General features: G+C 44.9%; 1 protein-coding gene across 1 annotated transcript; it reads right to left on the bottom strand.

Annotated features, from left to right (window-relative positions):
* Positions 1 to 41,089: 41,089 nt before the first annotated feature.
* On the bottom strand, positions 41,090 to 58,243 carry LOC140133716 (vomeronasal type-2 receptor 26-like). The gene is made up of 3 exons (XM_072154309.1): positions 58,181 to 58,243; positions 50,478 to 50,601; positions 41,090 to 41,988 (listed from the first exon to the last, which is right to left on the bottom strand). The coding sequence occupies exons 1-3, from the start codon at positions 58,241 to 58,243 to the stop codon at positions 41,090 to 41,092; spliced, it is 1,086 nt and encodes a 361-aa protein (XP_072010410.1).
* Between the last annotated feature and the right edge of the window lie 13,846 nt (positions 58,244 to 72,089).

Raw genomic sequence — 72,089 nt, 5'->3', positions numbered from 1 at the left:
ATATCCCTTAGTATATAGACCTCTATGTGTATTACTGTATATCCTGTATTATATCCCTTAGTATATAGTCCTCTATGTGTATTACTGTATATCATGTATTATATCCCTTAGTATATAGTCCATATGTGTATTACTGTATATCATGTATTATACCCCTTAGTATATAGTCCTCTATGTGTATTACTGTATATCATGTATTATATCCCTTAGTATATAGCCCTCTATATGTATTACTGTATATCATGTATTATATCCCTTAGTATATAGCCCTCTATATGTATTACTGTATATCATGTATTATATCCCTTAGTATATAGTCCTCTATGTGTATTACTGTATATCATGTATTATATCCCTTAGTATATAGTCCTCTATGTGTATTACTGTATATCATGTATTATATCCCTTAGTATATAGTCCTCTATGTGTATTACTGTATATCCTGTATTATATCCCTTAGTATATAGTCCTCTATGTGTATTACTGTATATCATGTATTATATCCCTTAGTATATAGTCCTCTATGTGTATTACTGTATATCCTGTATTATATCCCTTAGTATATAGCCCTCTATGTGTATTACTGTATATCATGTATTATATCCCTTAGTATATAGTCCTCTATGTGTATTACTGTATATCATGTATTATATCCCTTAGTATATAGTCCTCTATGTGTATTACTGTATATCATGTATTATATCCCTTAGTATATAGTCGTATATAGTCCTCTATGTGTATTACTGTATATCATGTATTATATCCCTTAGTATATAGCCCTCTATGTGTATTACTGTATATCATGTATTATATCCCTTAGTATATAGTCCTCTATGTGTATTACTATATATCATGTATTATATCCCTCAGTATATAGTCCTCTATGTGTATTACTGTATATCATGTATTATACCCCTTAGTATATAGTCCTCTATGTATATTACTGTATATCATGTATTATATCCCTTAGTATATAGTCATCTATGTGTATTACTGTATATCATGTATTACATCCCTTAGTATATAGCCCTCTATGTGTATTACTGTATATCATGTATTATATCCCTTAGTATATAGTCATCTATGTGTATTACTGTATATCATGTATTATATCCCTTAGTATATAGCCCTCTATGTGTATTACTGTATATCATGTATTATATCCCTTAGTATATAGTCATCTATGTGTATTACTGTATATCATGTATTATATCCCTTAGTATATAGCCCTCTATGTGTATTACCGTATATTATTTATTATATCCCTTAGTATATAGTCCTCTATGTGTATTACTGTATATCATGTATTATATCCCTTAGTATATACTCCTCTATGTGTATTACTGTATATCATGTATTATATCCCTTAGTATATACTCCTCTATGTGTATTACTGTATATCATGTATTATATCCCTTAGTATATACTCCTCTATGTGTATTACTGTATATCATGTATTATATCCCTTAGTATATAGTCCTCTATGTGTATTACTGTATATCATGTATTATATCCCTTAGTATATAGCCCTCTATGTGTATTACTGTATATCATGTATTATATCCCTTAGTATATAGTCCTCTATGTGTATTACTGTATATCCTGTATTATATCCCTTAGTATATAGTCCTCTATGTGTATTACTGTATATCATGTATTATATCCCTTAGTATATAGCCCTCTATGTATATTACTGTATATCATGTATTATATCCCTTAGTATATAGTCCTCTATGTTTATTACTGTATATCATGTATTATATCCCTTAGTATATAGTCCTCTATGTGTATTACTGTATATCATGTATTATATCCCTTAGTATATAGTCCTCTATGTGTATTACTGTATATCATGTATTATATCCCTTAGTATATAGTCCTCTATGTGTATTACTGTATATCATGTATTATATCCCTTAGTATATAGTCCTCTATGTGTATTACTGTATATCCTGTGTTATACCCCTTAGTATATAGTCCTCTATGTGTATTACTGTATATCATGTATTATACCCCTTAGTATATAGTCCTCTATGTGTATTACTGTGTATCATGTATTATATCCCTTAGTATATAGTCCTCTATGTGTATTACTGTATATCATGTATTATATCCCTTAGTATATAGTCCATATGTGTATTACTGTATATCATGTATTATATCCCTTAGTATATAGTCCATATGTGTATTACTGTATATCATGTATTATATCCCTTAGTATATAGTCCATATGTGTATTACTGTATATCATGTATTATATCCCTTAGTATATAGTTCTCTATGTGTATTACTGTATATCATGTATTATATCCCTTAGTATATAGTCCTCTATGTGTATTACTGTATATCATGTATTATATCCCTTAGTATATAGTCCATATGTGTATTACTGTATATCATGTATTATATCCCTTAGTATATAGCCCTCTATGTGTATTACTGTATATCATGTATTATATCCCTTAGTATATAGTCCTCTATGTGTATTACTGTATATCATGTATTATATCCCTTAGTATATAGTCCTCTATGTGTATTACTGTATATCATGTATTATATCCCTTAGTATATAGTCCTCTATGTGTATTACTGTATATCATGTATTATACCCCTTAGTATATAGTCCTCTATGTGTATTACTGTATATCATGTATTATATCCCTTAGTATATAGTCCTCTATGTGTATTACTGTATATCATGTATTATATCCCTTAGTATATAGTCCTCTATGTGTATTACTGTATATCATGTATTATACCCCTTAGTATATAGCCCTCTATGTGTATTACTGTATATCATGTATTATATCCCTTAGTATATAGTCCTCTATGTGTAGTACTGTATATCATGTATTATATCCCTTAGTATATAGTCCTCTATGTGTATTACTGTATATCATGTATTATATCCCTTAGTATATAGCCCTCTATGTGTATTACTGTATATCATGTATTATATCCCTTAGTATATAGTCCTCTATGTATATTACTGTATATCATGTATTATATCCCTTAGTATATAGTTCTCTATGTGTATTACTGTATATCATGTATTATATCCCTTAGTATATAGTCCTCTATGTGTATTACTGTATATCATGTATTATATCCCTTAGTATATAGTCCTCTATGTGTATTACTGTATATCATGTATTATATCCCTTAGTATATAGTCCTCTATGTGTATTACTGTATATCATGTATTATATCCCTTAGTATATAGTCCTCTATGTGTATTACTGTATATCATGTATTATATCCCTTAGTATATAGCCCTCTATGTGTATTACTGTATATCATGTATTATATCCCTTAGTATATAGTTCTCTATGTGTATTACTGTATATCATGTATTATATCCCTTAGTATATAGTTCTCTATGTGTATTACTGTATATCATGTATTATATCCCTTAGTATATACTCCTCTATGTGTATTACTGTATATCATGTATTATATCCCTTAGTATATAGCCCTCTATGTGTATTACTGTATATCATGTATTATATCCCTTAGTATATAGTCCTCTATGTGTATTACTGTATATCCTGTATTATACCCCTTAGTATATAGTCCTCTATGTGTATTACTGTATATCATGTATTATATCCCTTAGTATATAGTCCTCTATGTGTATTACTGTATATCATGTATTATATCCCTTAGTATATAGTCCATATGTGTATTACTGTATATCATGTATTATATCCCTTAGTATATAGTCCTCTAAGTGTATTACTGTATATCATGTATTATATCCCTTAGTATATAGCCCTCTATGTGTATTCCTGTATATCATGTATTATACCCCTTAGTATATAGTCCTCTATGTGTATTACTGTATATCATGTATTATACCCCTTAGTATATAGTCCTCTATGTGTATTCCTGTATATCATGTATTATACCCCTTAGTATATAGCCCTCTATGTGTATTCCTGTATATCATGTATTATACCCCTTAGTATATAGTCCTCTATGTGTATTCCTGTATATCATGTATTATACCCCTTAGTATATAGTCCTCTATGTGTATTCCTGTATATCATGTATTATACCCCTTAGTATATAGCCCTCTATGTGTATTACTGTATATCATGTATTATACCCCTTAGTATATAGTCCTCTATGTGTATTCCTGTATATCATGTATTATACCCCTTAGTATATAGCCCTCTATGTGTATTCCTGTATATCATGTATTATACCCCTTAGTATATAGTCCTCTATGTGTATTACTGTATATCATGTATTATATCCCTTAGTATATAGCCCTCTATGTGTATTCCTGTATATCATGTATTATACCCCTTAGTATATAGCCCTCTATGTGTATTACTGTATATCATGTATTATATCCCTTAGTATATAGTCCTCTATGTGTATTACTGTATATCATGTATTATACCCCTTAGTATATAGTCCTCTATGTGTATTCCTGTATATCATGTATTATATCCCTTAGTATATAGTCCTCTATGTGTATTACTGTATATCATGTATTATATCCCTTAGTATATAGTCCTCTATGTGTATTACTGTATATCATGTATTATACCCCTTAGTATATAGCCCTCTATGTATATTACTGTATATCATGTATTATATCCCTTAGTATATAGCCCTCTATGTGTATTACTGTATATCATGTATTATATCCCTTAGTATATAGCCCTCTATGTGTATTACTGTATATCATGTATTATATCCCTTAGTATATAGCCCTCTATGTGTATTACTGTATATCATGTATTATATCCCTTAGTATATAGTCCTCTATGTGTATTACTGTATATCATGTATTATATCTCTTAGTATATAGTCCTCTATGTGTATTACTGTATATCATGTATTATATCCCTTAGTATATAGTCCTCTATGTGTATTACTGTATATCATGTATTATATCCCTTAGTATATAGTCATCTATGTGTATTACTGTATATAATGTATTATATCCCTTAGTATATAGTCCTCTATGTGTATTACTGTATATCATGTATTATGTCCCTTAGTATATAGTATATATGTGTATTACTGTATATCATGTATTATATCCCTTAGTATATAGTCCTCTATGTGTATTACTGTATATCATGTATTATACCCCTTAGTATATAGTCCTCTATGTGTATTACTGTATATCATGTATTATGTCCCTTAGTATATAGTCCTCTATGTGTATTACTGTATATCATGTATTATATCCCTTAGTATATAGTCCTCTATGTGTATAACTGTATATCATGTATTATACCCCTTAGTATATAGCCCTCTATGTGTATTACTGTATATCATGTATTATATCCCTTAGTATATTGTCCTCTATGTATATTACTGTATATCATGTATTATACCCCTTAGTATATAGTCCTCTATGTGTATTACTGTATATCATGTATTATATCCCTTAGTATATAGTCCTCTATGTGTATTACTGTATATCATGTATAATGCTATCACCTATGAGCTCCTTGTATTATACATTGTATTACACATAGTCGGGTTCTGTGTAACAGGTGACAGGTGACTTTGCTCTCTGGCTCCGCCCCCTCCCTTACACCTGATACATAATTACACAGGACGATGAATAAAGCTTCTAGTAATCACCTGTGGATGAGCGGAGCGGCCCCCTCCTCACATCTCAGTCCCGGCCCCGCCCACATGTACAATTCCCTGGCCGGACGCCTCATTCACCATCATAATTACAGAGCAGGAACCAGATTATCCCTGAGATCAGACTCCAGAGAACAAAGACAAACTTCTCGCTATTTACTACCAGAAACTTCCTGCACATTGGGAATTGGAGGCTGAATTTTCTCTTAACTCATCAGATCCAGGAGGAAAATGGATGAATGATGGATCGGCACTGACTGTTATGTATCTGACTGCAAGGCATTGTGGGAAATGTGCTATACAATCCAATACTACACAGTGTAATACAATATCATATGTTACATAATAATATTATCCATATAATGTAACATAACACAACACAATATAATAAACACAATATAATCTTCTATCATAGAAAACCTAATAATAATAGAAGGTTCTGGTCACATCCACAATCTGGAACATCACATGAATTTGGAGCTTTGTGGCCGATCATCTGAAGTTTCCCATTTCCCACACCCGTCGCTCCTGGTAAAGTGTCTCCGGGTCTATAATATGTAGATGTGCACATTACATGGAACTATCTCTGTAATAACTGGAGAATTAGAAATAAGTTCAGTAACTGTAACTCTAAACCTTGGACTTCCAGGACTGATTCCTTCTGCTCATTAGTTGCTGTTTGGGTTCTGCGGATCCGTTCACCTGCTGGAATAAGATCTTGTTTTTTGGCTTCTTGTCTTGTTGTGAGATATTGGCCCCATTTATTGAAGTCCCTGCACCATTTTTTTCCACATTCATTTCAGTACAGACTTGCACAGGTATTTATAAAGTGTCCACACATTTGTGTTGCGGCTGCTCTATCCCCGATGTGACACCAAATTTTGCACCTAAAGGGGCATTTTAGTGCACAGTCGGACTTTGCACCCCCTGCACTATACAAAGGACATTGCACCTAGTGCAGTTTACACTGTTTTTGAGAAATGTGGGCCTTTGTCTTTTAACCTTACTCTTCCACTTTCTGTTTTGTACCTCATTTCTTATTGGTTAAGAACTAATTTAATAGTCGTCTTCGTTAGTCCATAATGTGCACTTATCCTGGTTAGAGACGGATGCACAGTTACCTCCAGCAAATTCGGGCAGGACAATCAAGTATGATGTTAGTAAAGCTCAGGGCTCACGCGTCTTCTGTATCTGGACTGGACGTCAATGTAGATATATTATCCATGATAAGAAACCTGAAGGGCTCTGAGACATGTGACCGGTGCCCTTCCTAATAAGACATCCAAGATAATAAAGGGAAACTTTCCCAGGACTTGTTTTAGATATTCACCATGTGTTGCTTCAAGTTGCATCCCGCAATCTGCTGCTCCGCTCTGTGTCCTAACACCTGGAGTTTGTTGTGTAAGCCGGTTTTAGGACCCAGAGTAGAATGCTCAAGGGGAGCAGGTGAGGACCCAGAAGTGGCAGGTACCAGTCAGCTGAGTTACCATGGATTACAGATATAGATGTCGGATAGTGATAAATCTAACCCCAAGAACATTGAACGTATAGAAAGAAGATGCGGCATGTCATGTACCATGGACTCTATACATTTGGATGGAGGCTGGTGTATCCTGTACTATGGACTCTATACACATGTATGTGCAAAGGTAATGGATCATACAGCATGGAATATATACATGTAGATGGCGGCTGGTGATGGATCATGTACCATGGACTCTGTACATATAGATGGCGGCTGGTGATGGATCAAACAGCATGGAATATATACATGTAGATGGCGGCTGGTGATGGATCATGTACCATGGACTCTTTACATGTAGATGGCGGCTGGTGATGGATCATGTACCATGGACTCTGTACATATAGATGGCGGCTGGTGATGGATCATGTACCATGGACTCTGTACATATAGATGGCGGCTGGTGATAGATCATGTACCATGGACTTTGTACATATAGATGGCGGCTGGTGATGGATCATGTACCATGGACTCTGTACATATAGATGGCGGCTGCTGATGGATCATGTACCATGTACACTGTAAATATAGATGGTGGATGGTGATGGATCATGTACCATGGATTCTGTACATATAGATGGTGGCTGGTGATGGATCATGTACCATGGACTCTGTACATATAGATGGTAAATGGTGATGGATCATGTACCATGGACTCTGCAAATATAGATGGCGGCTGGTGATGGATCATGTACCATGGACTCTGTACATATAGATGGTAAATGGTGATGGTGAAACACCTGAAAATTCAGCCTGACACAGCTCGTTTGATAAGGGGACCATGTATGGAGGCAGTGAACTAGTAGTAGATTAAAGGTGCTGCAGTTAAAACTATGTTAGTTGGATCTTGGGATGGAGCTGGCGCTCCGCTGCCAGGCGAGCTTTCGCCAATCCAAGCCCCTGTCTCTAGGCTACTCCCCAAACAGCACTTCTAAGAACCTTTTGTATAAGATCAAGTGTAGTAGCGTTCTTATAAGTTTGGGATATGGCGGGTGAGGGGAATGTAAACAGATGCGCAAGAAGCGCTGAAATAATATCGGTAAATGATAAAAGTTTGCCAGTATATTTTGTGGATTACACAGCAGGGTGGCAACAAAGTTAACAAGTTTGATGTGGAATGCCCTGTAATAGCTCTTGGGCGGTGTGCCTTTTATCGCCTAGGCTCAGCAGTTTGAGCACCGCCTGCTGTCGCCTAGCGACGGCACTGCTGCTCTGCCTAGAGCTACCGACTGATGGCGCCATGCCCACGGATGGTAATTCGGAGGAGGTGGAGGAGTGGTGGGAGGAGGAGGAGGTATAGTAGGCCTTTGAGACCTGGACCGAGGTAGGCCCCGCAATCCTCGGCGTCGGCAGTATATGACCAGCCCAAGGGTCAGACTCGGTCCCAGCCTCCACGAAGTTAAGTGTAGTAGCGTTCTTATAAGTTTGGGATATGGCGGGTGAGGGGAATGTAAACAGATGCGCAAGAAGCGCTGAAATAATATCCGTAAATGGTAAAAGTTTGGCAGTATATTTTGTGGATTACACAGCAGTGTAATCAACAGATGAGCAAGAAGCGCTGAAATAATATCCGTAAATGGTAAAAGTTTGCCAGTATATTTTGTGGATAACACAGCAGGGTGGCGACAAAGTTAACAACTTTGATGTGGAATCCATGAAAACCCAAATTTCTGCCTGACACACCTCGTTTGATAAGGGGACGATGTATGGAGGCAGCTATATGGACGACTTTTGGAGGTAGCAATGGAGACAACGTGTGGAGGCTGCTATGGAGACAATTTAATTTGGATAGTGCCTGTATGTGGCGGTCCAAAAAAGTTTTCAAACCAGAGGAGCAGGTAGGTGGCCCTCCAGAAAAATTGAATAGATTGAGTGCCTGTATGTGGCAGTCCCAAAAATTGTTTAAAACAGAGGACCGGGTAGGTGGCCCTCCAGAAAAATTAAATGCATAAAGTACTATAGCTAGAGCCAGTTGGCCCTGTCAAAAAATAGGCAGTTTCCTCTGCTTTAGTGTACAAAGAGGAGGAGAAGGAGGAAAATGAGGAGGAGGAGTGCATACATTATTCAGGTTGAGCTTCCTTCACCTGGTGGAGATTGGAAATTATGAGAAATCCAGGCTTTATTCATCTTAATAAGCGTCAGCCTGTCAGCGCTGTCAGTCGACAGGCGTGTACGCTTATCGGTGATGATGCCACCAGCTGCTCTGAAAAACTCGGACAACACGTTAGCGGCAGGGCAGGCAAGAACCTCCAAGGCGTACAGCGCCAGTTCGTGCCACATGTCCAGCTTTGAAACCCAGTAGTTGTAGGGAGCTGTGTGATCATTTAGGACGATGGTATGGTCAGCTACGTACTCCCTCAACATCTTTCTGTAAAGATCAGCCCTACTCTGCCGAGACTGGGGACAGGTGACAGTGTCTTGCTGGGGTGACATAAAACTGGCAAAGGCCTTGTAAAGCGTACCCCTGCCAGTGCTGGACAAGCTGCCAGCTCGCCTACTCTCCCTCGCTACTTGTCCCGCAGAACTACGCACTCTGCCGCTAGCGCTGTCAGAAGGGAAATACTGTTTCAGCTTGTGCACCAGGGCCTGCTGGTATTCATGCATTCTCGCACTCCTTTCCTCTCCAGGGATGAGAGTGTAAAGATTTTGCTTGTACCGTGGGTCCAGGAGAGTGAATACCCAGTAATCGGTGCTGGAATAAATTCTTTGAACGCGAGGGTCACGGGATAGGCAGCCTAGCATAAAATCTGCCATATGCGCCAGAGTACCAACACGCAAGAATTCACTCCCCTCACTGGCCTGACTCTCCATTTCCTCCTCCTCCAACTCCTCTTCTTCTGCGCATACACGCTGAACAGTGAAGGACTGAACAATGGTCCCCTCTTGTGTCTCGCCAACATTCTCCTCCTCTTCCTCCTCATCCTCCTCCACCTCCTCCGATATGCGCTGAGAAACAGACCTGAGGGTGCTTTGGCTATCAACAAGGGAATCTTCTTCCCCCGTCTCTTGTGACGAGCGCAAAGCTTCCGACTTCATGCTGATCAGAGAGTTTTTCAACAGGCCAAGCAGCGGGATGGTGAGGCTGATGATGGCGGCATCGCCACTGACCATCTGTGTTGACTCCTCGAAGTTACTCAGCACCTGACAGATATCAGTCATCCACGTCCACTCCTCATTGTAGACTTGAGGAAGCTGACTGACCTGACTACCAGTTCTGGTGGAAGTTGACATCTGGCAGTCTACAATCGCTCTGCGCTGCTGGTAAACTCTGGATAACATGGTTAATGTTGAATTCCACCTCGTGGGCACGTCGCACAACAGTCGGTGAGCGGGCAGTTGGAGGCGGCGCTGCGCTGCCCTGAGAGTGGCAGCATCTGTGCTGGACTTCCTGAAATGCGCACAGATGCGGCGCACCTTTGTGAGCAAATCAGACAGATTGGGGTATGTCTTGAGGAAACGCTGAACTATGAGATTTAACACATGGGCCAGGCATGGCACATGTGTCAGTCTGCCGAGTTGCAGAGCCGCCACCAGGTTACGGCCGTTGTCACTCACAACCATGCCTGGCTTCAGGTTCAGCGGTGCCAGCCACAGATCAGTCTGCGCCGTGATGCCCTGTAATAGTTCTTGGGCGGTGTGCCTTTTATCGCCTAGGCTCAGCAGTTTGAGCACCGCCTGCTGTCGCTTAGCGACGGCACTGCTGCTCTGCCTAGAGCTAGCGACTGATGGCGCCATTCCCACGGATGGTAGTTCGGAGGAGGAGGTGGAGGAGGGGTGGGAGGAGGAAGAGGCATAGTAGGCCTGAAAGACCTGGAGCGAGGTAGGCCCCGCAATCCTCGGCGTCGGCAGTATATGACCAGCCGCAGGGTCAGACTCGGTCCCAGCCTCCACCAAGTTAACCCAATGTGCCGTCAGCGATATATAGTGGCCCTGCCCGGCAGCACTCGTCCACGTGTCCGTGGTCAGGTGGACCTTGTCAGAAACGGCGTTGGTAAGGTCACGGATGATGTTGTCTGACACGTTCTGGTGCAGGGCTGGGACAGCACATCGGGAAAAGTAGTGGCGGCTGGGGACCGAATACCGAGGGGCGGCCGCCGCCATGAGGTTGCGAAAGGCCTCGGTCTCTACTAGCCTATAGGGCAGCAATCTGGAGATGTGGACATTAAGGGCTTGGGCGTGCGGGTGGGTTGCACTATATTTCCTTTTCCGCTCCAGCGTCTGGGGTATGGAGAGCTGAACGCTGGTGGATGCTGTGGAGGATCGTGGAGGCGACGATGGGGTTTTTGTGCCAGGGTCCTGGGCAGGGGGCTGACTAGCAGATGACACAGGGGAAGGAGCAGTGGTGTGCACGGCCGGAGGTGAACGGGCTTGGTGCCACTGAGTGGGGTGTTTAGCATTCATATGCCTGCGCATACTGGTGGTAGTTAAGCTAGTAGTGGTGGAACCCCTGCTGATCCTGGTTTGGCAAAGGTTGCACACCACAGTCCGTCGGTCATCCGGTGTTTCCTTAAAGAACCTCCAGACTTCTGAAAATCTAGCCCTCGCCGCGGGAGCCCTCGCCACGGGAGCTTCACTAGGTGACACATTTGGCGCTGATGCACCTGCTCTGGCCCTGCCTCTCCGTCTGGCCCCACCACTGCCTCTTCCAACCTGTTCTGGTCGAGGACTCTCCTCCGTCTCAGAAGCACTGTGTTCACCCGGCCTCTCAACCCAGCTTGGGTCTGTCACCTCATCATCCTCCGATCCCTCAGTCTGCTCCCCCCTCGGACTTCCTGCCCTGACAACAACTTCACCACTGTCTGACAACCGTGTCTCCTCATCGTCGGACACCTCTTTACACACTTCTTCCACTACGTCAAGAAGGTCATCATCACCCACAGACTGCGACTGGTGGAAAACCTGGGCATCGGAAAATTGCTCAGCAGCAACCGGACAAGTGGTTTGTGAGTGTGGGAAGGGTCCAGAAAACAGTTCTTCAGAGTATGCCGGTTCAAATGCCAAATTTTCCTGGGAGGGGGCAGACTGGGGGGGAAGAGGCTGAGGTGCAGGAGCTGGAGGAGTGCCGATATCGGTGACATGGGTGGACTGCGTGGAAGACTGACTGGTGGACAAATTGCTCGAAGCATTGTCGGCAATCCACGACATCACCTGTTCGCACTGTTTTGGCCTCAACAGTGCTCTCCCAGTAACTTCAGACATGAACCTAGGGAGTGTAGCTCTGCGGCGTTCCCCTGCTCCCTCATCAGCAGGTGGTGTCTCACCCCGCCCAGGACCACGGCCTCTGACCCCTGCAGTAGTTGGACGCCCACGTCCCCGCCCTCGTCCTCTACCACTAGCCCTCGGGTTAAACATTTTGAAAATGAAAGTTATAACTTTAATTTTTTTTTAACTTTTTTTTGTGTTTTTTATGTTTTTTTTTTTGTGTTTTTTAGTTTTTAAAACCAAACGATGCTATCCTATTGCTATGGCTATTTTCTAGCCAAGTATGAAAGCACACTGCTATGCCAGATGAGATGACGCTGAGTTATAAAAAAATAAACGTAAAATAAAAAGTAAATGGCAGACTGTGCATAATTGAAATCCAATCCCTAATAAATTGTCCCACTTCGGTCTTTGCGATGGATATGTGCGTCACTAAGCGCTAAACACAACGGTCGCAAGTCTCACTACAAATTCCTCACAATATGGTAGTAGATGCACTACAGCAAGGACAGCCACCAGCAGATCAACCAGAAATAAAATCTATAACGCTATTGTAGGCCTAAGTAAGCCGTTTGGATTCTCCTATGGCTATTTTCTAGCCAAGTATGAAAGCACACTGATGAGATGACGCTGAGTTATGAAAAAATAAACGTAAAATAAAAAGAAACTGGCAGACTGTGCCTAATTGAAATCAAACCCCAAATAAATTGTCCCACTTTGGTGTTTGAGGTGGATATGTGTGTCACTAAGAGCTAAACACAACGGTAGCAAGTCCCCCTGCAAATTCCTCACAATATGGTAGTAGATGCACTACAGCAAGGCCAGCCACCAGCAGCTCAACCAGAAATAAAATATATAACGCTATTGTAGGCCTTAGAAGGGCTGTTGGGTTCTTGTAGAATCACTCCTGCCTAACACTATTCTAATAGAACAGCCTAACGCTTTCCCTGACCAGCAGCAGCTCTCTCCCTAGCGGCATCCAGACACAGAATGATCCGAGCAGCGCAGGCAGGGGCTAGTCTATTCCAGGGTCACCTGATCTGGCCAGCCAACCACTGCTATCGACGTGTAAGGGTACCACGTCATGCTGGGTGGAGTGCAGAGTCTCCTGACTTGTGAGTGGCTCTGTTTCTGGCCGCCAAAAAGCAAAACGGCGGGAGATGCCATTTTCTCGACACAGCTCTTTTTGGAGGCAGCCATGGAGACGACTTCCATGATTAAGAGCGACAGTATGGGGCATTCATATTGCGCTGCTATGATTGCAACTTCAGGTCTCCAGCATGGCGGCGACAGATGGGCCGAGTTCCACTATGTATCTGGTGAAACACCTGAAAATTCTGCCTGACACAGCTCGTTTGATAAGAGGATGATGTGCTGCATATCCTCTCGTGCTCCAGCGTCTGGGGTATAGAGAGTTGAAATGAGACATTGGTGGACGCTGTGGAGGATCGTGGAGGCAAAATGGACAGGAAACAGCAGGGGCAGCATGCATGGATGCCTCTGAGGCTGCCTAATCTTGGGATGGAGCTGGCGGTCCACTGCCAGGCGAGCTTTCGCCTGTCCAAGCCCCTGTCTCTCGGCTCCTCACCAGCCAAAATGGGCCTGGGGGCCAGAAGCATTTACTTTGAAAAAATTATAATTTTCAAAGTAGGCCGGGTCGTTTGAATATTTCAACTAGGAATAATGGAATAGCATAGTGGTTCTATTTTTAATTGTTTTTACGGAAATGGTTCCATGATTAAGAGCGACAGTATGGGGCATCCATATTGCGCTGCTGTGATTGCAACTTCAGGTCTCCAGCATGGCGGCGACAGATGGGCCGAGTTTCACTATGTATCTGGTGAAACACCTGAAAATTCTGCCTGACACAGCTCGTTTGATAAGGGGACGATGTATGGAGGCAGTGAACTAGTAGTAGATTAAAGGTGCTGCAGTTAAAACTATGTTAGTTGGATCTTGAGATGGAGCTGGCGCTCCGCTGCCAGGCGAGCTTTCGCCAATCCAAGCCCCTGTCTCTAGGCTACTCCCCAAACAGCACTTCTAAGAACCTTTTGTATAAGATCAAGTGTAGTAGCGTTCTTATAAGTTTAGGATATGGCGGGTGAGGGGAATGTAAACAGATGCGCAAGAAGCGCTGAAATAATATTGGTAAATGATAAAAGTTTGCCAGTATATTTTGTGGATTACACAGCAGGGTGGCGACAAAGTTAACAAGTTTGATGTGGAAGCCATGAAAACAACCGAAAATTCTGCCCGACACAGCTCGTTTGATAAGGGGACGATGTATGGAGGCAGTGAACTAGTAGTAGATTAAAGGTGCTGCAGTTAAAACTATGTTAGTTGGATCTTGAGATGGAGCTGGCGCTCCGCTGCCAGGCGAGCTTTCGCCAATCCAAGCCCCTGTCTCTAGGCTACTCCCCAAACAGCACTTCTAAGAACCTTTTGTATAAGATCAAGTGTAGTAGCGTTCTTATAAGTTTAGGATACGGCGGGTGAGGAGAATGTAAACAGATGCGCAAGAAGCGCTGAAATAATATTGGTAAATGATAAAAGTTTGCCAGTATATTTTGTGGATTACACAGCAGGGTGGCGACAAAGTTAACAAGTTTGATGTGGAAGCCATGAAAACAACCCAAAATTCTGCCCGACACAGCTCATTTGATAAGGGGACGATGTATGGAGGCAGTGAACTAGTAGTAGATTAAAGGTGCTGCAGTTAAAACTATGTTAGTTGGATCTTGAGATGGAGCTGGCGCTCCGCAGCCAGGCGAGCTTTCGCCAATCCAAGCCCCTGTCTCTAGGCTACTCCCCAAACAGCACTTCTAAGAACCTTTTGTATAAGATCAAGTGTAGTAGCGTTCTTATAAGTTTAGGATATGGCGGGTGAGGGGAATGTAAACAGATGCGCAAGAAGCGCTGAAATAATATTGGTAAATGATAAAAGTTTGCCAGTATATTTTGTGGATTACACAGCAGGGTGGCGACAAAGTTAACAAGTTTGATGTGGAAGCCATGAAAACAACCCAAAATTTTGCCCGACACAGCTCGTTTGATAAGGGGACGATGTATGGAGGCAGTGAACTAGTAGTAGATTAAAGGTGCTGCAGTTAAAACTATGTTAGTTGGATCTTGAGATGGAGCTGGCGCTCCGCAGCCAGGCGAGCTTTCGCCAATCCAAGCCCCTGTCTCTAGGCTACTCCCCAAACAGCACTTCTAAGAACCTTTTGTATAAGATCAAGTGTAGTAGCGTTCTTATAAGTTTAGGATATGGCAGGTGAGGGGAATTTAAACAGATGCCCAAGAAGCGCTGAAATAATATTGGTAAATGATAAAAGTTTGCCAGTATATTTTGTGGATTACACAGCAGGGTGGCGACAAAGTTAACAAGTTTGATGTGGAATCCATGAAAACAACCCAAAATTCTGCCTGACACAGTTCGTTTGATAAGGAGACCATGTATGGAGGCAGCTATATGGACGACTTTTGGAGGCAGCTATGGCGATGACGTGTGGAGGTAGCAATGGAGACAACGTGTGGAGCCAGCTAAAAAGACGACATGTGGAGGCTGCTATGGAGACAATTTAATTTGGATAGTGCCTGTATGTGGCAGTCCAAAAAAGTTTTCAAACCAGAGGAGCAAGTAGGTGGTCCTCCAGAAAAATTTAATAAATTGAGTGCCTGTATGTGGCAGTCCAAAAAAGTTTTCAAACCAGAGGAGCAGGTAGGTGGTCCTCCAGAAAAATTAAATAGATTTAGTGCCTGTATGTGGCACTCCCAAAAATTGCTTAAAACAGAGGACCGGGTAGGTGGCCCTCCAGAAAAATTAAATACATAGAGTACTATAGCTAGAGCCAGTTGGCCCTGGCAAAAAATAGGCAGTTTCCTATGCTTTAGTGTACAAAGAGGAGGAGAAGGAGGACAATGAGGAGGAGGAGTGCATACATTATTCAGGTTGAGCTTCTTTCACCTGGTGGAGAATGAAAATGCGGAGAAATCCAGGCTTTATTCATCTTCATAAGCGTCAGCCTGTCAGCGCTGTCAGTCGACAGGCGTGTATGCTTATCGGTGATGATGCCACCAGCTGCACTGAAAACCCGCTCGGACAACACGCTAGCGGCCGGGCAGGCAAGAACCTCCAAGGCGTACAGCGCCAGTTCATGCCACATGTCCAGCTTTGAAACCCAGTAGTTGTAGGGAGCTGTGTGATCATTTAGGACGATGGTATGGTCAGCTACGTACTCCCTCACCATCTTTCTGTAAAGATCAGCCCTACTCTGCCGAGACTGGGGACAGGTGACAGTGTCTTGCTGGGGTGACATAAAACTGGCAAAGGCCTTGTAAAGCGTACCCCTGCCAGTGCTGGACAAGCTGCCTGCTCGCCTACTCTCCCTCGCTACTTGTCCCGCAGAAGTACGCCCTCTGCCGCTAGCGCTGTCAGAAGGGAAATACTGTTTCAGCTTGTGCACCAGGGCCTGCTGGTATTCATGCATTCTCACACTCCTTTCCTCTCCAGGGATGAGAGTGGAAAGATTTTGCTTGTACCGTGGGTCCAGGAGAGTGATTACCCGATAATCGGTGCTGGAATAAATTCTTTGAACGCGAGGGTCACGGGATAGGCAGCCTAGCATGAAATCTGCCATATGTGCCCCAACGCGCAAGAATTCACTCCCCTCACTGGCCTGACTGCCCATTTCCTCCTCCTCCAACTCCTCCAACTCCTCTTCTTCTGCCCATACACGCTGAACAGTGAAGGACTGAACAATGTTCCCCTCTTCTGTCTCGCCAACATTCTCCTCCTCTTCCTCCTCATCCTCCTCCACCTCCTCCGATATGCGCTGAGAAACAGACCTAAGGGTGCTTTGGCTATCAACAAGGGAATCTTCTTCCCCTGTCTCTTGTGACGAGCGCAAAGCTTCCGACTTCATGCTGACCAGAGAGTTTTTCAACAGGCCAAGCAGCGGGATGGTGAGGCTGATGATGGCGGCATCGCCACTGACCATCTGTGTTGACTCCTCAAAGTTACTCAGCACCTGACAGATATCAGACATCCACGTCCACTCCTCATTGTAGACTTGAGGAAGCTGACTGACCTGACTACCAGTTCTGGTGGAAGTTGACATCTGGCAGTCTACAATCACTCTGCGCTGCTGGTAAACTCTGGAAAACATGGTTAATGTTGAATTCCACCTCGTGGGCACGTCGCACAACAGTCGGTGAGCAGGCAGTTGGAGGCGGCGCTGCGCTGCCCTGAGAGTGGCAGCATCTGTGCTGGACTTCTTGAAATGCGCACAGATGCGGCGCACCTTTGTGAGCAGATCAGACAGATTGGGGTATGTCTTGAGGAAACGCTGAACTATGAGATTTAACACATGGGCCAGGCATGGCACATGTGTCAGTCTGCCGAGTTGCAGAGCCGCCACCAGGTTACGGCCATTGTCACACACAACCATGCCTGGCTTCAGGTTCAGTGGTGCCAGCCACAGATCAGTCTGCGCCGTGATGCCCTGTAATAGCTCTTAGGCGGTGTGCCTTTTATCGCCTAGGCTCAGCAGTTTGAGCACCGCCTGCTGTCGCTTAGCAATGGCACTGCTACTGTGCCTAGAGCTACGGATTGATGGCGCCATGCCCACGGATGGTAATTTGGAGGAGGAGGAGGTGGAGGAGGGGTGGGAGGAGGAGGAGGCATAGTAGGCCTTTGAGACCTGGACCGAGGTAGGCCCAGCAATCCTCGGCTTTGGCAGTATATGAGAAGCCCCAGGGTCAGACTCGGTCCCAGCCTCCACCAAGTTAACCCAATGTGCCGTCAGCGATATATAGTGGCCCTGCCCGGCAGCACTCGTCCACGTGTCCGTGGTCAGGTGGACCTTGTCAGAAACGGCGTTGGTCAGGGCACGGATGATGTTCTCTGACACGTGCTTGTGCAGGGCTGGGACGGCACATCGGGAAAAATAGTGGCGGCTGGGGACCGAATACCGAGGGGCGGCCGCCGCCATGAGGTTTCGAAAGGCCTCGGTCTCTACCAGCCTATAGGGCAGCATCTCCAGGCTAAGCAACTTGGAGATGTGGACATTGAGGGCTTGGGCGTGTGGGTGGGTTGCACTATACTTCCTTTTGCGCTCCAGCGTCTGGGGTATGGAGAGCTGAACGCTGGTGGATGCTGTGGAGGATCGTGGAGGGGAAGATGGGGTTTTCGCACGGGAGGTGTTTGGGCCGTGGTCCTGGGCAGGGGGCTGACTAGCAGATGACACAGGGGAAGGAGCAGTGGTGTGCCCGGCCGGAGGTGAACGGGCTTGGTGCCATTGAGTGGGGTGTTTAGCATTCATATCCCTGCGCATACTGGTGGTAGTTAAGCTAGTAGTGGTGGAACCCCTGCTGATCCTGGTTTGGCAAAGGTTGCACACGACAGTCCGTCGGTCATCCGGTGTTTCTTTAAAGAACCTCCAGACTTCTGAAAATCTAGCCCTCGCCACGGGAGCTTGACTACGGGCAACATTTGGCGCTGATGCACCAGCTCTGGCCCTGCCTCTCCGTCTGGCCTCACCACTGCCTCTTCCAACCTGTTCTGCTATAGGACTCGCCTCCGTCTCAGAAGCACTGTGTTCACCCGGCCTATCAACCCAGCTTGGGTCTGTCACCTCATCATCCTCCGATCCCTCAGTCTGCTCCCCCCTCGGACTTCCTGCCCTGACAACAACTTCACCACTGTCTGACAACCGTGTCTCCTCATCGTCCGACACCTCTTTACACACTTCTTCCACTACGTCAATAATGTCATCATCACCCACAGACTGCGACTGGTGGAAAACCTGGGCATCGGAAAATTGCTCAGCAGCAACCGGACAAGTGGATTGTGACTGTGGGAAGGGTCCAGAAAACAGTTCCTCAGAGTATGCCGCTTCAAATGCCAAATTTTGCTGGGAGGGGGCAGACTGGGGGGAAGGAGGCTGAGGTGGAGGAGCCGGAGGAGTGATGATTTCTGTGACATGGGTGGACTGCGTGGAAGACTGACTGGTGGACAAATGGCTAGAAGCATTGACCGCAATCCACGACATCACCTCTTCGCACTGTTCTGGCCTCAACAGTGCTCTACCACGAGTCCCAGTAACTTGAGACATGATGAACCTAGGGAGTGTAGCTCTGCAGCGTTCCCCTGCTCCCTCATCAGCAGGTGGTGTCTCACCCCGCCCAGGACCACGGCCTCTGACCCCTGCAGTAGTTGGACGCCCACATCCACGCCCTCGTCCTCTACCCCTAGCCCTGGGGTTAAACATTTTTCAAATTAAAGTGTAAACTTTAAATTTTTTTTTTTTTGTGTTTATTTTTATTTTTTCTTAACAAAACGGTGCTTTCCTATTGCTATGGCTAGTTTCTAACCTACACTGACAGCACACAACTGGATTTTGTGCTGTGCCTGATGAGTTTGAGCTATAAAATGAAATAAAGGTAAAAAAAAAAAATAAATCAGCAGACTTTGCCTAATTCTAATCAAACCCCTAATAAATTGTCCCACTTCGGTGTTTGAGGTGGATATGCGTGTCACTAAGAGCTAAACACAACGGTTGCAGGTCTCCCAGCAAATTCCTCACAATATGGTACTAGCTGCACTACTAGTGCCAGCAAGCCCAGCCACAAGCAAATAAAAAAAAAAATGTATAACGTTATTGTAGCCCTAAGAAGGGCTGTTGGGTTCTTGTAGAATCACTCCTGCCTAACACTATTCTAATAGAACACCCTAACGCTTTCCCTGACCAGCAGCAGCTCTCTCCCTAGCGGCATCCAGACAGAGAATGACGCGAGCAGCGCGGGCAGGGGCTAGTCTATTCCAGGGTCACCTGATCTGGCCAGCCAACCACTGCTATCGACGTGTAAGGGTACCACGTCATGCTGGGTGGAGTGCAGAGTCTCCTGGCTTGTGATTGGCTCTGTTTCTGGCCGCCAAAAAGCAAAACGGCGGGAGATGCCATTTTCTCAATCGGGCGAAGTATTCGTCCGAGCAACGAGCAGTTTCGAGTACGCTAATGCTCGAACGAGCATCAAGCTCGGACGAGTATGTTCGCTCATCTCTAATCATGTACCATGGACTCTGTACATATAGGTGGTGGCTGGTGATGGATCATGTACCATGGACTCTGTACATATAGATGGCGGCTGGTGATAGATCATGTACCATGGACTCTGTACATATAGATGGCGGCTGGTGATGGATCATGTACCATGGACTCTGTACATATAGATGGAGGCTGGTGATGGATCATGTACCATGGACTCTGTACATATAGATGGTGGCTGGTGATGGATATTGTACTTTGGTCTCTGTACATATAGATGGCGGCTGGTGATGGATCATGCACCATGGTCTCTGTACATATAGATGGCGGCTGGTGATGGATCATGTACCATGGACTCTGTACATATAGATGGCGGCTGGTGATGGATCATGTACCATGGACTCTGTACATATAGATGGAGGCTGGTGATGGATATTGTACTATGGTCTCTGTACATATAGATGGCGGCTGGTGATGGATATTGTACTATGGTCTCTGTACATATAGATGGAGGCTGGTGATGGATCATGTACCATGGACTCTGTACATATAGATGGCGGCTGGTGATGGATCATGTACCATGGACGCTGTATATATAGTTGGAGGCTGGTGATGGATCATGTACCATGGACTCTGTACATATAGATGGCGGCTGGTGATGGATTATGTGCAATGGACTCTGTACATATAGATGGCGGCTAGTGATGGATCATGTACCATGGACTCTGTACATATAGATGGCGGCTGGTGATGGATCATGTATAAAGATGGGCGAATCGATTCTGACAAATCAGAATTCGGTTAGAATTTCAGGAAAACTTTGTTTCATCATGAATCCGGAGTGTATGCTGATTCGTGGGAACAAAGTATTTTATTTCTCTCTCATTTTTTTCCTAAAACAGCGATCCATAGCTGAGTAGGTGATGGCACCACAAGCGGATTGAACATCGCTATACAGAACTTTTTTGCCAGTACCCGGAAGTAGCTAGCGGCCGGGGCTATAGCGGGACGAAGACGCAGAAAGGAGCTCGCTTAATTTTGGGGTGAATAACACAGAACTATCACCATATCAACCATCAGAAGGAAAAGACTCCAGGTATTTACAACTTTACTTGAACACTGTTGAGATTTCCGTTTGCAAGGATCGCAGTTATCACTAGTTGATTGACTGTTCTATGCACAATTAATTCTGTTTTTACATAGGGCAATGGAACTCTTACACTTACTCTATGGGGCTCATTGGCCGCAATTCCGTCGGGTTTTCCCAATTATTTCGAATTTGCGCCATTTTGCGCTGAATTGCCCCCAGTTTTTCCACATGCCATCGGATTGTGTCGCAACAGACGCCGGCTTGCATGCGATGGAAATCAGGGGGCGTGGCCATCGGAAAACCGGATGGATTTCGGAAAAACCGCGGTATTTAAATAAAATTTGTGTCGCTTGACACCTTAACACATTCATTGATTCAATGTTTCATAGAAGATTAAATCTTAATTGACAAATCAACTCCTCAATCGCAAGAATTTCTGATACTAATCAATTCCAGTTATATTTCAATGAGACTTGTACGGCTGAGGGGCATATTACTGGCCCCAGCCCTGGTAATTGTCTTTTTAGCATCTCCACTTACTAGAGAAAATTAGAATATAAATGTCATACAGGAAAGAAGATCCTTGTCTTGTATTATCCAGTGTTCTTAGGAGGCTGTGAGAAGGTCTGCGGCTATGACAAGGCTTATTGGCACATGTGAAACAGATGCTGCTTTTACAAAACCTGGCGAACCACAACATCCAGGAAACAATTAGAGAAAGGTTAATGATAAAAGAAATCGGGGAATGGAGGATGTGTGGTACCTGGAGACCACTGGGGCAGGTGTCCACGCAGAGGCCGTGGTTTCCTTTTTGGCATTGAAGAAAAGGAAGGTTGCAGAATCGTAATATAGAATCCCCGTACACAAAGCAACATAACAGCAATCTGCCCGACTAACCCTGAGCACACGTTGTGGTGGGATTATAGTCAGAGTCTGTGGAGAATCCTAGAATGAACTAAATTGTAGACTGAAAAGGGATCATTTATCACTTCTTGCTTTTATCAGGTAAGACTATTGGTTTTACAATAAAGATATTTATTACCAACAATTACAAATCTTGACCACTAGTGGAAAATTACACTTCAACCACCTTAGACTGAGGCCTAGTTGAGGTCTAGTATTCTAGAATGAACCAGAACCTTCTAAAATTACCAAACTGTGTAATGTTTTTATACAGAATACACCAGTGGACAGCAAGTACTACCAGAACCATATTTACCTAAATATCAACCTTCTACCACCCGACCTTACAGTGCAGCATAATGGCAGAGGCGTGACTATGGGACACTGCAGTAATAGGTTCTATAGGAGACACCCTGAGGAGCCAAGATAAGTGCTGATTGGTTGTGGTATAAAAGTTCAGTTGGCTGAATGAAATTTACAGAGAAAATTGTATAATTTCTCTGATGTGTCTCTAAAAATACTGACAGCATTCCTTATCACCAAAGACACCATAGATCTGGTGCCATTGGTCCACATTGGAGATGGGAGTCTTAGGTCACTGGCACTGTCTATAACACTATACATACCAATATGTATCTAACAATATAGAGAGTGGTCAGAAACAGGTGTAACACCCCTGCCAAAGCAGTGTGTTACTAGATAAAACTCCTAATAGATATAATGGAATCATTAAAACTGCTCCCCTCAATGAGCCATCCAGTGTCTATAAACGGTAATGCAGCTGGTTAATATCTGCCTGGGAAGGAATGTTACAAATGATGACCAATCAAATGAATTGTTATTCATATCTGTTACACAGGTGCTGGATGGATTATGAGTAGAGATGAGCGAGCACTAAAATGCTCGGGTGCTCGTCTCGAATAACGAGCCCCATTGAAGTCAATGGGAGACTCGAGCATTTTTCAAGGGGACCAAGGCTCTGCGCAGGGAAGCTTGGCCAAACACCTGGGAACCTCAGAAAAGGATGGAAACACCACGGAAATGGACAGGAAACAGCAGGGGCAGCATGCATGGATGCCTCTGAGGCTGCTTAATTGCACCATTATGCCAAAATTATGGGCAACAGCATGGCGATGACAGAGTGACCGAATGAGGCTAGATAGCATCTAAACATCCAATAATTGACCCTGACACTATAGGGGACGGCATGCAGAGGCAGCGCCAGCAGAAGCGGCAGGCTAGAGAGTGGCATGGTGACATACCCTAAATGGACTCAGGCTTCAAACCAATTAAAAAAATTCCTTTTGGCGAGTATAACGTGTAGCACTGTATGTATCAGTATTTTGCCTGGTTAAGGCGGCAGAGAGGAACCAAAGGAGGTGAGCAAGAAGCGCTGAAATGATTTCCTCTGTGTGAGGGAATAGAATCCATCTTTGAATCTATTCTTCTATCATGTATCTATACAAAGATCTTTGGCTCTATTGATAGAAAAGACTAGTACCCATCCCCCCAAGTACACAGATCATCTTTCAGTTACATCCTGTAGGCTATTGGAATGTGGGTATGGTCAGTAGGTTCCTTTGTCTCAAGAACCTATAAAAACTATCTGCAACCTAAATGAATTGGAATTCTCTCAAACATGTGAAGGTCTGAGTGATTCACCGAGCAGCTCGTACTATACAATGATTTGGAACCACACATCACATCGAGATATGGGGATATTTCTCTGACAAAACTTGGCGCTCGAACAGCGACATGGGTTTGCATGACGCCTACCGGAGAATTTAGGGATCATCCTTTCAGGACAGACAGACCATGCAGCTGCACAAAAAGGTAAGAAGCTTTTTTTCTTACAAATTGCTCTGTCTCTCCTTGATTAGATTGTTCCACGTCCGGTGAGTTGCATGCCTATATTGCCCAGTCCAAAGAATCTTGTTAGTTTATTTGAAAACTCCATGTGATGTGTGGTAGTGTATATGGGTATTGTGTGAGTTGAACATGTGTGTTTGATAGCGCTATTGTGATACTCTACTGTACTGGTTTTAAGAACGTTACATCCAGGAATCGCCCCTACCTAAAGAGTTTCCTAGACGAGCAGCTTTTTGGATCGTAATTCGCTTGAGACAAAGTAGACTGAGTTTGGACAGTCGGACTTTATAAATTTATTTTGTGTGGTAGGTTCCAGAGCTGCTTCAAGGAAGGGGACTGCAGTCATTTCTTGACGGGCAAACGGTTTAAAAAAAAAAAAAAAGAAAAAAAAATTTTTTAGAATTAGAAGTGGTTAAAACTGCCCTATGGAAGAGTGAGTGACTGCGAGTGTGTGCCGGCACTAGAGATATATAGAAAATTATGGGAAAAATTGCTAGGTAGGATGAGAGGCAATTCAGAGGGAAACCAGACGTACGGATCTTGAATGAGAAAAAAAAGCTGTAAAAGGATGTCAGAGAATGTTGGAAAAGGACAAGTATGCCAAAAGATGGTTGTTTGTATGTTGTGTGGGGAATTGCTCTGGTAGTTGACAGGTAGCAGTGCAAGAAGCAGTGACACACGCAGGTTTAAAAGTCCAACTTAAGTGTTTATTCACACTTGCAAAACAGAACACAAATTCAGCCTTGGCTTAGGCACATGCAAAAACATTATAAAAGTAATTCCTGCCCGGCTAGGCGCTGTCTAATACATTTTGAGGACCCTAGCTATCCGGGTACCAGGCTGCCTGGCACACGCTCTGGGCCAGCAGCAAGACAGGAGACCCTCAGTTACCTTTGCTGTGAGAATGCAATCTCGCTTTCAGCTCTCCAGGTAGGGCCTCTCCTACTGCTTCTGGCCTGCAGACTAAATCAGACCCTAACGAGGCCTGTGACCTGCACCTGTGGGCTATACAAAAGCCCAGGACCGAAGCCCGGGTGGAGTAGGAGTCCCACTACCAGCCTACCCCTACTCCATAATAAGCAGGCCCAGTACGGACATTACAAATGTGTCTGTGTTAGCTAGGCCAACACAAACAAAACAGACTATTCCTGCTTATCATGTCTGCATTAACCCTTGGGTTACTGCAGACAAACCCAGGGCTTTTACCACACACCCTTCATCTGCCTGTAGGACAGATAGCGGTTTTCCCACACAACACCTCTCACTTTCTCACATACCCTCCCCCTCAGTTCAGACCCACCGGGGCGAACTCCTGACATTAAGCAATGCGTTCGGGACAAGGCATCCGCATTGCCCTGTAGCTTCCCGGCTCTGTGCTCCACCATGAAACTGAAATTTTGGAGGGACAAGAACCACCTAGTGACCCTGGCATTCTTCTCCTTAGTTCTACTCATCCACGTGAGAGGAGAGTGGTCAGTTATGAGACGGAACTGTCGTCCCAGCAAGTAGTACCGTAGGGACTCTGATGCCCACTTTATCGCCAGACATTCCTTCTCTACGATACTGTAATTTTTTTCAGCTGGCGTGAGCTTCCTGCTCAGGTAGGTAATGGGGTGTTCCTCGCCATTCACCTCCTGAGACAGGACAGCTCCCAGTCCTACATCTGACGCATCCGTCTGCACAATAAACTCTCTCTTGAAGTTTGGCGCAATGAGGACGGGAGATCCACACAACGCAGACTTCAAGGCCTGAAAAGCACCTTCTGCTTGTTCATTCCACCGCACCATGACAGGCCTTTTACCCTTCAGCAGGTCTGTCAGGGGAGCGGACATGGTGGCAAAGTTTGGAATAAACCGTCTGTAGTACCCTACAATGCCCAGGAATGCCCTGACTTGCTTTGTGCTCACTGGTTGAGGCCAACCCTGTATAGCGTCAATCTTGTTGACCTGAGGTTTAATTATACCTCGACCGATCACATACCCCAAATAGTGTGTCTCCTCCATTCCCAGCGCACACTTCTTGGGGTTTGCAGTCAGGCCCGCTGCCCTTAGAGAGTTCACTACGGCCTGTACCTTGGCCAAGTGACTCGCCCAGTCTTGGCTGTAGATGATAATGTCATCTAGATAGGCGGAGGCGTATCTCCTATGTGGCTTTAACACTATGTCCATTAACCGTTGAAAGGTAGCGGGGGCCCCATGAAGCCCAAACGGTAATACAACATAGTGAAAAAGGCCCTCAGGGGTGATAAAGGCTGTCTTTTCTTTAGCCCTATCTGTCAGGGGTACCTGCCAATATCCTTTAGTTAGATCCAGGGTGGTGAAGTACCGAGCACCCCCTAGTCTCTCAATAAGCTCGTCCACCCGGGGCATGGGATAGGCATCAAACTTAGACACCTCATTCAATTTTCTAAAATCGTTGCAAAATCGCAACGTCCCATCCTGTTTGGGAATTAGAACAATTGGACTGGCCCACTCACTTTTGGACTCCTCAATAACCCCTAGCTTCAGCATCTTCTGAACTTCTTCTGATATGGCTTGTCTACGAGCTTCGGGGACTCGGTACGGCCTTAATCTTACCCTTACCCCTGGCTCAGTGACAATATCATGTTTAATTACAGATGTGTAGCCAGGCAACTCTGAGAACACATCTGTATTTCTTGCTACAAACTCTCGAGCCTCTCGCTGTTGCTCTTTGGTAAGGGTATCGGCTATTCGCACTTCTGCCTCCGGCACAGGCTTATCTGCAGCCTGTGAGGGTAGCGCAGGAGGTGGACTAGCCAGGACCATCCCTGTATGCAGACTCTCTCTGTCTTTCCAGGCCTTCAACAGATTTACATGATAAGTCTGCTCGGGTTTTCTCCGTCCGGGCTGACGTATCCTGTAGTTCACCTCTCCTATTTTATCTATAACCTCATACGGTCCTTGCCATTTAGCGAGAAACTTACTTTCTACAGTGGGGACTAGCACCAACACACGATCACCGGGACTAAAGCTCCTTACTTTTGCTGACCTGTTATAAACCCGGCTTTGAGTTCTTTGTGCCTCCTCCATATGCTCTTTGACAATGGGCATGACGGCTGCCACCCTGTCCTGCATATCTGCGATATGGTCTATTACACTTTTGTGGGGGGTGGGCTCTTGTTCCCATGTCTCCTTGGCTATGTCCAGGAGACCCCTGGGATGTCTGCCATACACTAACTCAAACGGTGAGAACCCAGTAGAGGCTTGTGGGACTTCTCGGATGGCGAACATTAAATATGGCAATAGTACATCCCAGTCCTTCCCATCCTTGTTTACCACTTTTTTTAGCATACTCTTTAAAGTTTTGTTGAACCGTTCTACCAATCCATCCGTCTGAGGATGGTACACAGAGGTGCGTAACTGTTTAATATTAAAGAGCCGACATAGCTCCTTGGTGACTTTTGACATAAAAGGAGTCCCCTGATCTGTGAGGATCTCCTTGGGAAGTCCCACCCGACAGAACATGGCAAACAACTCTTTAGCAATTAGTTTCGCAGAGGTGTGCCGCAGTGGGATGGCCTCAGGATATCGGGTAGCATAGTCCATGACTACCAGGATATGCTGATGCCCCCGAGCAGATTTAACTAAAGGACCGACCAAATCCATGGCGACCCTTTCAAAGGGTACCTCAATAATGGGCAGAGGTACCAACGGACTTCGAAAGTGTACCATGGGAGCATGCAATTGACAATCAGGGCAAGTTTCACAATACCTTTTTACCCTATCATATACTCCTGGCCAGTAAAAACGCTGCAAGATGCGTTCCAGAGTTTTTGTGGTACCTAGGTGCCCTCCCATTACATGCTTATGTGCAAGGTCTAACACCATCTGACGATATGGCTGAGGCACCATTAACTGCTCCCGGGTTTCACCGTGGACCTTATCAATGCGGTACAACAACTCCTGATTTACCACCACACGAGGGAACAACTTATCCGCACCTGGGTGCTGAGGTACGCCATTAATTTCTACCACATTTTCACTGGCGCGGACCAGAGTGGGGTCCTGGAGTTGGGCAGTACCAAAGTTGTCACGGGATACCTCCAAATCAGACAACTGCGGTCCTGTCACTACCTCCTCAGTTTCGCCTGCCATAACATCTAGGGGAAACATTACACTTCCATCTTCTGTGGCGGTCACCCCTACGGCAGGAACTCCAGAGTCTGGGTCATCAGGCTCGGCTTCAGAGATCTGACCAGACAACACAGGAGAACAACCCCCCAACTCTTGGTTTCCCCGCCATAGAGTCCAGAACATGGGGAAGTCCCGTCCCAAGATAAGGTCATGGGGCAAGTTCTTGACAACCGCTGCCTCATGTAGTGTCTCTCCACAAGAGGTCTGGAAGTTAATAACTGTGGTGGGGTAGTCCTTTACGTCCCCATGGATGCACAGGACTCCAATTGTGCGCCCTGTGACTGCCTTGGGGTCTGTGAGGGACCCATTAATCAAGGTCACCCGACTGCCTGAGTCCAGCAGGGCCAACGCTGGATGCCCTGCCACAGTCACCCGGCACAGGTGGCGCTCATCAGCAGAGTCGGGGCTAGTAGCTGTGTAGACAGGGGCAGCATAGAGAGAAACCCTTCTGGCGGAACTGCAGTCCATGGACTCTGAGGAATTGGGGCAATGGGCTGCAATATGACCTGGCTCATGGCAGGTCCAACAGGTGGGAGCCTCCCCCCTCCTCCTCCCCTGGGGTACTTCCCGGACATTGGGCGTTGTCCTGCCCCGGAAATTTGTGGGTGACAAGACCTTCCGTGCCTTAAGGCCTGTCTTGGTATAAGGGGCTTTCTTTGTTAGGGCCTGAGTGGCACAAAACCTCTCCACCAACCCCACCAGCGCATCGGCATCAGACGGGTCCCCGTGTCCCACCCATTGTTGGATCTCACCCGGCAAGGCCCTCAGGAAACGGTCCAAAACAACCTTCTCGACCATCTGGGCTGGGGTTGATGTCTCCGGCTGAAGCCACTTGCGGACCAAGTGAACAAGTTGGTGCATCTGCCCCCTCGGTGGTAGCGCCTCCTGGTATCTCCAGCTATTCACTCTTTGAGCGCGTAGATGCTGATCCACTCCTAGTCGGGCCAAGATCTCTGCCTTTACCTTGGAGTAGTCCCGGGCATACTCCTCGCTCAGGTCGTAGTATGCCTGCTGGGGATCAGCGACGAGGAAGGGGGCCAACACCTCTGCCCAGTGTTGCTGTGGCAACCTCTCTCGGGTGGCCACCCTCTCAAAGCCTGTCAGATAGGCCTCCACATCATCCTCGGCGGTCATCTTGGTCATAGCTTTGCGGACCTCTTTCCTGGCGTCCTTCACCGTCATTGCTGGGACAGTCCTTTGCTGAGCAGCGGTCAGGGCTGTTATCTGCTGGAGCAGCAATCTGTTTGTCTCTTGCTGCTGCACGTTGGACTGGACAAGCTGCTTGATTAACTCCTCCATGGCTGTGGCTTGCAGCTTCAGTGCTGTCAACTTCCAGGACATGCACTAGTGTATACTTCACTGCACTTTGCCCGCTCCAATCCACCATATGTGGGGAATTGCTCTGGTAGTTGACAGGTAGCAGTGCAAGAAGCAGTGACACACGCAGGTTTAAAAGTCCAACTTAAGTGTTTATTCACACTTGCAAAACAGAACCCAAATTCAGCCTTGGCTTAGGCACATGCAAAAACATTATAAAAGTAATTCCTGCCCGGCTAGGCGCTGTCTAATACATTTTGAGGACCCTAGCTATCCGGGTACCAGGCTGCCTGGCACACGCTCTGGGCCAGCAGCAAGACAGGAGACCCTCAGTTACCTTTGCTGTGAGAATGCAATCTCGCTTTCAGCTCTCCAGGTAGGGCCTCTCCTACTGCTTCTGGCCTGCAGACTAAATCAGACCCTAACGAGGCCTGTGACCTGCACCTGTGGGCTATACAAAAGCCCAGGACCGAAGCCCGGGTGGAGTAGGAGTCCCACTACCAGCCTACCCCTACTCCATAATAAGCAGGCCCAGTACGGACATTACAAATGTGTCTGTGTTAGCTAGGCCAACACAAACAAAACAGACTATTCCTGCTTATCATGTCTGCATTAACCCTTGGGTTACTGCAGACAAACCCAGGGCTTTTACCACACACCCTTCATCTGCCTGTAGGACAGATAGCGGTTTTCCCACACAACACCTCTCACTTTCTCACAGTTGGTAAATGGAAAGGTTCTTAAAAGAACAAAGGCTGGTTGCATAATGATGATATGATGGAAATTGCAAGTGGATAGAAGAAAGTTACAGAGGAAGTGACCAGAGGAGGTTATAAAGAGACAGCCATAGGAAATTGTGTGTTGTATGAGTGTTATGACGATGACGGACAAAAACGTTGGACAGACAAAAGACAACATTTACAAAAGGTTCGGCCTCCACCCTAAAATGGTGGATGAATTGATGTATGGAAACAAAGAAACAGACTGGTGGGAGACATGTGCATGCAATGTGGCACCTAGACCCAACCCCCACACTGGAATATATCCGGTCAAGACTAGATTTGAAAAAGTGCGGGATCTGCACAGAACAAAGAAGTAGTGTTCAGATGTTTCTCCTGTAGGGGGCAGATGTTTCTCACTTTGATATACTTTAGTAGACCAGTGGTATGGGTAATGATGCATTGCCTAAAGATCTTTCGATTTGCACCCACAGTCCGCTCAGCTATATTGTTGTAATTTTAGAGGACAACTAAGATATAGCACCCAGGGAATAAATGTAGGAGACTGTGCCTGCTTATCTAAGAGTCACCTCTCAGAACTACAAAGTCCAAAAACCCGGGTAGTAACATATTTGTTACGGATTTTGGTCTTCTGTGGGGAGAGCTCCTGGACGGTTGTGCAGTCCCAATTGGGTTCCCTGAGCTGACCCTTGCCAGATACTGTAGGTGTTCTATGAGTTTATTCCATTATACAGTCCTGCAGATTATGGCAAAGATATAAATACGTGTTTTGTCTATATCATGTATAGTGCTAATGGTATTTCATCAGAGTTACCAGATGTGAGGAAAGTCCAGCACACAATTGTGGACATTGTTCATTGCAGGCTTGGACCTGAGACACCTTGTGATTTATGTTTAAAACATCAGACATGTAGGGTAAAACTTTATAATACACCTAAAGTTTGAAGGGTGTGGTCAAAAGTTTTTGCAATTTGTGTAGGATGATGGAGTGGTGAACTTAGATGTTACAATGGTGTGTTAGATTCTTTCTTTGTTTCTCTTGGTATGCTGGGACACCTAGTACTACAGACACCACAGGGAGAAGGAGGGGGCTGTCTCGCCCCCTTGTCTCAGTGAACACAGGAGGGGGGGGGAGGGGGAGCACAAATGTTGGAATGTTAAGAGAAGAAAGGAACAATGAGAATGTGTGTTCATTTTTGATAACCCTCATGGCCCATGGCAGATTTTGGGATTGATTCAGTGCAAAATCTGTAATTTTAATGTTTTAACCAGGAGTAAAACCTCCCTATGATCCCTAGACTATTAGTCCTATTCAGCAGCTATGACTGAGATTATTATTAGGAGCTTTTTAGGCAGAAGTTATAGCACTCCTAGAATCCTCCTACGTCACTGGCTCTAGTGAACACTGTCTCCCAAGTATGTGCCCCCAGTATATGCCCCCAGTATGTGCCCCCAGTATGTGTCCCCAGTATGTGCCCCCAGTATGTGCCCCCAGTATGTGCCCCCAGTATGTGCCCCAAGTATGTGCCCCCAGTATATGCCCCCAGTATGTGCCCCCAGTATGTGCCCCCAGTATGTGCCCCCAGTATGACTCTATAGTTTTATAATTACACAGCATTGATACATCAGCATTGGTCCCAAAACTGTGTGTTTTTTCCTGAAGTATATTGTTCACCTTCTATTGTTCTCATTTAAGTTTAAGCCAAGCACCTCAGAGGAGAGGACACAGGCCGGAAGCTGCGGATCGTGTGTAACATGACAACCTGGACCCTTCTTGGTTTTGTATCCTACTGCTGCCTACGTATAAAAAGCTTCTGTAGTAGTTTTGGACTATCCTGATAGTATTTTACCTCTTCATGACTAGAAACCTTGGTTATAATGTGCCCTCTTTATGATGTATTACATTGAATCCAGCTCCACTACTTTCGCTAGATTCAAAGGGGGGAGACATGAGGTAGACAGGGGGGAGACATGAGGTAGACGGGGGGGAGACATGAGGTAGACAGGGGGGAGACATGAGGTAGACGGGGGGGAGACATGAGGTAGACAGGGGGGAGACATGAGGTAGACAAGGGGGAGACATGAGGTAGACAGGGGGAGACATGAGGTAGACAGGGGGGAGACATGAGGTAGACGGGGGGGGGGAGACATGAGGTAGACAGGGGGAGACATGAGGTAGACGGGGAGGAGACATGAGGTAGACGGGTTGTGGGGGGAGACATGAGGTAGACAGGGGGAGACATGAGGTAGACGGGGAGGAGACATGAGGTAGACGGGTTGTGGGGGGAGACATGAGGTAGACAAGGGGGAGACATGAGGTAGACGGGTTGTATTTAAAATGTTCTATTATCTTAATGATAAATGAACCAGTTACCTTTTAATATGTCAAAACTGAATATATCATTAATCTGCTTTTTGAGTTTTTTGTAGATGGCTTTAGTAACCAGGAATGAGGTTAATTCTACATCAGACGTGCAGCGGTCACACAACATGAGGTAATAAAAGCAGAACCACTCCTAACCTACCTGTCTGTACAGGAGGGGGAGGTGAAGGCACTGATGGAGGGGGGTAAAGTGGCAGAGGGGAAGAATGTGAGTCTTTTGGGATTCCTTATGATTCCTAACCTCATATAGTAAGTTTATCAACAACTATGAGACTTTGAAATAGCTGATAGAGGCCTTAGTGTTACATAAAGGTCCATCCTAGAAGGTAAAACCTATAAAGCTCTAACACATGAAGTGACCATACTGGTTACTAGAAAGCCTAGAGGAAAGGAGCCTGGATCAGTACAGTCCGTGACCCTCGCTGGCCCAGTAGGGTTATCTATACTCCTGTCTATATAGAAACAGGCTTCACAGGTGAGGAAGCAAGACTGGAGTAACACTGGGACCCCATGGATGGAGGGTGGACTACGGCAAAGAGGTGACAAGCAATGTCTGCCAAGGGCCCTTTACCCTATGATGGTTCAGTGCACCCACAGGGTGAGACCCCAGTCTAAGACTCTATATGCTCCGTGGTGGATACGTATGGAGTATCACTTAGATTCACTTTTGCTATTGTCCATTTACACAAGTATGTTTATATATGCTTAGTACAATGTAGGGAGAGTAATGAAAACCCTCATATATACACTCCAAAGCCGCTTTACCCCTTCCAGAGGCTGCAGATTGGCTAAGTACAGCTACCAAAGGTAAGTAGCTATGAACATGTACTTATGTGTGTGGACCTCTTTTCTGGGTAACCCTATCCTGTAACTAAAGCAAATGTAAAGACCACAGCCAGGGATCAAGGAATATGTTAGTCCACTTATTCTAGAGACTAAAGTAATAATCCCTATTGGGGTAGTAATATAGTTGACGAGAGCTCTAGGGATTAAAAAGGCTTTTCACCTACTGAGGTTGTTTTTAGAATTGCCCCATGGATGAACATATACTTCCCTAAGGTTGTCCAGAGGTGTCATAGAGAACTGGTGGGATGTCCAAAACCTGCAGATACATTTTTTTTCTTAGGTGCATAACCAAGTATCTGTTTCAGTTCCAGAACCTAAAGTAGCTAGAGCAGAGGACCTGCACCCAGGTGATGAGATGGTCCTGATGTGACTAACCTGAAGGGTCATCTTTTGAAGGGTCATCCCAAATACCTGTGACATATCCATGTGTAGAAACTACAACGAGACAGCGACAGCTGAAGAAGAATGGTGCAGGACCCAGAGACTGTTGAACATGAATCTGTGTAGCTCGATGCTGCTATGGACATTACCACTCCTACCACTCCTACGACAGTGTGTGCACCGTAATACCATGTCTAATAGTACTCAGGGGTTGGTAGGGTGACATGAATAAGGATATACACCAATAGGATGTAGAGATTCTACCCTTTATAATGGATTTACATGAATTGTGTTGTGATGTAATGTTCAGGATGCTCAGGAGGGAAGCAGGTGAAGGGTTAGATAAGTTCTGAATGTGTGATTTGCATATGTCAATGTACCACCTGAGCAGTACCTGAAATTATTCACAAAAAGGGAGGAGTTGTGAGGGAATAGAATCCATCTTTGAATCTATTCTTCTATCATGTATCTATACAAAGATCTTTGGCTCTATTGATAGAAAAGACTAGTACCCATCCCCCCAAGTACACAGATCATCTTTCAGTTACATCCTGTAGGCTATTGGAATGTGGGTATGGTCAGTAGGTTCCTTTGTCTCAAGAACCTATAAAAACTGTCTGCAACCTAAATAAATTGGAATTCTCTCAAACATGTGAAGGTCTGAGTGATTCACCGAGCAGCTCGTACTATACAATGATTTGGAACCATACATCACATCGAGATATGGGGATATTTCCCTGACATCTGTGAACAAAAGGTTGACGGTATATTTAGTCGATAACACAGCATGGTGGCGACAAAGTGACCAAGTTCCATAACGTATCTGGTGAAACACCCAAAAAATGAGCCTGACACAGCTCGTTTGATAAGGGGACGACATGTGGAGGCAGCCATGGAGACGACTTCCATGATTAAGAGTGACTACTGGGGCATCCATATTGCTTCTATGATTGAAACTTCAGGTCTCCAGCATGGCGGCGACAGATGGGCCGAGTTCCACTATGTATCTGGTGAAACACCTGAAAATTCTGCCTGACACAGCTCCTTTGATAAGGGGATGATGTGCTGCATATCCTCTCGTGCTCCAGCGTCTGGGTTATAGAGAGTTGAAAGTTGCGCATGGAGACATTGGTGGACGCTGTGGAGAATCGTGGAGGCAAAATGGACAGGAAACAGGAGGGGTAGCATGCATGGATGCCTCTGAGGCTGCCTAATCTTGGGATGGAGCTGGCGGTCCGCTTCCAGGCGAGCTTTCGCCTGTCCAAGCCCCTGTCTCTCTGCTCCTCCCCACCCAAAATGGGCCTGGGGGCCAGAAGCGTTTACTTTGAAAAAATTATAATTTTCAAAGCAGGCGGGGTCGTTTGAATATTTCACCTAGGAATAATGGAATAGCATAGTGGTTCTATTTTAATTGTTTTTTCGGAAATGGTTCCATGATTAAGAGCGACAGTATGGGGCATCCATATTGCGCTGCTATGATTGCAACTTCATGTCTCCAGCATGGCGGCGACAGATGGGCCGAGTTCCACTATGTATCTGGTGAGACACCTGAAAATTCTGCCTGACACAGCTCGTTTGATAAGGGGACGATGTATGGAGGCAGTGAACTAGTAGTAGATTAAAGGTGCTGCAGTTAAAACTATGTTAATTGGATCTTGGGATGGAGCTGGCGCTCCGCTGCCAGGCGAGCTTTCGCCTATCCAAGCCCCTGTCACTCAGCTACTCCCCAACAGCAGTTCTAAGAACCTTTTGTATAAGATCAAGTGTAGTAGTGTTCTTATAAGTTTGGGTTATGGCGGGTGAGGGGAATGTAAACAGATGCGCAAGAAGCGCTGAAATAATATCGGTAAATGATAAAAGTTTGCCAGTAAATTTTGTGGATAACACAGCAGGGTGGCGACAAAGTTAACAAGTTTGATGTGGAAGCCATGAAAACAACCCAAAATTCTGCCTGACACAGCTCGTTTGCTAAGGGGACCATGTATGGAGGCAGCGATATGGACAACGTGTGGAGGAAGCTATAAAGACGACGTGTGGAAGCTGCTATGGAGACAATTTAATTTGGATAGTGCCGGTATGTGGCGGTCCAAAAAAGTTTTCAAACCAGAGGAGCAGGTAGGTGGTCCTCCAGAAAAATTAAATAGATTGAGTGCCTGTATGTGGCACTCCCAAAAATTGTTTAAAACAGAGGACCGGGTAGGTAGCCCTCCAGAAAAATTATATACATAGAGTACTATAACTAGAGCCAGTTGGCCCTGGCAAAAAATAGCCAGTTTCCATTGCTTTAGTGTACAAAGAGGAGGAGAAAGAGGAAAATGAGGAGGAGTGCATAAATTATTCAAGTTGAGCTTTCTTCACCTGGTGGAGAATGGAAATTCTGAGAAATCCAGGCTTTATTCATCTTGATAAGCGTCAGCCAGTCAGCGCTGTCAGTCGACAGGCGTGTATGCTTATCGGTGATGATGCCACCAGCTGCACTGAAAACCCGCTCGGACAACACGCTAGCGGCAGGGCAGGCAAGAACCTCCAAGGCGTACAGCGCCAGTTCGTGCCACATGTCCAGCTTTGAAACCCAGTAGTTGTAGGGAGCTGTGTGATCATTTAGGATGATGGTATGGTCAGCTACGTACTCCCTCACCATCTTTCTGTAAAGATCAGCCCTACTCTGCCGAGACTGGGGACAGGTGACAGTGTCTTGCTGGGGTGACATAAAACTGGCAAAGGCCTTGTAAAGTGTACCCCTGCCAGTGCTGGACAAGCTGCCTGCTCGCCTACTCTCCCTCGCTACTTGTCCCGCAGAAGTACGCCCTCTGCCGCTAGCGCTGTCAGAAGGGAAATACTGTTTCAGCTTGTGCACCAGGGCCTGCTGGTATTCATGCATTCTCACACTCCTTTCCTCTCCAGGGATGAGAGTGGAAAGATTTTGCTTGTACCGTGGGTCCAGGAGAGTGAATACCCGATTATCGGTGCTGGAATAAATTCTTTGAGTGCGAGGGTCACGGGATAGGCAGCCTAGCACGAAATCTGCCATATGCGCCAAAGTACCAACGCGCAAGAATTAACTCCCCTCACTGGCCTGACTCTCCATTTCCTCCTCCTCCAACTCCTCTTCTTCTGCCCATACACGCTGAACAGTGAAGGACTGAACAATGGTCCCCTCTTCTGTCTCGCCAACATTCTCCTCCTCTTCCTCCTCATCCTCCTCCACCTCCTCCGATATGCGCTGAGAAACAGACCTGAGGGAAACAAGGAAATCTTCTTCCCCCGTCTCTTGTGAAGAGCGCAAAGCTTCCGACTTCATGCTGACCAGAGAGTTTTTCAACAGGCCAAGCAGCGGGATGGTGAGGCTGATGATGGCGGCATCGCCACTGCCCATCTGTGTTGACTCCTCAAAGTTACTCAGCACCTGACAGATATCAGACATCCACGTCCACTCCTCATTGTAGACTTGAGGAAGCTGACTGACCTGACTACCAGTTCTGGTGGAAGTTGACATCTGGCAGTCTACAATCGCTCTGCGCTGCTGGTAAACTCTGGATAACATGGTTAATGTTGAATTCCACCTCGTGGGCACGTCGCACAACAGTCGGTGAGCGGGCAGTTGGAGGCGCCGCTGCGCTGCCCTGAGAGTGGCAGCATCTGTGCTGGACTTCCTGAAATGCGCACAGATGCGGCGCATCTTCGTGAGAAAATCAGACAGATTGGGGTATGTCTTGAGGAACCGCTGAACAATGAGATTTAACACATGGGCCAAGCATGGCACATGTGTCAGTCTGCCGAGTTGCAGAGCCGCCACCAGGTTACGGCCGTTGTCACACACAACCATGCCTGGCTTCAGGTTCAGCGGTGCCAGCCACAGATCAGTCTGCGCCGTGATGCCCTGTAATAGCTCTTGGGTGGTGTGCCTTTTATCGCCTAGGCTCAGCTGCTGTGCCTAGAGCTACTGACTGATGGCGCCATGCCCACGGATGGTAATTCTGAGGAGGAGGTGGAGGAGGGGTGGGAGGAGGAGGAGGCATAGTAGGCCTGAGAGACCAGGACCGAGGTAGGCCCCGCCATCCTCGGCGTCGGCAGTATATGACCAGCCGCAGGGTCAGACTCGGTCCCAGCCTCCACCAAGTTAACTCAATGTGCCGTCAGCGATATATAGTGGCCCTGCCCGGCAGCACTCGTCCACGTGTCCGTGGTCAGGTGGACCTTGTCAGAAACGGCGTTGGTCAGGGCAGGGATGATGTTGTCTGACACGTGCTTGCGAAGGGCTGGGACGGCACATCGGGAAAAGTAGTGGCGGCTGGGGACCGAATACCGAGGGGCGGCCACCGCCATGAGATTGCGAAAGGCCTCGGTCTACACCAGCCTATAGGGCAGCATCTCCAGGCTAAGTAATCTGGAGATGTGGATGTTGAGGGCTTTTGCGTGTGGGTGGGTTGCACTATACACACACGTGGCGTCCTCAGGGGTACCGGGGCTATAGTGCGGCACACCGATCACAGCTGCGATATTTACAGGCTCTTCATGGTGACGTATCCGTATGGGGGAGGAGGGGTGGGTGGGTCCATTGTCGGCGTCCAATCATAACCCCAAGGGCTCGTCCCTTTCATCCAATCCAGGCGCGTGAGGTTGTGCGTCACAAATGCCGGAGGCGCGGTTCGGGCGCATCCCCCTGTCGCTCTCATGCGCATGTCCGTGTGTAAGGTGTCAGCGGACCCGCACTGCGCATGCCCATGTGTAAGGTGTCAGCGGACCCGCACTGCGCATGCCCAAGGACTTGGTTGCGAACTCTTGCGGTACTTGCATATGCGCATGTCAGGTAACTTAGTCGTCTACCCAAACAGCACACCCCGACCAAGCTGGACTTTGTATGTCCAAAAGCTTAAATGCCAGCTGTTGTGGCTATCATATAGATGATCATTATAGATAGCTGTTGCGGCTATCATATATGTGCATAGCAGGGGGCTTCGATATAGAAGCTCCGACACTGCCACTGGTCTCATATGGGCATGTGTGTACATATCGGGGCAGAGCTCTCTTTTTGTGGGGGCTAGAACGTAGGTAGTATCATTAGTATCCATCTTTGATGGATTGTAAGTTTCATACTTCCACAGATGTTTAACCGCCTCCCATGCATGGGATTCAGTAGGTGTATCTGGTATGTACATAACGGACCTTCTTCATTCTTGTTCCCCATAGATTCCCCTTTATTATTAGATCTAGTCACAGATGTCATCTATAATGGACAACATACATGAAACTTGATAGCCTGTGTATAATTTTATTTTATTTTATTTTAAATTTTATGTGGGTATATTATACATTGTGTTCGGGTTCAGTATCAGATTATATCTTATCTGTCTGATGACCTACATAGCGGTGTGCCTTAGTAAAATGATCGGGTCCTATCATTTATTCTAGATCCTTATTCTCCCTCATAAGAGGCTCTGCAAGAAAATATGATCTCAAAGGATAAGCACAAATACTTACTTAACAAAAAAACAGTGATACCAACTTTCTATGCCCTACCAAAAGTGCATAAGTGTGTCAAGCCCATACCCGGGAGACCCATCGTCTCGGGCACAGATTGCCTCACACAGGGGATTAGCGAATATCTAGACAAACTTTTACGACCATTTGTTATCTCACTCCCCTCATACCTACGTGATACAAAAGATGTAATCACCAAACTACAGGATGTTACAGTGACCAAAGAGACCTACTTGGCAAGCCTAGATGTGGAGGCCCTATATAGTAACATACAGCATACACTTGGATTACAGGCAGTATCTTATTTTCTGAGCACCAAGGGTACACAATACAGAAAACATAACACATTTTTGTTGTCACTTCTAGTTAAATGATCTCTGATCCATCCTTTATCTTTTAAAGCTAATTAGAAATAAAAGTAAAATTTTATGTGACAAATGGGTGGTACCGTCCTTACAGGACACACTCTTTTCCCCTTTTGATCACTAAGAGCTAAACACAATGGTCGCAAGTCTCCCTGCAAATTCCTCACAATATGGTACTAGCTGCACTACTAGAGCCAGCAAGCCCAGCCACAAGCAAACAAAAAATAAAATAAAATATATAACGCTATTCTAGCCCTAACAAGGGCTGTTGGGTTCTTGTAGAATCACTCCTGCCTAACAGTAAGCTAATATAACACCCTAACGCTTTCCCTGACCAGCAGCAGCTCTCTCCCTAGCGGCATCCAGACAGAGAATGATCCGAGCAGCGCGGGCAGGGGCTAGTCTATTCCAGGGTCACCTGATCTGGCCAGCCAACTACTGCTATCGAAGTGTAAGGGTACCACGTCATGCTGGGTGGAGTGCAGAGTCTCCTGGCTTGTGATTGGCTCTGTTTCTGGCCGCCAAAAATCAAAACGGCGGGAGATGCCATTTTCTCGGGCTGGCGAAATACTCGTCCGAGCAACGAGCAGTTTCGAGTATGCTAATGCTCGAACGAGCATCAAGCTCGGACGAGTGTGTTCGCTCATCTCTAATTATGAGCTTGCCACCTCACAGTGGGATTTTAGTTTTTCTGTGAGTTTTTCCTAAGATGGAGAATTGAGCACATGTGTCTGAGACCTTCTCTCCAAACACATGCCTACAACTAAGGCCTGCAGGCTTTTGAGGTACCTACCATAGCATGCCTTGGAGTACTGCATAGCAGCCAACTCATCTCCATCCTCCTGAGAGCATCCTTTCCCGAACACCATCCAACCAGGAACCTTGTATCAGGTGAATTGTTATCTGCGGTTGATGCCATTGCCATATTCTATAAAGGATCTATAAGTTGACATCCCTTGTCTCCGAGTGATCCCTGCACAAGTCTGATAACATCAAGGGTGCGCCATTTACATTACAACAACAATACTTCATACAGAAATTAGGAGGCAGAATATGGAATAATAATCACATATTAATGTAATTTGCACTCAAACTGCTAGAGAAGCTTTTATTTCATGATAATATAGTTATCGATATGTATGTAATGTGCAGAATTAATCACTATTCTTCCTTTATTTCCTCAGCAGATCAATTTTTGTGTTCATTTCAGATCTGAATAAAATTATGAAACATTTTGGGAAAAACACACAACCTAAGAGTCCAGCACTGGACGCCATTACAGCAAATATCTCCACAGCCACCATGTATTTCCCTCTGGTGCTCAGATAAGCCGGGATCATGGAGATCCAGACACTGCAGAACAGCAGCATGCTGAAGGTGATGTACTTGGCCTCATTAAAACTGTCCGGTAATGTCCTCACCATGAAAGCCAGAAGAAAGCTGCCCGCTGCCAGGAGCCCCATATAACCCAACATGGAGTAGAAGCAGATATCTGACCCCTCATTACACTGAATGATGATCTTCCCAGGAGAAGACTGAGTGTCCAGGTCCTGGAATGGGGGAGAAATAGACAACCAGATAACACAGATGACAACTTGTATGGATGAACACAACAACACTATGGTGTAGGGCAGCTTCACACTCAGCCATCTTCTCCAGGGGCTTCCAGGCTTGGTGGACTTAAAAGCCACACAAACCATCACAGTCTTGGCGAGAAGTGAAGAGACGGCGACTGAGAAGAAAACTCCAAAACTGGTTTCACGTAATCTACAAGTGACATCACTGGGACGACCAAGAAACAAGAAGACCGAGAGGAAGCTGAGGAAGATGGAGACCAGGAGGAGGTAACTCAGGTTCCGGTTATTAGCTTTAACAATAGGAGTGTCCTGGTAGGAAATAAATATTGTGAATATGAAGCCGGTCACAAGACATCCGAAGAGCGAGAGACAGGAGAATACAGAAGCCATTGGGTCATTCTGGTAAGAGATGTATTCTGTTACTTTGGGGAGACATCGGTCTCTCTCCTCATTCGGCCATTCATCACTTTCACATTGTATACAGTTGTCGGCATCTGTAGGAATATCACATAACATATTACAGGGTGATAATCTGGGGAGGAGAATGACAGGTGTGGATATTGGGGGGGGGCACACTTGTGCTTGTGGGGGTTTTGGAAGTATTGGGCAAAACAGAAGAGAAATGAAGTAAGTGACATCGGTTTATAACTCACAATGAATAAGTAAGATAAGTAGGTGGTGAAAATAAGATACAGAGAATACACAACACCTTTACTGTAACAAGGGGCAGGAGGGAGAATATCAGCCATTACCACTCCAAACACAAGATCAAAACACAAAAATAGAACGAAACCGCAAAGTAAACTGAGTTTTATCACCGAAATTAGTTACTTATTAACATTTCCCATATTTCAACTTTATTACATCCTTTTTTAACAGTCTTTTTATTCATATAAGACAGTAAACAAATCGGACATAGATTTTAATTATTTTTTCCAGAAATTTCTAAATTGAAATTTTTGGGATAATTTTTTTGAGATTGAAAAATAAATTATTAGAATATTCCTATAAATCCCCCCCCATCCAAATTCAAAAGTACATCCCTCATATTGTTGGTGAAATTTAGAATGGTCTAATTGTGTCCGTAATAAAATCATTTATCCCTAAAATTTGACACATACCCAAAAGATAAGAGAAAATAAATCTCAAATTTTTTATGCAATTTCTCCTGAGTACAGAGACCCCCCACATGTAGATGTTCCGTGTTGTATGGGCGCACAGCGAGGCACAGAGGGGAAGGAGCGCGGAGCAGAAGACATTTTTGTCCTATAGAATGGAGCGAATTTTAATTTCCTCATCGTCGCTATAAAATTTTGGTTTTTCCTTTAGCTTGTACATGTGATGCCATTTTTTTTTGTGGGATGAGATGCATTTTCCAGTGATACCACTTTGGGGTTTCTGTGCCTCATTGCATCGTATTAATGAGGTGTACATGTGTTTTTTTGTTTGTATAACTCTTTTTATTGTTTTTCAGATAAAATTTTACAGAAGACAAAAATGAGGGTACAAATGTGCATAAGATTCTTATCCAACAAATATATTCTCAAAAATATTCGGTGCATATATGTAGCTTATGCAAAGGAGGGGGGGATAGCAGTTTTGTATTACTTATAGGCATATCCCGCCTTATTTATGTAGCCATAAGCAGTAGATTATAGGGGGGGGGGAGGGGGGGGTGGTGGGGAAGGGGGGGGGAGGTGAGTATGGCTTCGAAAAGAAACCATAAAACCATCTAAAACATGATGGTACGAGAACATATTTAGATAATTTTTTAACATTTACAATAGCATATTATTACATTAATATTCCCACTCACAGTTTCAACCATTTTACAAACTTTTCATTTCCTTATTGTTTATATACCTTAGTGTAAAGAGTGACCTACTGAGGTATTATATAAGATAAGATATTTCCTTTGTTGAGGGTTATTGGTATCTAAAATTCTTCCAAGGAGCCCATAATTTGGCGAAAGCACCATGGTTTCTCAATTCCCAGCTGGCTAACTCTTCCATGCGATATATGTGGTCTATTCGGTCTAACCACTCTTTTATAGTTGGGGGCTCTTTTTGTAGCCATTTGGGTGGTATCACTAGTTTCGCTACTTGCACTAGAAGTGTGGGGAGATCCTTCTTTGAAGGTTTCCATGAGGAGGTTGGGAGCCACAGAAGCACTGATTCGGGGCTGAGTATTAATGTTTTCCCAGTTATCTGGTTTATGTGTGATTGGACATTAGTCCAGTATAGACGCAATTTCGGACATCTCCAAAAAATGTGTGCTAATGTTCCCCCGTTATTACCACATCTCCAACAAGTGTCTACGGGTATTAACTTTTTCTGCATGAGAGTTGTGGGTGTATTATACCACCTAGTCATCAACTTATATGAAGTTTCTTGAATTCTAATGCATTTTGAAAAACCGTGCGACCTCTGGTGTACTAGTTTGACCTGATCCGTTGTTAGCGATATGTTTAAGTCCGCTTCCCAGTTTCTTATATATGCCGGGGTTATTAAGTGGTTTGTTGATAAGATATAATTATATAATATAGAAATTGCCCCTTTCGGTAAAGTGTCTTTCCGCAGCCATTTTCCCAACCAAGTACAGTCGAGCAGCACTGGATATTTCTTACGTAAGGTAAGTTGGTTATTTCTAAGTTCTTCTTTATGTAGGAAATTGATTGAAAGGTGTTTCCCAAGTTTATTTTTAATTATATCGTCTAGTGAGTCTTTATGAAATTGTTTAAGGGTAATGTTGTCCAGACATTGCCAGATATTGGAGCTGTTCCTAGCTTCTTTTGGTCTTAATAGAATTGGTGTTAGATTGCACGGCATCATTGGTGAAGGGGAGCCTAGCAAACGCTTTTCTGTCATTAATGTTGTAATGGTGTGTATCATTCCTTTTGTGACTGGGTTATCGCACTTTTCTATTGTTCTAATGTCCCATAATTGGGCTTTATGGTTTTCTGATAAAATACTTGTTTCCATCAGTGTACCTAAATTATTAAGTGCATTATTGTGTAATTGGACCCATCTTTTGAGATGAATGGCTCTGAATTAGTTATATATATCTGGAAGTCCAAACCCCCCGGATGTTTTTTTAAGTCTCAACCTGTCGTATGCTATTCTAGATTTTTTCCCCCTCCAAAGAAAGGTTGAGAATAATGATTTAATATTGTGAAAAAATGACTTAGGTATGTTAATCGGCAGGGTTTGTATCAGGTACAGCAGCTTAGGCATGATAAATGTATTGAGGAGATTTTTCCTTCCCATCCAGGAGATATATGGAAGAGTTAAACCCTTTAGGGTAGTTGTTATTTGGGATAGCATAGGTATATGATTTTCTTTATAAAGGGAGGTATATGTATTAGTCAAATAAATCCCTAAATATTTAATTTTGGAGGGTTGCCACTTGAATGGGTAGGTCGTTTTTAGATGGTCAATTGTTGTCTGCGGGAGAGAAATATTCAAGGCTTCCGACTTTGTCAAGTTTACTTTAAAATTTGAAAGATGACCAAACTCTGAGAATAATTCTATAATATGTGGGAAAGCTTTGGATGGGTTAGTTAGAAATAGTAAAAGGTCATCTGCAAAAGCTGCATTAAGATGAGTCTCCTTGCCTATTCTCAGACCCTCTATGTTGGGGTTTAATCTAATGGCTTGAAGCAAAGTCTCCATGACTAAAATAAATAAAGTTGGGGAGAGGGGGCATCCTTGTCGCGTACCATTTGCTATTGCAAAGGGCTTGGATAGGAATCCATTAGCTCTTATGCGTGCACTAGGTTGGTGGTATAATGTCATAATCGCGGATATAAATTGCGACGGGATTCCAAAGCTTGACAGGATGACTGTTAAAAAGGTCCAGTCCACCCTGTCAAATGCTTTTTCCGCGTCCGTACCCAAGAGGATCAGGGGGATTTGTTTGGACTTAGCATCATATATAGCTTGGATTGCTCTTGCCGAATTATGATTTCCCTCTCTACCTTGTACAAACCCAGTTTGCTCTGGGTTGATCAATCCAGGGATATGTGGCCTTAACCGCATCGCTAGTAATTTCGCCCAGATCTTAACATCTACGTTAAGTAGAGAAATTAGTCTGTAGCTTCCACACCTCTCCAAGTCTTTCCCAGGTTTGGGTAATATTGTTATATTGGCTATTAAAGCTTGTTGGGGTAGTGAGCCTCCAGTTAGTAGTGCGTTACACCATTCAACCATATGTGGGAGTAAAACTTTAGAGAATGTCTTGTAATACCCTGATGGTAAGCCATCTGGGCCTGGGCTTTTACCCGCGGGAAGGGAATTGATGATGTCTGACAATTCCTTATTGGTTATTGGATTTAATAATGTCTTCTGTGCTGCATCATCTAAATTAGGAAGAGACAATTTGTCTAGAAATAGTTTTATGTGTTGTTGGGTATTAAGTGAATTATCCTGAGTGGGTTTTTTAATGTTGTAAAGGTCTGAATAAAATGTTCTAAAAGTTTCTGCTATATCTGGTGTTTTGGTGACTTTATTATTACTGGAGTTGATAATACTAGAAATATGTGCGGAATCCCTCTCTTTTTTCAATAAGTGTGACATAAGCTTATTGCCTTTGTCTCCATGGGCATAGTATTTAAATTTTGAATATTGGTATTGTTTGGCTGACTTAATATTAAGATGATTTGGTACTTCATTCCTTAATCGCTCAAGTTGTTCCAGATGGGCTATCATTTTTGATTGTTTACTCAGAGTTTCTATAGCTGAAATTTTTAATAGTAGTTCATTTAATTTGGCAGTACTTTTCTTTTTAAGTCTAGCTCCGAGCTCTCTTAATTCCCCTCCTATAACGCCCTTATGTGTTTCCCAATTGATGGTATGCGAAGTGTCAGATATATTATTTTCGGTAAAGAAGGTAGTGATTCTCTTGCTGAATCTATCTACTGTTTCTGATGAGTCTAGGAGTGTTTCATTCAGACGCCATGTATATGAGTTGTAAGATGTTTCTTTTAAAGAGAAGGATGCTGATACTGGGGCATGATCTGACAATGTCTGTGGGCCTATGCTAGCTGATTTGATTGCTTCAATATACGAATCCGAGCAAAATATATAGTCTAGCCTTTGGTAAGATCGGTGCACCGCTGAAAAGTGAGAGTAATCACTAGTGTTCGGGTTAAGCGTTCTCCATGTATCCACTAAATCCTCATTGTTCAGAGCTTTGTGTGCTATGCTTAAGGATTTTTGCGAGTGTGAAGATGTACCTGTAGAACTGTCTAGGGCTGGATGCAAAGCTTGGTTTAAATCACCTCCCACAATTCTAATGCCTTCAGCCAGATCGTGAATTTTGCTTAGTAGACCTCTTAGCCACACAGACTGTCCCTTGTTGGGAGCGTACAGTGATACCAGCGTTATAGGAGTAGAGCCAATTTTACCTTTGACTAGTACGCACCTACCTTCAGGATCTGCCCATGTTAAAGAGTGCGTAAAAGGTAGTTTTTTGGAAATGAGGATACTAACTCCTCTTGCTGCTTTAGCATATGTGCTATGGTAGCAATGACTAAAGCTAAATTTAGGGAACTTTGGTGACAATCCATGCTTAAAATGGGTCTCCTGTAAAAAACATATGTCTGACCGTGATTGTTTTAACAAGGTCAAAATCTGGGCTCTTTTTCTCGGTATATTTATGCCTCTGACATTAAACGTGGTCACTTTTATAGTACTCATTAGTCCGGCTCAATTCGTAAGACCAAGCAAAGTTCACATAGTTGTACTGTGAGTGAGATTACAACTAAAACATAAAACCAAAACATGGTAACAGTTAAAATATTGAATCCTTGTACTTCCTCTGATGCATTTTTGTAAGAGAGTACATAGTAAACAGATGACTGAAGTTTGTTCCAAATGCATTTATATGATGACTCTTTAACCATATAACACCTCATGTTGACTCAAAGAGTATGTATAGTGGTAAAGGTGATTGGCTCAGACTTTAAGGACTATGATTATTCGTGTGTTAGTGAGATGTTGGTTAGTTCTGGGGGGGGGTGGGGGGGTGGTAGGTGTCCTGATCGGAGTTACAAACATCTATCCACCTATATAAATAATAAATTGACCCAATAAGTGGGTGTTTTGGAGACTCATATCGATTCCTACTTATTATTATTGATATGATTTAGGATTTAATGGGGGTAATCTATCGGTGTGATGGTGGATGGGGGGGTAGTGGCTTACTTAATTTGGAGTGGTATGTTTTCTGTTCAATTGTGAAAGTGTGATGTTTCTGAACTACACATAGGGTTATGTAACCCATCAAAATCGGTAACTTTGCTTAACTTGCTTAGTAAAGAGGAAAGTCTCGTATGGTTGCAAAGGAATCCGCTCACTTGCCCTTCCTGGACCGGGGAGACTTGTTCTTCATGACCGTTGACCAAGCTTCGATCACTGGCAAGTTAGGGAAATCCAGATGCTGTTCAGTTACAGGCAACCAGGATGAAATTTCCAATGGTTGTATGTCCAGAATATCCCATACTTTCTGCAGGTCAGCTGGAACTTTCACTGTGCATCTTCTACCTTGCTTGATGAAGCTTAGTCCACATGGGAATAACCATCTAAACATTATTCTTTGGTTCTTCAGATAATCTGTTAAAGGTTTCAGCAGCCTCCTCTTGTATAGTGTGGATGGAGCTAGATCTTGGAATAGGGCTATGCTGGTGTCATTGAATTCAATCTCCTTAGCTTCTCTCGCTGCCCTTAATATTTCTGCTGTGTCTCTATAGCTCAGGAGACCGCAAATGACGTCCCTGGGAGGTTCGTCCGGCCTCGGTGGAGGCTTTAGGGATCTGTGGATCCTTTCTATAATAATGCGTTGAGCCTTCTCTTCATTTAGCAGGTTTGTAAAAATCGTTAACGCTGTCTCCGACAGCTTTTCATGGGGGATAGTCTCTGGCAAGCCTTTAAATCTAATATTCTTGCGCCTGCTTCTGTTCTCTTGGTCCTCGATTTGCATCAGGGCCATATTCAGGCCGTCTGCTTGTGTTGATATGCCATGTGCTAATGCCGTACTATGTTCCACTGATTTTATCTCCTCCCGTATTCCCTGCCAGTTCTTTTATTACCGGAGCCAAGGCTTTCTCTAATACCTTTTGCAGTATCGGCTTGGACAGAGGAGCTGTGTCCAGCGAGGTCGCGACAGATTCTGCATCAACTAGACTGTCGGCGTCTGAATCTTCCTGGCAGTCAGATTCCGGAGGTGGCTCGGGCGCCATTTTGCGGAGTCGTGCTGGCGGCGTTAACATCTTCTTTCTCAGGTATTTGTCCAGATCTCCCTGGTTTTTCTTGTTTCGGGGGGTTCCCATATGGTCTAGCCCCTTTTCTTTATTATTTTTCCCCATTTTGCGAGGATACAAGCCGCGAAATATCCGTGGATCTATGTTTGTAAGCGGGAGCTCAACGCTCAGACGTCCGCCATGCAGCGCGGTCAGGCTCCGCCCCGAGGTGTAGATGTGTTTTTACTTTTTATTGCATTTTTTTGTATAAAATAGGTAAAAATTTTGTAGGTAACTTTTGGATGGATTTTAACAGGTTTTTTTTTAACAATGTTTAATAATGATTTCTTTTTATTCTATGGGACATTGCAGACGGTGATACAATATGTGTGGGGATTGTGTTGTGATTTTGACTTTTCACATTAAATGTCCACAATAATGGGGCCTTATGGACATTTTTGGCAAAATAATAATTAATTTTTCATTTAATTAAATTTTTTAAAACATTTTTATTAGTTCCACCATGGGACATGGAATAGCAATCATCTGATTGCTTGCTCATGATAATACCCTGCAACACTGAAGTATGGTTGGCTATTAGCTCAGTCAGCCTATCCATAAGCTGACACTGTGACTGCAAGATCCTGTCACAGACAGAATCTTACAGGCCCTGCCCCCCGCCATTGAAGTGATTGGTGCCTCCCGAAGCTTCGAGAGGCAATAGTGTGGGAGAGACCCTCAGAAGCCAATTTAATTGCTGCGGTCATGCAAGCAGGATAAAAACCACAAACAGAGCTCACCCCAACAGCGGGTGTTACACTGAGGTGTTCCGAAACCTCGTGAGAAACTGCCAGGACCAGAGCCCAGAATTCAGGAAATTGCTAAATATCTCGCCCAAGTGGCCGAAGCAAAACCTCCACCACACATGCGCCCAGCCCCGAAAGGAAGGTCCGACCATCTATCACATATAACCAGTCAGGTACCAGGCTACAGCCACTAGAGGGCAAACATTCACCTTGTTATAGGTAGGATACATAGGATGAAACAAATATCCTGCCCATCCTGCCATTGTAGGAACACTTGGAAAGACGTGACTGGATAGATCCTACCACATGACCCTTTCACACGTCAGGAAGATGTTCTGTGGTGACACCCAGGGTCTGGCACATGAAACTGGCGTCTTCAGTAACACACTGTATATGCACATTTTTATCTTCACTTTTATGTGTTTTTTGATAAAATATTTTTGGATTACTAGAAGGTCCTGCACTGTGTTTGTGTGAATTCCCTCTATCTAGTAACTGGTGGAGAACACTAGTGATACTGGAGGAAAGCGACCAATAGCGTTTTGTGTCTGATTGGTGGATTATTCCGGAGGAAAACCTTCTGGCTGTGCTGAAACCTTAAATAAAGTTGGACCAACCTTGGAAAGACCATGGAGAAGAGACGGCACGTTACATCAAGAGCTCCGGCAGATAAAACTTTTTTCTCCATATTTGTTGGACTTTGGTGGATGGTGCTAGACCGCGGTGCAGCTCGGAAAAGCTGGAGGTGCAGCGCATGTAGAACATTTCTTACTCATACAAAACTGTCACACAAGATAGAAAGGGGGGTTGTCTCTATGGGCCACAACTCAGATCTATCTGGTCTCATATAAAATACATTAACCTCTTCTTCCCCACCTGTTAGGGCTCTGCTATAGCACTTAGTCCTTTGTTGTTTCCTACTACTCCTACTACCATGTACCTGTTATATTGGAGATCTCTCCCTCTGAACATGGGATGCAGTCATAGCAGCAGATGTGAATGGTTTCTCTTGGCTTTTTCCTGCTTCCGGGTAAACACGGACCTGAGCAGCGGGAGACTGGGATCTGAGGGGAAAGACCAGAGCATTTACCAGAATAACACATAAAAATGTACGTATGTGATACAAGTGATGATGAGACCTGGGAGGAAGGACCAGAGAAGGTGAAGGATCCAGTCACATGAAGTTTCCTCCTGACCTCACAATAAGTAGCTGGAGGAGACATAACCCTGATGGATGGACGGATAATAAGAGGATATTGTCCCCTTTGTTATCAGTATATTTACTATCATGTCTCCTGCTGGTGGTTCTGGGTGGAGGGACAGGCGACGGTCTGAGGGTGATGGCACACGTTCAGATTTTCAAATGCAGTTTTTGAAGCCAAAAGCAGGTGTGCATCATGATGGGTGAGACAAATAATTGAAAGGTGCTGCTCCTCCTCCTACTTACTCTATTCCTGGTTTGGGCATCAAAAACTGCATCTGAAAAACTGAACGCTTGACATCACCCTAAGGTCTCTTCCACACTTGCGTTACAGATCACGTCAGAGTCTGTTCCGGGAGCGATCAGGGTTTGGTAAGTGTTTTCATCAGAGTTCAATCAGTTTTTAGTCAGAGTCAGTGTCTCAGTTTTTCCTGCACGTTTTCAATGCAGTTTCAATGTGTTTTTCATGCGCAGATAAGGCGCGTGAAAATGACTCAGGACTGAGCTCCATCTCTTCTATTGCAACTGATGTGTGAAAAACGCATTGCACTCGTTTTGCACTTGCAATGCTCGCGAGTGCAATGCATTTTTGATGCGTCTCCATAGACTTGAATGGGGCGTGAAAAATGCGCGTGATACGCAACAGTTAAAGTAAACGCATGCACACGAGTTAGATATATAACATCTCAGCCTGGAGGAGGCGGCCTGTCATTATATTGTTTTCCTGAGTCTAATTCTTCTAGATAGAAGCCAAACCAGTAAATCTATTTCATAAGGAACAGACGCCCAACTGTGGTCAGCGCCGATAGGCTGGGGGAGTCATTGATGTGTCCCCGGCTCCGACACTGCAGACATGGAGAAGACTAGTCTTATGCTGCACCACAGTCATTACCTGCTCTACACTGTGCCCCGTTTGCCAGATAAGTTGCCAGCAATTCTATATGAGCAGGGGTGTTCCCGGCCTCTCTGCTGCCTAAGGCGATTTAAAAAAAATGCCCCCCATTACCCCAGCCCCCCGGAACGGTCAGAGAGTTATATACTGGGCTTAGTAATAATAATAATCAGTAGGGGAACCCATGGATCACAGAATTGGTAGAAAAGCCGGTGGCACCTGCCCCCGCGCCCATATAACGTGCCATTTCCTGCAGCTCTCAGTCTAAAATGCCCCTTTCCTGCAGCTTCCCCTTTCCTACAGCTGTACCTTTCCCACAGCTGCCCCTTTGCCGCAGCTGCCCCCCCTGTAGCTGTCCCTTTCCGGCAGCTGCCTCCTCTGTAGCTGTCCCTTTCCTGCAGCTGCCCCTTCTGTAGCTGTCCCTTTTCTGCAGCTGCCCCTTTCCTGCAGCTGCCCCCTCTGTAGCTGTCCCTTTCCTGCAGCTGCCCCTCTGTAGCTGTCCCTTTCCTGCAGCTGCCCCTTCTGTAGCTGTCCCTTTCCGGCAGCTACCTCTTTCCTGCAGCTACCCCCCCCCCCCCCAATTGAAGTGTTTCTTTTACTGTTGTCTGTCTATAAAAAAAGGGGATACAGAAAGGGGACATTATATTACACCTGGTCTTTGGCTTTTTCACTTTGAGGAAAATAATGTACATACATCACATACCCGAGTATAAGCCGAGGCCCTAATTATACCACAAGCAAAAAGATAAATGGAGTATAAGCCTAGGGAGGGGAATGCAGCCGCTACTCATTAATAAAATGTCAACCAAAGAGCCCCCCCTCTAGGGTAATGACCATTAATGTTATACCAGAAGCATATGTATCATTATATATAGGAGAACCCCAGGTTATACCAGCTGTACATATATCATTATATACAGGAGATCCCCAGGTTATACCGGCTGTACATATATCATTATATACAGGAGATCCCCAGGTTATACCGGCTGTACATATATCATTATATACAGGAGATCCCCAGGTTATACCGGCTGTACATATATCATTATATACAGGAGATCCCCAGGTTATACCGGCTGTACATATATCATTATATACAGGAGATCCCCAGGTTATACCGGCTGTACATATATCATTATATACTGGAGATCCCCCGGTTATACCGGCTGTACATGTATCATTATATATAGGAGAACCCCAGGTTATACCAGCTGTACATATATCATTATATACAGGAAATCCCCAGGTTATACCAGCTGCACATATATCACTATATACAGGAGATCCCCAGGTTATACCGGCTGTACATATATCATTATATACAGGAGATCCCCAGGTTATACCAGCTGTACATATATCATTATATACAGGAGATCCCCAGGTTATACCGGCTGTACATATATCATTATATACAGGAGATCCCCAGGTTATACCGGCTGTACATATATCATTATATACAGGAGATCCCCAGGTTATAGCGGCTGTACATATATCATTATATACAGGAGATCCCCAGGTTATACCAGCTGTACATATATCATTATATACAGGAAATCCCCAGGTTATACCAGCTGTACATATATCATTATATACAGGAGATCCCCAGGTTATACCGGCTGTACATATATCATTATATACAGGAGATCCCCAGGATATACCGGCTGTACATATATCATTATATACAGGAGATCCCCAGGTTATACCGGCTGTACATATATCATTATATACAGGAGATCCCCAGGTTATACCGGCTGTACATATATCATTATTATATACAGGAGATCCCCAGGTTATACCAGCTGTACATATATCATTATATACAGGAGATCCCCAGGTTATACCGGCTGTACATATATCATTATATACAGGAAATCCCCAGGTTATACCGGCTGTACATATATCATTATCTACAGGAGATCCCCAGGTTATACCGGCTGTACATATATCATTATATACAGGAGATCCCCAGGTTATACCGGCTGTACATATATCATTATATACAGGAGATCCCCAGGTTATACCGGCTGTACATATATCATTATATACTGGAGATCCCCAGGTTATACCGGCTGTACATGTATCATTATATATAGGAGAACCCCAGGTTATACCAGCTGTACATATATCATTATATACAGGAAATCCCCAAGTTATACCAGCTGCACATATATCACTATATACAGGAGATCCCCAGGTTATACCGGCTGTACATATATCATTATATACAGGAGATCCCCAGGTTATACCGGCTGTACATATATCACTATATACAGGAGATCCCCAGGTTATACCAGCTGTACATATATCATTATATACAGGTGATCCCCAGGTTATACCGGCTGTACATACATCATTATATACAGGAGATCCCCAGGTTATACCGGCTGTACATATATCATTATATACAGGAGATCCCCAGGTTATACCGGCTGTACATATATCATTATATACAGGAGATCCCCAGGTTATACCGGCTGTACATATATCATTATATACAGGAGATCCCCAGGTTATACCGGCTGTACATATATCATTATATACAGGAGATCCCCAGGTTATACCGGCTGTACATACACTCACCGGCCACTTTATTAGGTACACCTGTCCAACTGCTTGTTAACACTTAATTTCTAATCAGCCAATCACATGGCGGCAACTCAGTGCATTTAGGCATGTAGACATGGTCAAGACAATCTCCTGCAGTTCAAACCGATCATCAGTATGGGGAAGAAAGGTGATTTGTGGCCTGTGAACGTGGCATGGTTGTTGGTGCCAGAAGGGCTGGTCTGAGTATTTCAGAAACTGCTGATCTACTGGGATTTTCACGCACAACCATCTCTAGGGTTTACAGAGAATGGTCCGAAAAAGAAAAAACATCCAGTGAGCGGCAGTTCTGTGGGCGGAAATGCCTTGTTGATGCCAGAGGTCAGAGGAGAATGGGCAGACTGGTTCGAGCTGATAGAAAGGCAACAGTGACTCAAATCGCCAACCGTTACAACCCAGGTAGGCAGAAGAGCATCTCTGAACGCACAGTACGTCGAACTTTGAGGCAGATGGGCTACAGCAGCAGAAGACCACACCGGGTGCCACTCCTTTCAGCTAAGAACAGGAAACTGAGGCTACAATTTGCACAAGCTCATCGAAATTGCACAGTAGAAGATTGGAAAAACGTTGCCTGGTCTGATGAGTCTCGATTTCTGCTGCGACATTCGGATGGTAGGGTCAGAATTTGGCGTCAACAACATGAAAGCATGGATCCATCCTGCCTTGTATCAACGGTTCAGGCTGGTGGTGGTGGTGTCATGGTGTGAGGAATATTTTCTTGGCACTCTTTGGGCCCCTTGGTACCAATTGAGCATCGTTGCAATGCCACAGCCTACCTGAGTATTGTTGCTGACCATGTCCATCCCTTTATGAGTACAATGTACCCTGTAACATCTGATGGCTACTTTCAGCAGGATAATGCGCCATGTCATAAAGCTGGAAGCATCTCAGACTGGTTTCTTGAACATGACAATGAGGTCACTGTACTCAAATGGCCTCCACAGTCACCAGATCTCAATCCAATAGAGCATCTTTGGGATGTGGTGGAACGGGAGATTCGCATCATGGATGTGCAGCCGACAAATCTGCAGCAACTGTGTGATGCCATCATGTCAATATGGACCAAAATCTCTGAGGAATGCTTCCAGCACCTTGTTGAATCTATGCCACGAAGAATTGAGGCAGTTCTGAAGGCAAAAGGGGGTCCAACCCGTTACTAGCATGGTGTACCTAATAAAGTGGCCGGTGAGTGTATATCATTATATACAGGAGATCCCCAGGTTATAGCGGCTGTACATATATCATTATATACAGGAGATCCCCAGGTTATACCGGCTGTACATATATCATTATATACAGGAGATCCCCAGGTTATAGCGGCTGTACATATATCATTATATACAGGAGATCCCCAGGTTATACCAGCTGTACATATATCATTATATACAGGAAATCCCCAGGTTATACCAGCTGTACATATATCATTATATACAGGAGATCCCCAGGTTATACCGGCTGTACATATATCATTATATACAGGAGATCCCCAGGTTATACCGGCTGTACATATATCATTATATACAGGAAATCCCCAGGTTATACCAGCTGTACATATATCATTATATACAGGAGATCCCCAGGTTATACCGGCTGTACATATATCATTATATACAGGAGATCCCCAGGATATACCGGCTGTACATATATCATTATATACAGGAGATCCCCAGGTTATACCGGCTGTACATATATCATTATATACAGGAGATCCCCAGGTTATACCGGCTGTACATATATCATTATTATATACAGGAGATCCCCAGGTTACACCAGCTGTACATATATCATTATATACAGGAGATCCCCAGGTTATACCGGCTGTACATATATCATTATATAAAGGAGATCCCCAGGTTATACCGGCTGTACATATATCATTATATACAGGAGATCCCCAGGTTATACCGGCTGTACATATATCATTATATACAGGAGATCCCCAGGTTATACCAGCTGTACATATATCACTATATACAGGAGATCCCCAGGTTATACCAGCTGTACATATATCATTATATACAGGAGATCCCCAGGTTATACCGGCTGTACATATATCATTATATACAGGAGATCCCCAGGTTATACCGGCTGTACATATATCATTATACACAGGAAATCCCCAGGTTATACCAGCTGTACATATATCATTATATACAGGAGATACCCAGGTTATACCGGCTGTACATATATCATTATATACAGGAAATCCCCAGGTTATACCGGCTGTACATATATCATTATATACAGGAGATCCCCAGGTTATACCGGCTGTACATATATCATTATATACAGGAGATCCCCAGGTTATACCAGCTGTACATATATCATTATATACAGGAGATCCCCAGGTTATACCAGCTGTACATATATCATTATATACAGGAGATCCCCAGGTTATACCGGCTGTACATATATCATTATATCACAATGCACAATTTATAACATGCATCTTTTATACAACACAAAAATATTTTTTCCTTTTAGTGAATGTTTAAACTCCAGAGGGAAGTAACCAGGAATCGTTACTGACAGATCTGAGCCCCCCTTTAATGTGATATCCACTCCAGTACCCTCCTTTAATGAAAGGTCCCCCTCAGAGTCCCCCATTAATGTAATGTGTACAGCTGAGCCCCCCTTGAATGCATTATCTAGTGGAGTCCCCCTTTAATGTAATGTCCCCTCCAGTGTCTCCCTGTAATGTAATGTCCATTGCAAGGCTCCTTTGAAAGAAACCCCTATGCTCACCTTTCGCTTCTTCTCCCTTCGGTTTCTTCTCCCCGCGGCACCACGTGATGTCATAATGGGTGCGTTTGGGCCAGGAAGAAGACAGATCCATGGGGAGTAAATGCACTGGCCACACGGGATTGGGTGTTCCTGGGTCGCAGCCAGGCAGTATTTTACGGAGGTGGGGGGAGGTGCAGCGAGATGCCGCCCCCTCTGTAATGCAGCAGGGCTGCCGCCCGAGGTGACTTTCTCTGCTCGCCTCATGGGTCCGCCCCTGTATATGAGTGATGGAAGCTGAAAGGATCTTGGTTTTTATTACAAATATCTCTGTAGTTTTCTCCATGACACTTTCCCTCATCCTTGATCAGTCTATGGAGCCAGAGGGGACGACCATCGGGCCAGGTCCTCCCTCTCCTGATTAGTTTGGTGGTGGCGAAGCTCTCATTGGATTCCTGCTTGTTTCAGTTTCACTTATTTCCCAATAGTGAAGACTGTTACATTTTTGGGGATCTTTAGCGCAGCAGAAATGTTTCTGTTCCTTTCTCAGATCTGCGTCTCCACATAATTCTTTCTCTGACCTCTACAGGGGACAAGCACAGATACAGATTTGGCTTCCGGACCAGGCAGGATACTGGTTTCAGGGCTCTTTATGAGGCAGGATATTGGGTTCTGGATCATGTTGGGGTTCCATATCAAGCAGGACACAGAGTTCAAGTACAGGTTCTGAGTTCCAGATCAGAGAGGATACAGGGTCAGGCACAGGTTATACTCTTACAGGAGAAAGTATAACCAGCCCTGAGTAAACTGGGGATTAGCCATTTATTCAGTTACTGGACGCTATCCAAGCAGCTGGCCTACATGCATCACCTAATCCACAGCCGAGACTAACACTGAGCACCAGATTGAGCCACCCAGCTTTCCAAGGAACGGTTACTGCAAGACCGCTGAGGGTGTGACTCACAAGCTCAGAATCCTGCAACCAGATCCCATTTAGAGACTTTTACTGTACGACTTTATGTATATACAAGGAGGAGATTGAAATGTTACATATCTACACGGGTGTGATTGAAATTTTAACAGACACCCTACTTTGGGAGCAAGAAGTCCAGAGGCCAATATACATATAAACAGCACCAGCACCTAGCTTAGTACAGGAGAATAGAACCAAGCTCAGGGAATAAATATCTAGTTTGGATCGCAGAATTGTGAGCTCAGCTCTTACTGTAACTTTAGCGACTCCCACATCCAGCAAGGACTTGTCTCTCAGATTTAGCAGCACTAACATTTTAGGTTTCTCTCGTCAACATTTTGTCCATCATCTTATCACAAACATAATACATGTCCTATTGTTCCCTAGAGATCACTATTGTATCAATAACGATGCCTCCACACAGTAACGAACCTATTCACAGTGCCCCAACACACCATGCCCATATAGTTAGTGCCCCCTTCACAGGAGCAAATGTGGTAACTGTGCCCCCTCACACCATAGCAAAAAGTCACAGCACTAGCCCAACAGAAGCCAACGGGAACAATTTCCAGGCTCACAGTATCCCAAAGTCAAAGCGCTTGCCCCCACTAGCATATGGTCACAGTGCTACATCCAAGAGCCAATTGTCAAGGTGTTATTCCTCACCATGGATAATTTTCACAGCCTCTGCTTCTAGTAGCTTGCATTTATTAGCCCATAGTCACAGTGATAGCCCCATGGCATCTTATAGACCAAGTGCATGCCCCAGCAGCCAGTTGTTAATGCGAATGCCTCACAATAACCAATAGTCACAGCACCTGCCCCAAAATAGCCAATAGTCACAGCACCTGCCCCAAAATAGCCAATAGTCACAGCACCTGCCCCACAATAACCAATAGTCACAGCACCTACGCCACAATAACCAATAGTCACAGTACCTGCCCCACAATAACCAATAGTCACTGCACCTGCCCCAAAATAGCCAATAGTCACAGCACCTACGCCACAATAACCAATAGTCACAGTACCTGCCCCACAATAACCAATATTCACAGCACCTGCGCCACAATAACCAATATCCACAGCACCTGCGCCACAATAACCAATAGTCACAGCACCTGCGCCACAATAACCAATAGTCACAGTACTTGCCCCACGATAACCAATATTCACAGCACCTGCGCCACAATAACCAATATCCACAGTACCTGCGCCACAATAACCAATAGTCACAGCACCTGCCCTCGCAGTAGTCAGTAGTCACAGCACCTGCTCTCACAGTAGTCAGTAGTCACAGCACCTGCTCTCGCAGTAGCCAGTAGTCACAGCACCTGCTCTCACAATAGCCAGTAGTCACAGCACCTGCCTCCATTAGTATAGTACTGGACAGGAAGGTCGCCTGACATGCTCTTCCCTGCTGGTGACTCGGTTATGACTACTTTATGTTCTTTTTGGCTGAATGGACTTGTTAAACCCCCACATTGCAATGGGGATACAGAGGGGAGTTGAAGTATATCCAAAAAACTGTCAATTTGAGACCTTCATACCCTCATATTTTCTTTTCTTAAGTTGTATAGTGAGTGGAAATCTACAAAACAAGAAACTATTGTGTCCACACATTCCTCTTCCTTGGCAGCAGAATCTATGTGTGAGGGCTTTCTCCTTCCTCCTTTTTGCTAAGAAGACCATCATCTTGGAGCCTTTGTTGCTGTTTGTTCTATACTTACTATACAAATACGTCTTAGCAGCTTTTATGTTCAGTTTTGGGTTTAGACGTTCTCTTTTTTTCAGTGAATTCAGCTAGTAATGAGCGCTCAAGGGAGAGTTTGTATTTACTTTCTAGTCTTATCATTTCCGCCAGTAATTGGCCCATTTTCCTCTTTCCCTTTTTTAGTGTAAGAACTAGAGATGGACGAATCGATTCTAATGAATCAGAATTCGTTTAGAATTTCAGGAAAATTTCGATTTGTCGCAAATCCGAAGTTTACGGTGATTCGTGGGAACAAAGGTTTTTTTTCCCTCCTTTATTACCAAAATGAGCGCCAGTACAACGTGTTACATGGGGCAGAGAACTCTGGGAAGGAGAAAGGAACACCCTCGATCACATGTGCAGACCTGTAAGCCTATCAGTGACCGGCAGGCTTATGTGATGTCACAGAGCCCTATAAAAGAGGCAGCCATTTTCAAATCTTGGCACTTCACACTTCATGTGCTGTCTGTAATGTCGAGCTTCTTCTACTGTACTGTGCTGTAGTGATTTCTGCTCCAAGGGTGTCCCTTTTTGGGGGATCTGTATACCCCAAATAGCAGATTTTTTTTTTTTTTGCTGAAGTGAATTGGAAGAAATTCGTGTGAAATCCACATACTCTCTGTAGTAATTTCTGCTCCTTTTCCTGGGTGTCAGTTCTTGTGCTTCTGTATACCACAAATTTCAATTTTTTTGGGTAGATAAAGTAGATCTGTGTCAAATCAACATAGTTGATTAAACATTGGGGGTCATTTACTAAGGGCCCAAATCGAGTTTTTACGTCAGGTTACACAAATTTTACCGTTTTGCAACGATTTTCCCTGAATTGCCCAGGGATTTTGGCACACATGATCAGATTGTGGCGCATTGGCGCCGGCATGCACCAGACGGAATTCGGGGGGCATGGCCATCGAAAAACTCAGTGCATTCCGATGAACTTCAGCACAGCGACAACTTCAGCACAGTGACACGTGGTGGACGTCGGAGAAACTACCTTACTGAATCGCCGGAAGGCCTGAATCCTCCGCAGAGAATGCGCCACTCGATCGCGAATGGACCAGGTAAGTAAATCTGCCCCAATATGTCAGACAGAAAGTTGGAAGGTAGAGCAGGCACAGGGCGCAGCACAGTAATGGGACACTACCAAAAAGAGAGATTGGCTGGCACAGCCCAAGTTAATCAAAAAGTGGCCTTGTGCAAATAAATGTATAAATGGACAAACGGAGCTAAAGCAATCCACAAAAAACGGCCAAACGTTATATCAATCTAAAAATATATACAAAAGGCTTTACTGAAATTCAAAGACAAACATCACAAACTCCATATACATCTAAAAACATCTAAAACACTAATATACAAGCAAAACAGAACGGGGACCCAGGTGAGGGTTACCCGTATAACACCTCTCTCCGACACTGTGTAGTGTCTAGAAACCACCCTCCAGATGTCAAACAAATATATGGTTCAATACACAAATGACATTTGCCCAAGCACAGCCTGCAGGATGAAAGACCCAAGAAACAACCAAGTTATTATAAATACAAAGTGTTATCTCCTATACAATGACCAAATATCACAAAGTGCAAGTGCTTCAAAAATGTGCCATATAAGAAATAAAGTGATGTAGTACTAGTCTAGAAAAATCTATCAGACGGAATAAATAGTTACTGCAAGGTTTTCTGAGTCATAATGTTAGAGATGCAAAGATAACTCCTGCAGGACTGACAAACAGGCGGAGGTGAGGCAGGAGGTGAGGTAGAGGTTTCCCACGCGTTTTGTCGTCACATGGACGACTTCCTCAGGGGTCAGTAGCCAAATGCCTGGTTCAATCACCTTATATATGTTCCCCCCCATAAGTGCGGCGTCCACAGAAAAATGCTAAGTCAGCGTCTTGGTACGAGACCGGAAGTACCTGATCGTAATGCACAATTGCGCATGCGCACACCCATAAGCTGCTGCACATGCGTACCCCGGCCCGGGGCTTTGTTAAAGAAGTAACTAGGCAACCAGTTCTCAAAACCGGCAAGTAGAGGCGCATATCGAGCTACAAAGGTACAGCGAATTATAGGGATGGCCCAGCCACCAGTAATCAAGTGGCTATGTCACACCACTCGTACACAGAGGCATAAGGGATGGCACTTTATGGCGTTTAACCATATATCATGTGGCAAACGTATACCAATGATCTGCGAAAGCCAATCAAGAACCAGTACAATGCAGTACAGAATTTGACATGTGGTAATAAGATGCAAGTATTAATTTCGGCGCTCCGAAATTTAAAAGTGCCATCCTCTGTTAGGATTACCATAGCACAAATGCTCCCTACTACAGTCAATTGACATCATCCCGTTCGGCGCAGTATGTATCTTAGACGACATAACAAAGCTACATAACAGTAATGTCGCAGCAGGGGTGGCTCTGTGAGGCCAGAACTGCCGGTGTCATCTAGTGGCAGTGTGTTGATAAACAACCCAAAGGTTGTCGATTGGTTGACTAAGTCATCCACTTCCTCCCAGATGACATCTGACAACCCCAGCCAAGAGTCCGTGGGTTTGACAGATACAACCCTTAGTTGGCATGGCCCAGGAGCAGGTCAGCGGCACTCACCTGTCCTCAACCAGGCTCTGTCCTGTTCATTCCCTCAGCCAGAGATCTACTAGGTGGTCTGGGCTCAGCACCACTATATAGGGAAGATGAATTCTTTGAGGACAGTCAGCAGCTGCTTGGCAGTGAAGAGGTGGGGCAGACATCCGCTGCTTTATACAGGAGGCGGGAAAGTAGAGATGTGGAGTGGCAAGGGAGGTTATGTGCATACTAAGACTGTTGAGGAGGATATCAGTGACAGGGAAACACAAATCGATGATGATGTAGCAGATCACACTTGGGAGCTTGGTGAAGCCAGCGATTCATCGTCATATTCAGGAGAAGAGAGTGTCAGCTTGCGTATAAGGCAGCGAAGTGGGCAGCTGGTCGCTACTGTGGCCGTGAGTCAACAGGGTGGCAGCAGTGTGAGGACGAGAGCCAAACGGCCGCGGGGTACAAGTTCCGCTTCAGAGGTCCAAGTAAGCAGTGGCACAGGGGCTCAGCGAGGCAGCGGCGGTAGTAGTCACTCAGCGCAGAGTGTTGGCAGTAAAATCACCACCTCGGCAGTGTGGCAGTTTTTTGTTAAGACACCATAGGAGCCGAGCGTGTCTTTATGTAGAAACTGCAGGCAGAAAGTGAAGCATGGCCAGGGAGCTAACAATGGCACTAGAGATGGGCGAATTTGTTAAAATTCGGTTCATCCCGATCCGCCCGAGCCTGTAGGGTGTTGTAGAATGTTGTGCCATGCTTAAATATGCAAAGGGAGCATGGTTTGGTCTTCAAACAATGCTGTGTTTTAGTATGACACGCACATGACAGCCGCCACTCTTAGAATCGCTTCACTCTTCACTTCCATGTGCACTTACAGAGGCCAACTTCACCAAATAAGCGAAGCGGGAACGCAGCCTTACAAGGTAACGTCTGTGCCAGCTCGAAAGTACCGAGCTGAGGGCCAAGATCCCACTGTAACATCACAGAGTGCACTCTTTTTACACTGACTCCAGATCATAGATTACGACAGAACCTGTTCTGTTAAACACAGATACATTTAGAGACCCCCCAAAAAGAGAGGGTGTCGGCAGTAATTTTTCATTGACGTCACTGATCATTTTGCCCTTCTTTTTACACGTCAGTGTCCTCTGTTAATCGGTCAATAATCCATCAGTATTGCTAAAGCCAAAAACAAACAGGAGTTGATCCAGAACAGAGATGACCAGTAAATGGGATACTTGCATGTCCTCTGTGTTCTGTATCCACTCCTGCTTTTGGCTATCAATCCTGGAGCTTTTCATTCCTTCTGACAGATGAAATGAAGAGGAAATCCAAACAGTGGCAACGTCATAGAGTGGTGGAGGGTGAAAACAGCATTATGGAAATCACAGGGTGTTCCAGGGAGACAGCAGTCAGTTGGCAGCAGCATGAGTAGGCCGCAGAGTGTCACAATGACAAATTATGGAGGTGGGGAAACATGGTAGGCCACAAAGTGTCACAATGATAAGAGTGTGTTTGTCTTTGACATCATCTCCCAGTCCAAATGCTCCTGCTCCTCGCTACGCATGGTGCCAGCAGTCATTGAAAGAGGTGATTACAAAGAAACAACTGTATGCGTCCAGCCATCCTAAGGTGCAGAAGCTGACCATGCTCTTGTTCAAGTTGTTGGTACTGCAAACTCTCCCAGTTGGTACTGCTGCTGCTGACGCCACCTCCACACTCTATCCTTGTGCCACTCTGTGGCCTACCAGGTTGCTGCCACCTCCACACTTTGTCATTGTGCCACTCTCTGGGCTCCTGCTGCTTTTTCTTTTGGGGGGTTTCTACATGTATCCGCGTTTAACAGAACAGGTTCTGTCGTAATCTGATGTCAGTGTAAAAAGATTGCACTCTTTGATGTTATAGTGGGGTCTTGGCCCTCAGCTCGGTCCTTTCGAGCTGGCACAGACGTTACCTTGTCAGGCTGCGTTCCCGCTTCGCTTATTTGGTGAAGTTGGCCCTGAAAGTTCACAGCGGCAGCTGTCATGTGCATGTCATACTAAAACACAGCATTGTTTGAAGCCCAAACCACGCTCCCTATGCATATTTAAGCATGACACAATGTTCTACAACACCCTACAGGCTCTCTGCAGCCAGGAAATACCTGTTTTTAACTATATTCATCATGATTCGATTCAGGTCTTATCAAATTTCTTTGAAAAATTTGACGAATCGCGTCGAACCGAATTTCAACAAATTTGCCGATCTAAAGTAAGAACCTATTGAATATATAATAAACTGAATACTCTGTAGCGCCCCCTTTTGCAGCAATTACAGCTGCAAGTCCCTTGGAGTATCAGGTCTCTATCAGTTTTACAAATGGAGAGATTAAATTCTTCCCGTTCTTCCATGGAAAACAGCCAGAGCTCAGGGAGTTTGGATGAAGCGTATGTGAACAGCAGTTTTCCGCTCTTTCCACAGATTCTTGATTGGATTAAGGTCTAGACTTTGACTTGGCTGCTCTAACACCTGGAGACGGTTATTTGTTAACCTTCCATTGTAGATGTTGCTTTATATTTGGGATCTTTGGCTCCCTCCATCTTCCCATCAATTTCAACAATCTTCCCTGTCCCTGATGAAGAAAAGCAGGCCCACATGATGCTGCTGCCACCACCATGTTTGACAGTGGGGATGGTGAGTTCAGGGTTTGGCTTTGTGGCCAAAAGGTTTGATTTTGGTTTCAACTGACCAGAGCACGATCTTCCACATGTTTGGTGCCTCCCAGGTGGTTTGTGGAGACTTTTTATCAATATGTTTGTGAAATGTCTTTCTTCTTGCTTCTTCCATAAAAGGGCAGATTTGTGCAGTGTATGACTGATTGTTGTCCTATGGACAGACTCTCCCACCTCAGCTGTAGATCTCTGCTGCTCTTGGCTGCTTCTCCGATCAGTCTTATCCTTGTGTAAGATAAAAGTTTAGAGGGACATCCGGGTCTTGGTAGATCTGCAGTGTCTGATCCTCCTTCCATTACAATATGACGCTTGCACTCGGCTCCTTGTTTGTATCCAAATCCAGCTTTAAACTTCTCCACAACAGTATCATGGACCTGCCTGGTGTGTTCCTTGGTCTTCATGAGGCAGAGCCCTGAGACTATCACAGAGCAGGTGGATTTATATGGAGACTTGATTACACTCAAGTCATTTAGGACGACATTGGATCATTCAGAGATCAGAGACTGAACTTCTGGAAGGAGTTTGCTGCACTGAGAGTAAAGGAGCCGTATAATATTACTGCCCCACTTTTCACTTCATTATTTTTTATAAAAGTTTTACAATATATCCAGTATATTTTGTTCCACTTCACAATTGTGTCCCACTTGATGTTTGTTCTTTAACAAAAAATGTAAATTTTATATCTTTATGTTTGAATGTGGCAAAAGGTGTGCAAACAACAAATATTACTAACATAAGATGAGTGGAGGTGTGGGGAGGATTCTGGAGGTCTCTTCTGGAGATCCACAGGGATTCCTACCTAGTTATTACCCATTATCAGTTGACCTATTGTGTGTATGGTGTACACTCAACTTCCAGTAACAATCAATAACAGATCAACAATATCTTAGATGAAGAGTCCCATTCTAACCTGAGTGTAGATGTGGGGATGGGGGGTAAGGGTGGTCTTTCCATGAGATCCTTAGGGATTCCTACCTTGCAATTACCCTCTAATAATGTAATGTATTGATGAGTATGTCGGGTGTACATAAAGCTATCAGTAACAGGATATGACAGATCGTTACCTTATTCCAGTCCTAATTGGAGAGTCCCATAAAGTAGAGGAATACCAACAAGAGTCGTCTTCCATCAAGTAAACCCCCTAAAGGAGAAAGAAAAGTACTTGCTGCATTATCGGTCTGTGGCCGCCAAGCGCTTTTTTGCTGAATGTGGAGGTCGCTGGTCCCAAGTGTCTGCTGCCGGGGGAGGAGACAAGGTGGAGCTATTCTTCATTTGGAGCCAATCCGGCATGTTATTCCAGCCTCACACAAGGGTAGAAAGTTATCAAGTCTGTGGATAAGTTGTTGGATAGTTTAAAGGGAAAGAGACAATGGCATTGGATTTGCTTGGCTCTGAGGACCTCTGGTTTAGGCTTCATCGTCAATGTTTATTTAAAGTAACTGGGGAGGGGTATCTTGTAAAAATACATTCTAGCCCCGCTGTGTAGGAGATCCATTACTTTTTTGGGAATCATCTCTGTGCGCTGCATTTAAGAGTTTACAGATGATTTCCCTCAGTGGTTTATTTTCTTTGGGTTTAGGGTGGAGTTTCTGTGGGATCTCTCCACTACTAGCTGCACAGCTTTCTCCAGAGGGATCGGGAGCCAATAATTGCACTGTACACTCAGGGATTGTTGCTGGGGGCACTTTTTTAAGGACACCCTTGACACATATGTTATCTCTTCCCCCTCTATTATCTTGGTCCCCAATATATGATAGCATGCTGTTGGATTGAGACTGGCAGCTCTGTAAAGCTTTAGTTGTTTTTTCCAGTTGTTCTACCCAGTTATCGATTATCTTCTGCAAAGCTTGGTGGGAAAATTGCATAAGATTCATGTGGTTTTGTTTGGAGCCTTATTCACATCTGAGGAAGCGAGTGAGTATGAAGGTTTTATGGAATGCACAGCATTTTATGGATGGAATGGAGACTTTTTCTTCAGGCTCAGTATTTCATCTTCTCAGCTTGTGACTCTTCTTCAGAGGAGCATTAATGCTATCTTCCCCTCCACCGTTATTCTTTGTGTTTTAGGAACTGCCTGTAAAGTTTCTTACAATTACCAGGAGCCTACCGGACTCCAGCAGGGATGGAGAGATTAAACGGCCATCGTGTAAAGAAATGGGAACACATTGGGACACATTTACTAAGGGTCGTGCGCCACTTTTGCACGTTCTTTCTGGTGTAAACTGCTTCACAGGTATTTAAGAAGTTGGTGCACCACAAATGTGTGGCAAACGATTGTTTTGTGGCGCAGCTGCGCTAATCAGCATGCGACACAAGTTAGGGGGCATTCTGGTGCTCAGTCAGGACGTGCGCCTTAATTAACATGCAAATTCTGTCGCAATCCCCATGTTAAAGGGCACAAATAAAGTTGATGAACTCTGTCGGGCCAGTGCAAGGAAAAGACGGATTGATGATTTCTGGCGCCCGTTCTTAATGAATGTGTCGCCCCCAGCATTATACACCCGCAATGAACTTTTACTGCAGTTTGCATCACTCTTAGTAAATGGGCCCCATTATTTTCAGAGACAAATGTATGCGTCCAGCCATCCTAAGGTACAGAAGCTGACCGTGCTCTTGTCCAAGTTGTTAGTACTGCTGCTGCTGCTGACACCACCTCCACACTCTATAGTTGTGCCACTGTGTGGCCTACCAGGTTGCTGCAACCTCCACACTTTCTCATTGTGCCACTCTCTGGGCTCCTACTGCTGATGCTACTGCCACCACCTCCACACTCTATCATTGTGCCACCCTGTGGCCTACCATGTTGCCGCCACCTCCACAACTCTGACCTCATGCTGCTGCTGGTGCCACCTTTGCAGTTCTTTTTTGGCAAAGACACTGATATCCCTCAGTGGTTTATTTTCTTTGGGTTTAGGGTAAAGAACTCTGTGGGTTCTCTCCACTACTAACTGCAAAGCTTTCTCCAGAGGGATCGGGAGCCAATCATTGCACTGTACCCTCAGGAATTGTTGCTGGGGCACTGTTTTAAGTTGGTGTCAGGCCAGTACAGATGGATGATTTCTGGCGCCCGTTCTTAATGAATGTGTCGCCCCCAGCATTATACACCCGCAATGCACTTTTACTGCAGTTTGCATCACTAATGGGCCCCATTATTTTTTCACAGAAGTCTGTTCCTCACTTCTCTCAGGCGTCTTTCTGAGTATCAGGGAAGGGAGTCGGGGCTGAGTGATACTGGTTCCCTGGCTTGGGGGAAGTTGTACTATCCTATTAAGGTGCTGGTGGCTCCAGAAGCTCCAGAAGTATGGCCCTAATGTACAAGGCTGAGTTATAGGGTGAGTGGTGATAGATACGGGCTCCTTATAGCATACAGACCACACACCCTATGATACCATAACACTTTATTTATACCCAAGGAGAAATTAATTAGTGGATTCCCATAAGGATAAACGACCATCACCACCTGTAAATATCTGCACTGAAAGTTCTCTTCTGATGAGTTTATAAGCTCAGACGGAGAATGTTACGAGCTTCATTTACCCAGTATCCGTCTTTCAACCACCGATACAAAATTTTCAACTTCCACTCCAATTACCCTACGTGCTGGACGGATATCTTTCTCCATACTTTTTCTATCCCGTGCACTAATCGTAGTCTCATAAAACATAATTACACTTTTATTGTAGACATTAAATGATTTCAATTTCTTGAGAAAAAATCTAGATTGTCCCTTCCTTCTTACATCTTTCCCGTGACACTTCCAGTTTATGTTGTTATGTAAATAAACACCCAAGTCCTTATAAGTCCTTACAATCTCAACCACTTTACCTCCCATTTTCACAACATAAATAGAATGATTCGTGTTACCTGATCTTACAATCATCTCAATGGGGCTTATTTACTAAGGGTCCGTGGAACGCATTTCCGTCGGACTTTCCGACATTGTCGAGATTTGCGCCACTGTGACAGGTATTTAAAATTGTGTTGCAATCAATGCACTTACATGCACCAGGAAGAAGAAGGTGAACTCCGGTGGACCTGAGCGGTGGACAGACAGGGCGCATGATCTTCATGAATCGCAGCAGATCTGCATTCCGGTTGGACAATGCACTTTTGTAAATCGCACAGGATGGGTAAGTAAATGTGCCCCAATACATTTTATTTAAGACCATTATATTTACTCCACTGAACAAACTTTGAAGCACCTCAATATTCATCTTCATCGTCCTGATCAATTTTACCAACCACCTCAGTGTCATCAGAAAATGTCTGCAAATGACAGGACTCACTGTAATATGGGAAATCTGATGTATAGAATAAGTGAGGAGCCAAAACTGAGGAGCCCCAACATTACCTACAACAGCGGCGACCAATCAAATAATTCATTAAACCAGAAGATACTTCCCTCCTGCAGATTTGGAACAGAAGGATTTCAGGTCTAATGTGGTTAATAGCTCTACAGAAATCAAACAATGACATGTGGCACAGTCGCTCCACTAGACTCAAGATAGGTGGGAACCCTATTTACTAGGTATGTAGGTATTTAGTAGGTATGTAGGTATTTAGTAGGTATTGTGAGACACTGAAGGGGTTAACTGTGGATGGGCGGTATGTTTCCCCTAGGTTTTGCTATTATGCAAGGCCTTAGTGCTGAGGTTGTGTTGTCCAGCACCTTGGACACAGGTGGTGGGAGCAGCCTAATCAGTCTGCATAAAGTGGCTGAGCAGAGCTGAAAGTGTTGTCTCTCTGGAAGGAGGCTGGAAAGCACACAGCACTGACCTCTGTGCCTGGAGCAACAAAAGTGTTTTGTTAGTGGTGAGTCAGAGAACCATTGTTTAGTTAGCACCCTGACGGGTAGGATATTATTTTGTTTTTTGATGCCTGAAGGTGAAGGCTGTTTTATTTTGTTCCTGCTGAAATAAACACAGGCGAGACCTGTTTTGGACTGTACTTTGGTGTCACTGTCGTGAACTGCATCACAGCACCCCGCTACCACGGTCTCTACTGGGTCAAATCTCCCACATATGGTGCTTCGGATTGCGGGCAGTTCAAAAAAGACACACACCTGAAAGGCTCGCTACATCCTGCAACATTGCATGGCCTGGGTGAAAGCAGCAGGCAAAGTGCAGGATAAAGCCAAGATGGAAGACTTTATTAAATACCTGCAAGAGGAGGCCAGAGCTAATCGGCAGCAGCAGCAGGCCATGCTCCAGCAGCAGGAGGAGAGGTCCCACCAGCAGCAGGAAGAATCCCAGGCTAATCGACAGCTGCAGCAAGCCATGCTCCAGCAGCAGGAGGAGAGGTCCCGCCAGCAGCAAGCCATGCTTCAGCAACAACAGGAAGAGTCCCGAGCCATGTTCCAGCTGATGATGGAAAAGTTTTCTGGCGTTATGGCAGCACCACAAGCGACGACTACTGAGATGTCCCAGACTGGTTTGCAAGGGTACCCGGTTGTCCAGCGTTCCGCACGGGCTGCAGTACAAAAGGCTTTACAAAAAATGACGACGACCGACGACGTGGAGGCGTATCTCGCGGTGTTCGAGCGAGTAGCTGAGCGAGAGGAGTTACCGGCTGAGCAGTGGGCAGATGTCCTGGCACCATTCCTGACAGGCGAATCGCAGAAGGCTTACTACGACCTGAGTGAAACGGAAGCCCGTGAGTACCCCCAGCTAAAGGCGGAGATTCTGGCTCGTCTTGGGGTCACCGTTCAAGTTCGTTCCAGCCGGGTCCACCAGTGGGCTTACTCAGAAAAACTACCCCCACGCTCCCTCACCTCACGCTCAACCTACTTACCCCTTGTGGTACTATTGCCCATGAAGTGGGGGTGGTGGGGACCCTGTTTAATGAGGCTATTATCGGCAGAGACTTACCGGTGTTTTGGGACCTCTGGAGACGAAGACCCACCTCAGGTGCTGTTGCAGATAATGGACATCATGTGTGTCCGGCCTTGGCCCCTGAACCCTTTGAGGCCAATGTACCCACACCAGCAGTAGGGGTGACACCATGTGATGAATTCTCTCCCCTAGAGGTCCTAGCTGGTGAGGTCGAGGGCCACGAGGAGGTGGCCGACATGCCGGACCTTGAGATTTCCCGTGAAAATTTGGGGGCTGCACAGCTACAGGACCCTACCTTGTTTAAAGCACGGGAGAATGTTAAGGTGATAAATGGGGTACTCCAAATACCAGGGGCTGACAAAATATACTCCCGAATGGTGATTGTTGGGGAACTGTTGTACAGGGTCGACCAGATACGGGGTGAGGAGGTTGAGCAACTTGTAGTACCCCAATCTCACCGTAGGCTGGTGCTAGAGTTGGCACACAAACATGTGCTGGGAGGGCACTTAGGTGCTGAGAAGACCCGAGAGAGGATCCTGCAGAGATTTTTCTGGCCCGGGGTGTGGGAGGAGGTAAACCGGTATTGTAGCTCCTGCCCTGAGTGTCAACTTACTGCCCCGGTGTCCCACTTCAGGAGTCCTTTGGTCCCGCTACCAATCATAGAGGTGCCATTTGAACGGATTGCAATGGATCTGGTTGGCCCCATAGTCAAATCCTCAAGGGGGCACCAATACATCCTGGTTATCCTGGACTACGCTACGCGGTATCCCGAGGCGATTCCATTAAGGAACACCTCCTCCAAAAATATTGCTAGGGAGCTGTTCCAGGTATTCTCACGCACAGGCCTCCCCAAGGAAATCTTGACTGACCAGGGTACCCCATTCATGTCTAGGGTAATGAAGGAGATGTGTAAGTTACTGCAGGTTAAACAGCTCCGCACCTCTGTGTATCATCCTCAGACAGATGGCCTGGTCGAGAGGTTTAACAAGACCTTGAAGGGGATGCTAAAGAGGGTGGTCAGCAAAGATGGGAAGGACTGGGATTGTTTGTTGCCCTATTTGATGTTTGCCATACGTGAAGTTCCCCAGTCCTCCACGGGTTTCTCAACCTTTGAGCTGTTATATGGCCGTTCCCCACGTGGGCTTTTGGATGTAGCCAAGGAGACCTGGGAACAGGAGAGGACCCCCCACCGTAGAGTGATAGAACACGTCTCCCTTATGCAGGACCGCATAGCGGCGGTAATGCCCCTTATAAAGGAGCACATGACAAGGGCACAAGAGGCCCAGTCTAGGGTCTAC

The sequence above is a fragment of the Engystomops pustulosus genome, chromosome 1 (assembly GCF_040894005.1).
Source record: "Engystomops pustulosus chromosome 1, aEngPut4.maternal, whole genome shotgun sequence".
NCBI classification, from domain to species: domain Eukaryota; kingdom Metazoa; phylum Chordata; class Amphibia; order Anura; family Leptodactylidae; genus Engystomops; species Engystomops pustulosus.
This window is presented reverse-complemented; position numbering and strand designations above follow the sequence as displayed.

Bases quoted from the DNA above. Each gene is read 5' to 3' on its own strand.
- LOC140133716 (XM_072154309.1), bottom strand. From the start codon at position 58,243: ATGTTAGTGCTGCTAAATCTGAGAGACAAGTCCTTGCTGGATGTGGGA. The intron at 50,602-58,180 runs GTAAGAGCTGAG...CTTTCCCCTCAG, and splicing joins TGGGAGTCGCTAAAGTTACA to ATCCCAGTCTCCCGCTGCTC. The intron at 41,989-50,477 runs GTACATGGTAGT...ATATTCCTACAG, and splicing joins AGAGATCTCCAATATAACAG to ATGCCGACAACTGTATACAA.